Here is a 53857-nt window from a genome sequence, read left to right as displayed (position 1 = left end):
GCTTCCAGCACCAAGGCTCCCTGGTAAAAGCCCAGTGAGGTTTGCCTAAAAAGGGCTTTTCCATCTTGATTACATCAAACCTTTATTCCTGGAAAACCCCTTTAATTGCCAAGATCCCTTTATCAGCACCACAAGAGTAAAGGCCCATTTACACAAAACGATGATCGCTCAAACAACAATTTCAGTGACAGTTTTAAGCGATCTTTCCCCAACTCTAATTAGCTACTCAAGAGTTATGCAGGCAGCGCAGGATACCTCTGCAATAGCTGAGAACAAAGCAGCTGTTTTATATATGCAAACAGCTGCATTTTTCTTAGAGCTTTCAGCTGGTGTCCTGCTAAGAACTGTCAGCGGGATACCAGCTGAAAGACTGCCATCAGCGCCACCCGCTGAGAAAATCAGTGTGCAGCAGTGATAAGTCATCGGCGATTTCTAGCTTGCTGGAAATCACCCATGAACGAACGAATAGTGCACGATGGGCGCGTGTTTAGATGCAGCGATTATTGCTCAAAAGATGGCTTTTGAGCAATAATCGTTGTGTCTAAACGGGCCTTAAGAATTCCCCTCATCTACACAGCAAATATTCCTCCAGTCTACTGCCCACCCTTAAAAGCAATACAAATTGACCAGACTTATCTTAAAAATATTACTTTTATTGTTCTGAACGGAGTTGTAGGAGGTGCAGGAATGATAGAAAGATGCTGCCCCCTCCTGGTGGGCCGCTGGTATAAAAAGATGAGATAAGGAATGTTACAGACATAGTGATAAACAAAATCAGCAACCTTTTCTTTTTTTTTTTTATTTAGAAGACAAGAGAAAAAAAAACTGCAAATATAGGTTTTGCTAGGTGTATATATATTTATATCATAAATCCCCCTAAATTAAGTAAATAGTAACCCTCTTAAAGTTTTATTTTATTATAATTTGTTTTTGGTCCTTAAGGGAAAAAATAAAAACCATTATAGGGCTTAGAAAGTATCAAGACGTGGAACAGAGCGCTTCATGATCTGATGGGAGTCTACAGAATACAAAAAGGAAGGGGTGGGATCCCAGGAACGGGTGACCATCACCAAAAAGGTCATGCAAATCGTGGCATGGAATGATAGGTTTGTGTTCTCTCCACCGACGTGAGGCAGGAAGCATCCGGAATGCAGTGAATTTTACATGGAATGACATGATTATTTTTTCTGGCCTGTCCTGGTACTGTAACAGATCGGAGCATTTCATACCAGCTGCAACAGTTCAGCAGAAAGACCGGCGTGCCCTCAAAATATTACATGGTAAGACAGATGGAGGACAAAAATAGCACCCTAACCCCCATTTATTACGGGTCGATCTCTCCCCTGCCTGCAGTGCGGAGCCCTCTATGCCAGGACCTCACCACGAGGTCATCGCGCTATGAAACTAGGATATAAACAGGGGAAGAAGCATTAGTACTGCAGAGCTACGGACCGCATACCTCCTGCAGGAATTTGTAGGACCAGGAATAAATAATCCAAGGAAGGGAGAGAGGGGCTTGTGAAAGAACTGTACAAGGTGCGAAAGATGATAAAGATACCCAGAAGCGCAGTCTACGTGCCAGCTGTGTGTGGAAGCACCCTTGCCCCATAGCCATTGCATAGATAGCTTTGCAAAGGGGGAGGAGTGGTCCTGCAACTTCTGCTCTGTCTTCTCCTCCCTCCTTGCAAAGGGAATGAAAGCTAGTGATCCCCTCCCTCTCCCCCTTGACAGAGGAATGCTAGTGAACCCATCTTCCCCTGACCATCTGGCACTTCTCCCCTTCTGCCACCGCCGAGACATTAGTAGCTGACAGAAGGTGGTAGGGCAGTGTTGATCTCATCCCCATCAAGCTCTCACAGGTCGCTCTCGCCATACAATGCAGTAGAAAAGGACATGTAATCCAGTGCTCCAGGCACTGTATCAGGACCGTGGTAGGGAGCCATACGAGAGATGCAATACTCTGCTTGATCCGGCGGCAGCTCCCGGCGCAGCTCTGCTGCTGTGATGTAGTTCTGAAAAACAATGGAGAAGAGCATTTGTAAACCTGTCATGTAAAGTCAAGAGAGACGGGTGCAAAAATGCAAACTGTGTATGGAGGAGCTCTGCTGTGGTTCCTCAGGGCTTGGGAGGTTATTGTTAAGCCATTGGAGTAGTGGTCTAATAGTGCGGAGGTGCTGCCCAACCACATGGGCACCCTACTGGAAGCAGATGTGCAAAGAGAGCAAACAGAAGACAAGGAGAGTCCGACTTATTTTGTAAAACCAGCAGTGTTTCGAGGCAACCGGCCTCTTCCTCAGCAGATGCTGAAAGCTGCACAGCTGAGACACGTAGAACAGTTTAGCCGTACATTAGTGTGAGGCACCAATTAGGGAACCATCTGGCCTCCAGCCACATGGAAAAGCAGGTCTCTGTTGTGTCTCAGCAGCACACATTCCAGCATCGCTGAGGAAGAGATCTGTCCTAAGCTGCTGGTTACGGCCGTCTGCATATGATTGGGTGAGATTTGGCATGTGGGAGCCCGCAGCGGAATCAGACCCGTGTGCCCGGATGGCGTCCGAACGTACCCATCATTTAGTCTTCTCTACTGCGGATGGTTTGCACGGCTTGCCGTTTGACATGCGCAGTACAGATTTTTTTCACCCAGCTTTTCCCGCGTCGCTAGGCGAGTCAGTGACCTTTCCATGGAAGAGCCGCGGTGCGGACGGCTTCCACTGACTTCAAATGGAAGCAGTCTACGCAGAATCGGAGCAAAGACAGGGCATGCTATTTGTATAATGGCGTTATTCTGGGGTACAAACAGGTTGGAGAACACTTCTTGCCCGTGTTCACCATGCGGTAAAAACACGATAGCCGTTATCTGGATCCGCACAACTACTCCAAGATCACCTTACAGAACAGTTACTATTTTGGTACAATAAGAACGTTTTTAAAGAACTGAATCTGCATCACCGCATTCAGGGGCCCACAGCAGTTTTACTTCTCCAGCAATGGAGCCGTCAGACCATGTTTTTCGTGGCAAGAGCTGTAGTTTTAATCCCTACTATTTTGGGTTACATGTGGCTTTTTTTTCCAGATAGCTTTTTTTTTTTTATTTGGGAGGCAAAGAAAAAGCAATTTTGGCATTACTTTCCTGGCATTCACTGTGAAAGATAAGATTTTCATTGCTTGGGTCGAAACACCGAGCGTGTGGAAGGATGGGGTGTGTGTGTGTGTGTGTGTGTGTGTGTGTGTGGGGGGGGGGGGGGGTATTTCCTTTAAACTAGATTTTTTTTTTTTTAAACTTTACTGAATATTTTCAAGTCCCTTGAGGGGACATGAACATTCAATCATTTGATCACTAGGATAATATACCGCATTGCTTTTGTAGTGCATTCCACTATGCTTATAACGTCAGCCTGTTAGGCTGCCAGAGGCAGAGTTTAATGGGCATAGTTACACAGCAGACAGAGGCCTTTGTCAGGCCTCTGGCTTCCATGGGAACCCATTGCTACCTTGCGATTGCATTGCAGGCTGCTGATGGGTGACAGGAGGAAACCTGTCCTCTGTAGCATGTAAGGGGTTAAACAGCCAGGAGCTGAAGCTTGTGTTCCTTGCAGTCAGAGCAGTAGCCTGGCTGACAATCAGCCAAGCCACCACCTTAAAAAGATGTGCAGTCAATAAAAAGACATTTGGCTGTCACTAAGGAGTTAAAGTGCCATTTAACGAATTTGGCACACGTCTGCTAGACCTTCACACAGAACAATTCAGATTAGGGAGATAAGTGATCCTTAGTCTCTCAGAAAGACTATTCACATGGAGGTGCGCCGCGGACAAGGCTTTTTCTTCCCTCACCTGATGAGCGAACATTTGCTCAATCAGGTGATCGGCGGCGCCGTCATGAGGCTCCCTGACCGGACGAACATTCCTAGGAACATTCTTGCTTGATCATTCGGCCATTTAATAAGCCCTATAAAAAGGAGTGCAAATCAGCCACTTACCTTATCTCCAGCAAGGACTTTAAAGGAAGAAATCACTTGGTCAGCAGTGTCCGTGTCTGTGGTCTCTCTTGACATGAAGTCAATAAATGCTTGGAATGTCACAGAGCCCGAATTGTTGGGGTCAACGCTGGCCATGATACGGTGAAATTCAGCATCTCCCTGAGATAACAGAACAACCAATCAGGGAAAGGAAGGAAATAAAGTCTAAATGACAAGGAAACACCAGAGGGTATCACAGAAAAGGCAGATGTGAGGCATACCAAGCTGTATCCAGTGGATATAAGGAGAGCGCGAAAGTCATCGGCATCCAGAGCAGAAATTCTCTTCTTTTCCAAGAAACAGTAACAAACAATAGGAGGAAAAAAGGGACAGAACCAGCAGAGATGTGTAAAATAATGTATGAGATAGAAAATAACGGAGATGAGCAAAGGATGCGAGAGGACAGATCGAGGAGAGGAGAGAGGCCATATAAACACAAAGAAAGAAAGCGGCAGAGAATTAGTTTGGCTTAGCAGGATAAACGTGGTACCTGTCTGTCATTCTCCACATCATAGCCCAGACTGATGAGACAAGCTTTGAATTCTTCAGGTCCGAGGGCACCCGTATGATCCTGTCATGAGTAGAATATGGTGGGGAAGGAACACGAAGGCCCCAAGAGCAAGCCGTGGGCAGGAGAAAGAGGCAATGAAATGGAGTGGAAGGCGATGGGTGGACACCGGACAATGGAAGAGAAACAAAACAATTACATTACAGAATGCATACAGTGACTTGGGACAAATGGGAGATGTATTTGGACAACTCTGGAAGGTGATTTTCTGGGACCGACAAGAGGGAGGGAAACAAAAGGGGTTATGAAATGGGATATCAAATGTTCCTGTATACTACTGATCAAAACTAGATTTTATAAAAACGAGAGCTGGGCACTCTGACTCTTCCTCCTGGCTGCTATAAAGTCCTATCAGGTCCTCTCACCTTGTCAAAGTGATTGAAGGATGTTCTGAACTCATGCATTTGTTCCTGGCTGATTCCCTTGGCGTCGCGTGTTAAGATCTGGTTCTCCACCTCATTTATGGTCCTTGCAATAGTGGTGAGCAGATGTTCCGAACCAACACGAATGTGCTGCAATACACAATATGACAGATTACTGCCAGATCAGGAGTCAAAGTCCCTCTAACCTGGTTAAACTTCTCTCCATCTCACCTCCATTGTGTAGTTTGTGTGCTTGTTATCGAAGATCAGAGCCTCCTGGATGAGCTGATGCTGCTGCTCCAGTTTGTCTATGTTTGGCTTGTAATTTATGACGCCCTGTTCATACTGCTTCAGGTGATTCATCTGATCCTCCAGAGTGCCATGCAATTCGATGGCGATTCTTCCAATCTCCTGATGAAACATGGGCTCTTTGTGTTAACAAAAACAGCCTTATATACAGTAGATCCAATGGTGAACCAGGCAGACAAACACTAAAACAAACCCCCCTCCCCAAAGAGCATTATAAATGGACACATTGGGGTAGATTATTGGAACTGCATCTAGACCTTGTCAAAAAGGGTCACAATTGGCGCAGTTCTGAAGCATAATGTTGTATCAAGTTTTAGACTTTAATGAAACTGATGCACCAAGAATAGTCTGCTGTGTCTCGCTTGACAAGGGATGTAGCTTAAATTTGGCATGCATTCAAGTTTGGACGCAAGCCAAGCTAATCAATAAGTGGTATAAAGTTAGCGTCTAAAGATGCACCAAAATTTAAGGAGTCTTTAGACTGTCTGGTCCAAGTTTATAGAATTAACAGGGTTTTTAAACTGCCACGTACGTGCTCAACAACGGTCATTTAAATAAGTTTTTGTACTACATGCTAATCTGAGGTCCAAACAGGTAAAACAAACAAGACAGCAAATTAGTCCTATGATTTATCAGGCCAAAGTCTGCATTAGTTACATCGGAGACCAAATCTAAACAGCCATGGTTTCATAACATGAAATACCAATCTTCTACACTAGGTGGCACTTCATCCCTTAGATTTGCCTGCAGACCTCACCCGACATGGGTGACAAAATGCAAGAGCTGTGACTAGTTCTAAAAGCTCTGCAAGAACAGTTACATTAAGTGTTACATACCTCCATCTTTGATTGAATCCAAGGTCCCACCACATTCGCTTGGGTAGCAAACTGCAGACGTAGACGTTCGTTGGACTGCTGCTTGTCTTGCTCTCCTTTCAGAGCATTGTCTCTCTTAGGAACCAACTGCTCGACCTGGCATCAAGGAGGAACGTGTACATTATAAACCTATGTTCTGGCCAGGGCAAATGGTGTTCAACATAGTCACAGCCACCTACCTTCTCCCACTTCGAGTTGATTGTCTGTGGAGTGACTGAGGTGTAGGGGTTCCCGGATGCCAATTTAATGTGGTTGTAATCTGCAATCTTCTGAGCTTGACTTTGGATGTCAAGAATAGCTTCTCTCTCACGGTCAGCATCGGGCAGTGTAGATTTAAACTGCTCATGAGCCGCAATAAGCCCCTGAATACAAAGAAAACAGCCATGTTCTCTCAATATAGCAAGACTGTAATGTATGCACCAATAAGAAATGGCGTAGGCACCTTACCTCAATCTCTTCAATGGTGTGCACGATAAACATGTCTTGCAAGTCTTCCATTGCCCCTTCCATCCAGTTGTTGAAAGGTGCGGCTCTTTTTGCATATTCCAGATACAACTGGTCTATGGCCTCCAAATGCTTCTCGGTTTGCTAGAAGCAAATACAAAAAAGAGAATTAAGCCTCACGTGTGATTAAAGTAATTATGCCCAGACAGCATGGTGTCCCCACTGTGCTCACCTCTAGGGATTCCCGTCTTCCGTGCGTCAGAGAACCTAACACATCCCACTGATCACAGATCTTTTGGCACCGTGCGTTTACACTGGGAGAGTCATAGTAATCAAGTTCACTAGAAGAGACAAGTATTATGTAGTGCCATTAGAAACAGCAGGTCTAAGCAGCGCTTTGATATTCTGGGGAAGAGACGCTTAACACCCATGCACGCACCCCCTCTTCCACGCTCCACATGTCCATGAAATAAAAGGTTCTATTCACTGGAGCTCCGGCAAGCTTGGAGACGTGGAAGTTGTGAAACGCTGGCCTTGGAATGTCTTATAATAACGGTGTGCAAGGAATGGAAACAATGAATGCACTGTTTGTAAGACACACACACACCTATGTCAAGATGCATAGAAGCCCCACGTGGCATCTTCATTACAAGGCCAAATCAAATCTGTACAGGTCTCAAGATGTTTAATGCCCAAGTGTGGCAAGCTTTAATACAGAGAGGCCTTGAATAAACTGACTTGCATCATAGCACACAGTAGACTGTTTCAGGTCATGTTATATGAAGCGCTGCGCCTAGTAACACAAGATCCCATCCAGTCATCAGAATATCATATGTAAAATTACATAAAATCCTTAAAAATATACAATTCTTGTGTTTTAAAAGCAACACCCTGTAACATGATCTACAGGACAGTCACAGAATATACCTCTACAGATGGTATATTGGTAAAACCAGTCGAGTAGTTGGTGAGGCTTTGCATTTTACGATAATTTAGGGTCCAATGGGTCAGCCAGTCAATACCCTTTAGATATAATTAGAGTAGTGTAGGAGACTTCAATAGCCCCTTCATAACTCACTTCAGCTCCTGTGCGATGGCTGCAATCTGCTCCACTCGGTCCTGGTGGGCTGCCAGGTCACTCTCAAAGGCCTCATGCTTCCGAAGGAGAGCCTTGATTTCAGCAAGAGTGGCCGTCTCATAGTCCTTCTGCGTTAACATGGCCTCTTTGCCTGTTGGAATAATGTTGGTTAAATGGCACAATTTGATTAAACCATTAAAGAGGGTATCCCCTTCATGGAATTAGGACATGTTAAGTCATAATTACATGTCAGAACTTTTGATCAGTGGGTGTCCCGATGCAGAAGCACCATCCACCCTTCAAAGAACAAAGGGCGCAGAGGAGCTGACAATGTGCCCCTTTAGCTGTGATCAGCTTTGCTTGGCTGACCCTCAGAGGCAGGGATAGCGATATACAGACTCAGTTTGCATGAAAGCAAAGCTGACCAAAAAGGTGCAGCACTCTCCTGAAATAAGAGGGCAGAGGCTCAACACCAGGATCCCCCACTGAACAAGTGATAGTTGCATCAGTAAATGATCTGCTGGGGTCTACCACGTGGGGACCGCTCAGCACTGCTACACAATTTGGTACAGAGGAGAAGCTGCTGCTCCTGTGTGGTGGACAGTCCAACTCATTACAATCAATGAGAGCTACAAGCGCTGGCCACTACAAAGGGGTCAGACGAGCAGCTTCCATTTCGTACTCCTGTAGCGGTACTGACAACAGGCACCTGATCAGATAGGTTCCCAAGCGGCAGACCTCAGGCTTGTCAACTATTGATATATCCTGAGGATGGCCCGTCAATAGCATTTCCCTGGAAAACCCTCTTTCAGCATGAAAGTCTCCAATACGCTCAGCTGTAGGTCACAACACCCACCATCAGTCCAGGCTTCATGTATCAATGATTTCTGGCGAAATTTCAATCCCAAGTGCTCCAGCCTTTCTAGCCTACGCATTTCATTCAGGAACCATTCTTCGAAACCCTTCTCTGCGTGCTCCAAGTGCTGCCAGCCATTATTAATGTCCTGAAATTGGAAGAGGAATGTGGCATTAGAAGGGCTAAGCAATAAAAAGTATCAGTTACAGACAGTTTTGTATTTAGGAGATCAAAAACCGTCTGATGCTGAGAAAATGGAGATGAAATGCTCATCCACATAGAAGTGCTACGCTCCGGGCGTTCCTCGTTACCCCTGAAGCAGACCCTAAACTAGTCAATCATACTAGTGTATTCCCAGTAGAGCTTTCCTTGCAAGCCCACATGACGGCACTCACCGACACCATCTTCCCCTCAGAAGGCATGAAGGCCGGTCTGTTACTGAGCCTCAGCTTGGTTTGTAAGGTATTAAAGTTGATCTCCAGCTGGCATTTCTCTTGGACCTTTGGTGGTTTGTGTACACGGCGATAGTCCCGGAAATCTTCAAGTTTCTGTTGCATATCGTGCATGGTCTTCTCCGGCTGACGATCTTCCAACCATGGGATTGTACGGCGAATCCACTCTAAGAGCTACCAGAAGAGAAAGGCTTCAAATTACAATACATCCTACCAAGAAACACTTAAAAGTCCCAAGAGGGGCGTAATGTTCATTGCTGCAAAGTTCAGGAAAATGACTGGTGTGAACTAGGAGAAGATCCTTGTAAGCCACATGACTGCTACTATGTGAACAAGTCTTCAGACCAATCTAATGTACTGAAAGGCTTGACGATTCTAACAATTATTTAGCTCCGACTCCAGCGCTCTGCTAGAATAAATAATGCATGATATGGAGGTGAGGATGCTGGAATTCACAGAGCGGATTTAGTAATGATAGCAGGGGCATGGAAAGGTGAAACTTGGAGAACTAAGGAGACATGAAGGACTTACGTCACTGGCCAGCCTCTCGTAATCTTCCATCAGATGCTCGTTCTCTTGATTCACAGCCAAGACTTTACAGATTCTGTTGGCTGCCGTCTCGGCCTGGAAGAGGACACATGGTTTACAAACACTGACAACTAGCCAATAATGAGTCAAGGTGATAAACTCAAAGAGCTCCCTCAAAATGTCATCAAGGATGATCAGAAGTGTGCGCCTGGCAGCCAGACTACACAACACATCAAGTACAAGTCAGCGAGGAGCCCGGGCTCCCGGGAACAGTGGGACCAACCAGCACAAGGAGTTACCTGCGGATGCCACTCGCAGCAAAAAGGCTTTCTACAAATCACACTGCAAACTCATTTTAATCCTATGACTAAATGACACTACGTCCGAAACGAGTCAGGGGTCACCATGTGGCAAGATTTACAGATTGTTTTTTCTCCTATTTGCTTGATATCACACTGGATAGTTGTTTTTGGATGTTGGGGTTACCAGTGAGTGGAGCTATATATTCCTGCACATCTTGAATAGCAGCAGGTTCCCGTTGCAGCAAGTGTTTTAGCTTTATTTCAACCGGCTTTGCTTAAAGAGGTAAGACTGTAGATTTAAAGGGGGCTCTGGCACCAATATCCATGACCTCAGGATAGGTCATCAATAGGTGATCGGTAGGGTCCACCAATGAGCTGACTGATGAGGCCGCAGCACTTGAATGAGCACTGCAACCTCATGTTTATTGATCACATGGCCCAAGAACAGCTCCATCCATTCCAAGCACCACTGTTATGTATATAAAAGTGTACAGTGCTGTGAAGTGGCTGCAGCCAGAAAGCTGATAAGCAGGGTCACAAGTAGTGAACCCCCCATTACACTTAGCCTGACGCTAGGTCCTCAATATATGCAATCAATATCTTAGGCCTGGAAAACCCCTTTAATATGGCAAAATTGCTGCAAGGACTTAAAAACGCCACTAGTCCTGGACAAAAAGATGGCCGCACTGCTTCTTTTTAACTACCTGATATAGACTATTAACCCTTTGCAATCCAATTTTGGATTCAGGGTTTCCTAGGGGGTTTTCTCTTTCTGCCATTATACAATGGCGCCATCTGCTGGCTAGAGCCAGTACTGTGCTATAGGACAAACTGGAGAGGCCCCCCCAACAACAGAGCGGCCAGTAATATACAGCAAGTATACCCTGCCGGACGTCTTCCGGCATCAGAGCTGAACAGCCTTCAATCAGAATGTCTTTAGATGTCAGTGGATTGGAAAGGGTTAATGCATACTACTGCACAAGACACTACACCTCGATTGGTCAGTACTGCCCATATGAGCAGCACGTGGCGTCACAGTATGCATCAGATAACAAGAGGTGTTCAGCAGCATATGTTACGAGTAAACCCAGGTGAGATTATAATCCAGGTCATATGCACGCTACACAAAATGTAGGTATTGGACCAAAAACCTCAAAAATCCTTCTCCAAATAGCAGAAAGTATAGCAGTAGAGAGATGCAAGAACAAAACAAGAACTTTATTCCCCCATTAACAAAAAAAGAAGCAGCAGCGTTTCGAGCCGGTATTGGCCTCTCAGGCTTTATTCTTGCATTGCTCTGCCGCTATACTTTCTGCTATTCGGAGATGTATGCATCAGGTAGTCAGTAGTGCAGCCGGCTTCTTCTGTCCAAAACTGGAGGGTCGCTTTAAAGCAGATTAGCCCAGTATATTTTCAGGACCAATTAGGGGAAGCATTTTATGTAATGTGTGAAAAGCAAATATACTGGTGCTAAGCTACAATGGAGTCTACAAGGGTCCAGCCCCGAGCTCCTCCGGCCTCTCAGCAATAACCGTACAGACACCAGTGGGAGTCAATAGATCCGGGATCATGAATAACTACAAGATGCATGTATTCTCTTATCAGCCATTATACAGAATGGCACAACATTAAGGCCCTTTGGCATCAAAGCCCGTTGCACCCATCATGATAATATGCAGAACAGATCCACTGTGAATATAGGAGATGGAAGCTCATGAATTCACTCTGCGTATGCATTGTACTTGCGAGGTTTATACATGTGGAGGATACTATATGACTGTATAGCCACACAATGCTAAACATACCCACAGTCTCAATTTTAAAAAAAAGGTAGATTGTGTTTAAAAGGGGTTTTCCCAAGTTATTCATTTCATATCGTTTTTGGCTACCAATAGCCACAACTATATAAAGTCAATAGACTCGCTGTGGCCGTCATGTAAACGTGTCAAATGAGCTTCTAATGTATAAGCTCCAAAGAAGGTTTACGAAATGTCACTAACATCCGGCTGCCTCCCATTGGCTGCAGTGATCACATGGGAAAACAACCCATGTGACTGCTGCAACCCGAAGTAAACAGACCGGAGCAGCACAGCGAATATAAATGAATGAATATGAAATCTCTATATTTTTTTTGCTAAATACCATGTATCCCCCTCACTGCCATCAATGTGGGGGGCTCTTGGAGAACATGTAACTGTTTGTGGGATGCTCCTGTAGGGAGTAGCGCAGCAGACAGCACACCATTCCATACAGCAGGGGTAGGAGGGGGGATTGTGATGTATACCAGCCTAACAGATGCCAAAAGGATGCTCTTGGCCTCTATGGGGGCCTCGGGATACTTTTGGCATATGAACCAGGATCATTCCAGTGCATACAGCAAGCAGACACTGCAAACGTGTTGTGAATGCAGCCTTAAAGGGTACAGGACAGTTGCATAAGTGAACTATAGGAAAACATTTAAAGGATTCATTATCAATCAGGAGGGGAAGTGCAGGGTTAACAGATACAGAAAGATCATTTATAATGACAAAACAAGATGAAGCTGCAGTTTAAGGCGTTTAGTAATTAAGAAGGGAGTTGCTCTGAGGTTAATGACCTCCAGAAATGAAACAAGACCGGGATAGGCTAAGACACCCAAAAAGAAATGCCAGCAGAAGCTCACCTTCTGAGCACCAGAGAAAGCGTGGTAGAAGCAGGAAACGTAGGTCATTATGGCCTTTTCATCAGGCCTGAGAGTACCCACAATATCTGTGCAAAGAGGAAAGAAAAGGACAAGTGCCAGGTGAGGGGGTGCAGGACCAGCCAGGCGAAGGGCTTCCTGGCCCAGATCTGCACCTCTCTGCCCTCTTGTCTGTGCCAGGAATAATGAGATGGGAGTAGATCATTAATACCTTCTGAGTTAATTAACTCAAATACTTCTGAGAAAAGTGAATTCTACAACCAAGCTACAGAATTCCTGACAGAGGAGACAACATGCCGCGCAACTGCAAGAAAAGCACATTAGGCATGCGAAAGAGAAAGCGCAAGAGAGGAGTCAGGTGGGGGCGCTGCGGTCACCCCAAACACTACCTTCTGGGCTCCAGAGAAGGCGTGGTAGAAAGAGGACACGTATGTCATGATAGCCTTCTCATCAGGACGGGCCGTGCTGACTATGTCTGTAAACAAAGGAAATAAGTTGGAAAAACTAAGAAAAAAAATGGCAACATTCAGAGGCTCTTGGAACGGGAAACTAAGGTCAAACAGCCAGTCTCTGAAGCAGAAAAGAAAAATTCAGATTATACAGTTCAACAGCCTTGGCTTACTGTATAGACAATGCTTCATTATGTAAAAGGCTGGCTTGTATGTGTAGACTGCGCTCTAGAAACAACTGGATGTGCGCTCATGCTCAGCAACAATTACACAGAGCAGCATTGTCATCCCTCATTAGAAGTCAGCCCAAGACCTCAGAGCCGTACCTTCTGCGTCCAACATCTTAGGAATATCCAGGTATTTCTCAGCCACCTCAAAGGCATTGTTCAGGTTGGTGACCGGGTCATCCTAGGAGACGGGCAAAAAAAGCATTAGGAGATTCCCGAGCCTTCAGTGACATGTGAATAAAGGTTAGGATTACTAGGAATGGTCACCGGTTTCCACTCACCTTTCTGAGTTTATCGTATTCTATAAGTTCCGGTCTGTGTCTGTGAATCAAGGCATTGAAGGCAAGGCCATCCTTCCAGCTGTAACAGGAGGAAAGGCGATTAGTTGGGGAATTAATTGCTACATTATAAAATGGCATATAGGCTTTAACCCTTTCAGGACTGTAATCATTAAAGGTTATGGACCAATACGTTCTAAAAGCCAATTTTTATTGCATGGTCTACCAATACAAAAACAAAATGCCACTTTCCTCGAGTCGTTCCCCTTGTACACTAACAGTTAGAGCCACCAATTAAATTTACTGCATAAAATCAATCTAAGGCTAGATCTGCACTATTGGTGCGGATTTTACCTCTGATCCACAACAGACTGCACCCTCTAGATTGGAAGGGTGAAATCAGCTGCAAATCCGCACCAAAATCCACCATATGTGAACATACCCCAAATCTCTCAGGCATAGAAATACCATGTGTGTGTCAGTTACTTGATGACTGATGCCTCCATTACTGCTCAACACAAAGATCCCATTAGGACTTTAAGCCAGTCTGACTCCTGGCATCTTTAAACATGGTGGTAAAGCAATTGAGGGGGGGGGGGGGGGGGGGGGGGGAAGAGTTACAATTAAGGGCAAAATAGGAAAAGGGAGGCAAGTGCGGAAATGGAGGAAGGGGTTTATGGGTTTGGGGAACCTCCATCCTGCATGATGGGCACTTTGTGGCATCTATGTTGCCCACAATACATGATAAATGTGCGGCTGCACACAAAGAGGAGGAGCTTAGGGATTTTTCATTCAGGGATTTTTCTTCTTACAGGAAGGCGAAGAGTGTTCACTTAAATTTTAGTAACCCGACGCTCACATTTGGCATCAGCTTTGCCATTTTTGTAATATAAATGGTCTGGAGAGTTAGTGTTCTATTAAAAGTAATCAGCCATCAAACTGCCGACTTAATTATACAGATTGTAGACTCCAATGGGAATACGGGGGAAATTCTAGTAAAGTCTGTAAGCAATACAGAAACTACTCAGACTTTGGAGTGAGTAAAATCAGAGCTGCCCTGTGTGCCAAGAAGCAACCTGAATAACTGAGCTGTTGCTTCACAATATATGGCGCAGCAAAAATTGCATTTTTTATGGTTTTAGTGTTAATAAAGCCATTTAAAATTTTTTGAAACTCAGTTTAAGCAAAAAAAAACCCCAAAACACTGGTGTAAACTGAATGTAGGCCATTGTGTTGTAAAAGAAAGCTTTAAATAAATATATGAGCAAACGTTTGAAGCGCACATTTGGCCTCTTTCACACTTTACAATGAAGCCACGACTGCCATGTTGGATCTGTTTTTAAAGGAGTTACCGAAACCTTAACCATAAGACTTTTGCTGCAGACTGCCCTTCCATAAACCCACAGAAAGCTCATAACGGAAGTCTAAAGTGAACCCTTCGCCGTGTAAAGTCACCTGATGTGGAAGTTTTGTACATTGACATTCTTATAAGGCGCAGTCTTCCTCTGACACCAGAGCAATAATCCTTCCTTTGCAGAAGTTTCTGTGGAGAGAAAAGAAGGAAAAAAGTTAGGCACAAGAGGGAAACAGGCAATGGATGAGAAAAGTAATATAAAAAACAAACAAAAAAAAAAAAGCCAACTTTAACAGTAGTTACCTTCCACAGAAATATCCTGAATGGCAAAGCGAAGGATAATGGTCCAGATCATTCCTAAAGTCATTTTTGCATTTCCATCCACAATTTCTGGAAGGAAAAAAAAAATAATTAAAAAGTCAAACAGGATTGTCCAATTTTAAATCATTTATCAATTCTTAGGGTAAGCCATTCTCACTGCGGTGGCCTGATTAAGGCCTCCTTCCCACGAACGGATTTCCGCCGCGTAATAGCTCAGGGCACACAGTGCGGAATTCCGCACCGTGAAATCTCCCGCCCTCACCCGCGGCATGCTCTATTTGCCGCGGGTGTACGCACCGACGGCTTCCATTGCAGTCAATGGAAGCCGCCCGTTCACGCTATCTCCCGCTGTAACAAAGCGGAAGCTAGCGTGAAAACGCTTTCCCTCCTACCGCCGCCGTGTCACATGAAACGGCCGGCCGCGTCATGTGACGCGGTGGGCGTGTCGTGACGCGGTGGGTGGGGAAGCGTCATGCGGGAGCGAAGACTAACGATCCGCTAGTAAGTATGGGGTCTCTGGGGGGCGCCGTGATGGGCTTTGCCGCGGAATATTCCGCGGCGGAGCCCGTCACGCTCGTGTGAAGCCGGCCTTAGGCTGGCGTCCGTTCATAGCGTGATCCGCGATGATAAACTGCATGCCGGTCATACTTGAAACTCTTTGCATAGGATAACTATGGAAAGTGCAGGCCGATGTACACAAGCGGGACAACAGCGATTTTTCGCTCGCGTTTAAAAATCATGGCATGCAGTCATTCTCCGTGATGAATCTATCATAATAGGACCTTAAAATGATCTCCCATGGTGGAAATCCGCTCGTGAGAAGCTGCTCTGCCCGTGGACAGGCAGCCTTAGTATTACAGGCAGAGTTCCCAATGAAGTGACTAGGAACTCCACATGTAATACCAAGTCAGGCCACCGAAGTGAGAATGGAACTGTGTGCTTCCTGTGCGACAGTCCACCGCGCTAATCTACTACCTATTGCCTATCCAGACAATAGATGATCAATAGTTTAAAACTGAACAACCCCTTTAACAGCGTTCAAACCAATACAACACCAATGTTGAAGGATAAAAGATTCTGCCCACCTTCAGCTCCAATGGAGACCAGCTTCACTCCTTTACTTGCAATGAAATCCAACGCTTTATTGACATTATTGATCTTATGAACCCTCATTTTTCCCCGCTCGGGTTTGGGAAGACGCTCTCCTACAAAAAAAAAAAAAAAAAAAGAGAAAAATAAATAAATTAAGTCATGTAATAAACACTTTATTGCATGCCTTACGCCCGTCCACCGCTCTAGTGACGCCAAAACTCACCTGAAATAACTTCCAGCAGTAACATAAGTTTTAAGCCATCTCTGAAGTCCTCATCTATATTCTCAATCTGAGTGCCAGCCTTCCTCAGGTGAGAGTTACACCAAGCCGTGAACGTCTGCAGACAGAAGTAACAGATCAATGATCAGGTAGATCTACAGTACTAAGAGATTAAGCCTATTATATACTACCGCTAGAGGCCGCACCGTCCTGTAATAAAAACCGCAGGAAATACAGCGAAAGACGGCGGAGCGGGAAGATGACATTCCTATACATAATTACACAACTGATCAGGTCGCTTTGGAGGTTAAAGTAAAACTACATCTAAGAATAGACAAAGATAGCACTTCAATGAGGAGGTTCAGGGACACTTGCAGACATGGCAACAACGTCCATACATGTGATTAACCATTGTGAAAGAGCTGCACATGTACAGGCGATAGCGAGGCTATAGAGGTACAACACTCATCTAAGGAGGAAAGATTAGAGAATCATTGTTACGTACGGCTAAAGGCCCATTTACACGCAACGATTATCGCTCAAAATTTGTTCAAACTACTGCAAATGAGTGATAATCATTGCGTGTAAACGCGGCCATTGCGCACTTTTCATCTGAACGATGATTTTAAGGGGAGCAAAAAAATCCATCGTTCAGCCGCAGAGAGATAAAATATCTCTCAATAGACCTCATGCTGTGTTCTCCGAAGGAGTTGGGAGATTACATTGTACTCTGCCAGAAGCCCCGATGAGAGCAATGCAGCTGTGTGCAGAGCCCAGCCCACACCCTGGATTCTGCAAACAGATCCTGGAGGCCCTTTTACATGCAAATGAAGATAATGGACACTAATACTTTATGCAAAATGATCGCTAAAACTTTCAATCTTTTAATTGTCTGAAAGATTATCTTTGCGTGTAAATGGGCCTTTAGGCTACATGGTGAATTTAGCCAAGATTGCAGCACTGCACTGGCTACAATCACAATTAATGAAAGTGAATGAATAAAGGAAAGCGAATTTGGTCAGGCAGAAATCCAGCAGGCTTGGATTTCTGCCGACTGCTTACAGGGACGCCATTCATTTTCATTACTTACAATGTTACAGTGCGACGCTGCGATCTTTGGCCCTGCAACCAAAATCACGGTGTAGTCTAAGGCCAATCACAGCTCGCTTTTCACAGTGATTTGGGTGGCGTTTAAACCGCTACACTAAAAACATGGTACAACGCCTACATTGATTTCAAGGGGGCTGCGCAAACTTCGCAGTGGTTATTTGAGCACCGTCTGCTTTATTTTCGTGCGTTTTAACGCACCTAATATCACCTCTTACAATGATGGCGTGAGCTAAAAATGCTGTCAAAACACAATAGAATGAGGTAAACCGCCATGGTTTCGAACACAGCATTTTGGTAATGCATGTGCGAGTGCGGGCTTAGGACTTCAAATGGTAAATCCCAGAGAACCCATTTACAAGCTTCCATCAGATAAGAGACATCAATTAGTTGAAGTCCGCCACTCAGGATCAGCTGATTGCAGGGCCCACGGTCGGTGCAGACAGCGCTGTCCGTATTGCAGCAGCCCAGTTTGGTACTGCAGGCACAGAACTCCCCAATTACCAATGGTAAGAGTTTGAAAGAACCCCTTTAAAAGTCAAAAATCATGTTTAACCCAAAATGCCTGAGAAGATGGAAGTCAATATTATGACCCATGGACTTCAGCTAGGGTATAGCTTGTCTATGAAGATCTATAGTAGTTCAGCTTTTTATTTTCCTGTTCTAAGCCTGAACAATCATGGGAGCAAAAAATCTGGACTAGTCCCATGACTCAATTACCACCAGACATACTCCAGTGACTATAAATGGGGTCAGTTTGGCATCTGGTATTTTCAGCATGCTGAGCTATGACGCAGGTGGAAAAAACAGCCATAAAAAAGGTACCTTTACAAGGAGTAATTCTTGCCTGAATAATCACTGAAAACAGCAAATTTGGGCAATAGTTGTGTGTACATGGCCACTGACAAGGTACCCAGAAAGAAATTCCCAACTTATCGGAGTCTCTTGGTTTTTAGCTTGCCTTAAGACCTACCAACCGTCGGACTGCCTGTTCAGGCCATCTATGAACTGCCTGTTGGAGGTGGAGGGACAAAAGTTCTGTCATTTAGAGACTGGAGATGGAGCGCGTCTCTTGTTCTTGTGTAAAAGCTCAGGGGCAATGAGTTCTGTGTCAAGGCCCATTTAGACGGGACGAGTGTCGGGCAAACAATGCCCGCCCCTTGTCCCCGCACACGCCCTCGCTCTGCTGTACAAGAGCTAGTACAGCTGGCTCACGGCAGGAGGGCTGCAGGAGATTTGTCTCTGTGCTCCCTTAAGCCCCCTGTGCACGGACGATGCGGGAGCCGCTAGCGAATCTCCGCCGGTCAGCCCCATCTAATAGATAGGCTGACCGCGGAGAATCGGGGCAAGTCGCAGCATGCTGCGAGCGGACAATCGCAATGATTCTGCACTCGTGGACAAGTGCCGGAGCTTTAAATAGCAATGCTATGTGAAGTGTCGGCCGGCGTGATTGGGCGTGAATAAACTGCCATGGACAGAGGGCCTTACCCCCCTCCATTGACATAACATAGCGGCCGTTCAATACTGAATGGCTGCTATTTACACTGAGCGATCAGCTCATAGTCCATTGTTTATGCTGCAGGCTCAGTTACGCCTCCTATGCAGGCCGACACTCACCCCGTCTACATGGGCCCTAACGGTACCTTTGTTTTCAGCGATAACGCACAGTTTTTAGGCAGCGTACACTCATAGGAGTTTGGATGCATTGTTTTATAAGCTAGTTCGTCAGATATGACATTGTGCTCTGTCTGGGGTGGGTCACCCAGCAACAGACTACCTTTACTCCATGCCATAAATGCTCAGAAGGAATGTCACAGTGAAGTACTGAGTAAATTATTACCCCAGACCCTCGGCCAGGAGAATGAATGATTCACAGTATGGTGCAAAGCAAAAAGGGAGTAGAAAAGGTCTTTGGAATCCGTGTGTCACATGGAATGTAACATGGCACCACCCAAGACATGCCAGCTGGGCACAACCAGGGGGTGTTCTCCACCATCTCACAAGACCTCTAGTAAGAACAATGTTTCTGGGTCATTGCCTGGGCACCCCCTACCCCCACACTGAGTCACGGCTCCTGAAATAGGCACACAATTATCGCTCACAGCCATCCTTGCAAATACAATGCATTCACAGCTTAACCCCTGTGTGCCAGCTTCCAATACAGAAACGGGCATTTACCAGATTTTTAAAGAAACATTTGCACGCAGCCCATGTTCAGAACAATTTTCTTGTCCAACAGAAGTGACGTTTCAGCTCTTCACGCAGCGATGAGGTGGCGCCAAGTGTCTTCAGGTTTCGCATTGCAGCAATGGTTGGGTTAAGGTGTAAATAACTTTAATTACAAAACCTCTTCCACCAACTCCCTCTGTTGCGTAGAGCGGCACACCCCTTGATTGCATTAATACGGTGTGGGTGAGGACATCCTTGGATGCGGCACCTGTTACAGCACCGGCTTACTCATACCACGCTGGCAAATTCTTTCACCTGTGGATCAGAAATTTCCATTGTTCTATTACAGACAGCCTGTCCTCCTAACTGGGAGCCGTGCCCAGCAGGAGCACACAAATAGTCCAATTCCTCACATTTCTGCACCTTCCAGGTTTCACAAGGAGGATAAGGGTGTCCTTGAGAAGGGGGCAGGTGAGGTGTTTGGAATGTGAACCGGCTGCAGCAGCAGGCACTTCCCCCTATGTACACACCCTGCACGCTCTATGCAATGACTTGCCCGCTGCTCCTTACTGACTGCCACACCTAATGTGCGAGCTTGTTTAGCTTGCAGGACCCTCTGTGGTGCTGCACCATCACAACACTACAGAAGCAAGGTGGTCTTATATGGCAGATGCTGAGGAGGCCGTTCAGGATGCCACAATTTATAAGAGGAATAACAGAGAAAAGCCTTTTAAGCGCCCACCTGATACATGACGCGCCCACCTGATACATGACGCGCCCACCTGATACATGACGCTTTCATACAGGCAGATACATCGTTGGCTCGTTCAGCCTTTAAAATTCACTGTATAGGCGAATGCATGGGACTGAACGAGCGCCATTTAAATCGAACGATACGTGAACGGGCCAACGATGATTTTTATGGCTGCATAAAGTGCACAAACGAAAAGTGATTATCGGTCGGTCGGCGGCTTGTGTTTAGGGCGATCGATTGTTTGCCGCTCATTTGAACGATAATCGTTCCATCTAAAAGCACCTCTAACAGTTCAATCCTTGGTTTCCTTTAGGGCAAACCCACATCAAAAACTGGACCTGCCATTACTGTCGCACGCGGATTTGAAACAAGCGCCACATTGACTGGGAATCCATGCTGTAATCTAAGAATTTGTGGCAAATCCATATCAATTCACTACATCAAATCAGTGACAATATTCTGCCATGTGAACATCCGCTTGAGTCAAGGGCCATTTAGACGGGACGAATGTCTGGCAAACGATGCCCGCCCCTTGTCCCCGCACACTCGCTCTCGGGCTGCAGGGAGCTAGTATCGCTGGCTCACAGTGGGGCGGCTGGAGGAGATTCTCTCCTCGCTCTCCACAGTCCCTCTCCATTGCCTTAACATAGCGGCCGTTCAGTATTGAACAGCCGCTATTTACACTGAGCGATCAGCTCATACTCCATCGTTTATGCTGCATAAACAATTCTCAAATTGTAAGCCAATCATGTCTGTACAGTCAGTGGACGGCCCAGACCACCTCTGCCACCCGCACTCCATGCTATGGAGGGTTATTACTGCGAGATCTGGAGACAGACGGCCGCTCTGGATCCGCAGCAAAAATCTGCCAGTGTGCATTAGGCCTAAATCTATGTGGGCATTAGGAGTTTTACCACCACAACTTCTGGAATGCCCTTTGGTTTCACCGGCTCCAAACTGGGGACTGGTTGCCTTTTAAAGGCCATACCAAAAAGAAGGAAAAAAAATCCTCATTGATACCGATATTTATAACCCTAAAATACGTGTGATAACCAAAGGGGGGGGGCACATGTATGCAGCGCTATTTTTCCTCACCAAAATCTGACACTTCAGTGGAACCTATTAGTCATTAGGTCAGTCCAGCGCCGCCGCTGTGAGCAGGAAGCTAGTTACAGTACACAGCGGGCACGCTGAATACAAATTGTGTTAGAGACAGACAATTTCCAAACAGGTAAAGGGCCCATTCACATCTCCGGAGGGTCTGTTCTAAGCAGATCTACGGTAGCAGAAAATCCCAGACTAAATGGTCGGCTTCGCGAAAACGCAGTTGGAGCCCAGTATAGTCAATAGGATTGGTTCGGCTCCGGTGGTTCCAGCGTTTTGTTTCTGGTCTCCAAGGACATAAACAAGTGAAAATCAGCCAGAACCCAAGCTGCAGATATGAATGGGGTTTTATATGTAGATCTAATCATACAACAGTGTGGACCACCCTGATCCCCCCTCATCTCAGCTCATTCAGATTCCTACAACATGAGATATGGCGTAGTTAATGAAGGGCATTAAGGATATGTTACATGTGCCCCCCCCTCCCCCCCGCCTGCATAACATGCAAAATACACCCCCAAAATCTAGAATGAGCCCTTTATCTACACTAGGCTCCCCACTCAATGCTAAACTGCAATAAACTCAGACCCGTGTGTAAAGCCCTGCAGGAATAGAAGGACCGTTCAGTCCCATAAGAAAGCAGACACATCTTTGGGAGACTTCACATCAGGGACCTAAAATGCACTAAGCTACTCAGACCTTTAAAGTGTCAAACTAGGGCTGGTTTAACCCAAAAGCCACCAGTTGTGATTGCAGAAAAGCATCCTGCAGACCCGGCACATAGCACGGACCTTACAGCCCATTTCTGGTGGCATGGCGTTGAGTAAGCCAGTACCAGGTAAGGAGGTGCCGAGTAAAATGCATGAGGCCAGCTGATCCCCACCCTTCCTGCCGCAGGCTAACCAGCGAGGCTGGCATTAGCTCAGCCTGGAGGAATGTGGCACAGGCAAGTCGTGAAATCAGTCATTCATCTGAACAAGGAGGGGGAGAAGATTCCCATGAATGTGGCATCAAAGCTCCTGCTTGTAAACCTAAACTCATTACTGATGTGCGCTCGGGCTGGACAAACAGTTGCATTTTGATGGGAGGGGGTGAGGGGGACAAAAGGGACACTAACATATTCCATAGTCGCGTTTATGAATGGGAGCGAGGACTCCGAAGAAACAAGCAGCATGAGAAATGCAAGCTCTTCTGCACCGCCGCCGATATAAAGAGGCCTGCGAACCTTTTACGAGAGGCAATGTGGCATCTGTGCGCTATAAAATATGAAGATAGAAGGTGCGGCAGGAAGTCCGAGCGCCCGTCATACGAAAACCCTACTTCATCCCCAGCATTTTATCATTCGGAAGGTAGAGGCAAGGCAGGAAGTCAGCAAGTTCACACAGGTCAAGTTATTAGCTTCATGGACGAGGACGGCCAGCAGAGAGTCACACTGGGTCTATGGGGGCCTTTTTTTGGACTAGTTGAACACAGAAGCAGAAAGCAGTTTTCCCGGAGAATGATGTAGTGCTTCCTGGCTGGGACGGCATCCAGTAAACATGCAGATCGGGACAGAATCAAGCTGAATAGTCAACGACACAAGGAATGTTAAACATACGGGACAGGAAGGCCAGGAATGTGCAGGGACAGCGCTACGCCACAAGATCTAGTCCGTGGCCCCTACATTTACACCAGTAATAGTCGGGTCTCCTACACGTTTAACCCCGTATAATCCCACAATGGGAAATGGCTGAAGTCAGGTCTCTATAGTCTGCAGACTGTTTAAGAGGTGTTGAAATAAACCACCATTTGCAAGCACCCCCCCCCCCCCCCCCCCCCGGGTCCAGCAGACACACGTAGCGCCACCCCCCCCCCCCCCCCAGGTCCTCCAGCAGCCACACGTAGCACCCCCCCCCCCCCCCCCTGGTCCAGCAGACACAGATTTCCTGCTCTGAGCATTTCCGCTGTAATGTGCTCACAGTTAGCAAACTTTAAAAACACTGAAAAAAAAAAGCAACTTCTTGCCAGGACACTCGTGAATTCCATTTTAGACCAAAAACAAGAGGCAGATTTTAGCGTTCCGGAAACACGAGGGATTACCATGAACAGACGGAAACTATGCATCAAATACATACTTGGCGCTGGTAACAGGTAAAGGCTAACGCAGGCAGACACATTGGAGACGTCTGTAGACTCTCCAGAAACATTAGGGGAGAGAACTGGGGGAGAAGAGGAAAGGGCTGGAGAAGCAAGAGGATCAATTTCTTCAAGCAAGGAGGCTGTTAAGTGAAAATCCACCTCATTTACGGGCACCCTTACAAGTAGTTATTGCAGCAGTGGACATCCATCGCGGGGCGGCACAGGGACGAGTCAACTCCACGAGACGCCCAAAAACCTAGCAAGTACGGACTCCCTAAAATCCACCGCTTCCCAGGGTACAAAACAGGGACACGGTTTCTTGCTGCTCAATAAGGTTGGGACCAAATGGTGACTTCAGTTACTAAAACTTCATTTTGATGAACAACCAGTTTGCCGCTTACTGTGACCAAAAGCGAAGGAAACTCCCAACCGGCACTGCAAGTTATGATGGCAATGCCATATGCACCGTGCAAACAAATCTAAGGCCTCCCTTACATACATTGCAAAAGGTGCCGGCATTTAACATCTCATCACTGATGAGCGCTATAGGCTCAAAAATAGGACATACCCCGCTGGAAAATCGCCACATCCGAGCGGCTGTGTGAGAGGATCCATTGAAAACAATGGGAGCCACTGGCAACATTTGTCACTGTTCTGAAAGCGCAGCACTAAACGCTGTAAAATGCGGTGTGTGAGGGAGGCCCCACAGGCTTGGATTCTTTGTGACGGCCATTTCATGGTCGCATCAGCTCACAATGCTGTCCTTCTGTCAGGTAAATGTGATACCACATTGCAACATTGTGATCTTCATGCTAGCCAACTAAAGTTGCCATGTACCCTTTTACTCGTACACTTATGCAAACTTTTCAAACAATTTGCCTTAATGATAGACAATGTGATAACTAGCAAAAGCGCAAGTATCTAAAATGCATAAATCATTTTTAAAGTGCTAGCCACTAGGGGGTCTCATTGCTTAGTTTACTGTCCACTGCCTGTTGTCATGTGATGCCGGTCTATAATGTGATTGTTCTCAGCAAGAGAAACGACGTAATCTTGTAGATATGATACCTTTTAATGGCTAACAAAAATACATGATGTAATAATAGCGAGCTTTCGTACCAACGCAGGGTTCTTCTTCCGGCTTAAATGGATTGGATCTGAAGAGGCATGCATATTTATACACACTTATAACATACATACTTATGACAAGGCACTATGACAAGGCCGGTCTATAACAAGTACATAGGAGACAACAGGAAATAGATGCCCATCTATAACACGATATAGGAGACTAAGCAGCTCAGAGAACAGATACAGCTTAGGCCAAATGCATACGGGCGGAAATTCCGCGGTTGGATTTCCTGCAGAGTTTCCCCCCGTGCCCGCTGCCATAGGATTGCATTAGATAATGCAATCTTATGCAGACAGCCGCAATTTGACTGCATGAAAACTCACGCTGTAAACAAATCATGGCATGTCCTATTTGTGCGAGCCTCGCAGAAGCCCACACAAAAGTCACTGGTGGCGCGCCGCCTCTGTTCTGCACATGTGCGACAGCTAAAGCAGAGCAAGACGCCGGGAGGGGGTGAGCGCTGGGTCACTACAGGGGTACAGCTCGCATCCCGCTGCAAGAATTCTCATAGCGGGATATGACTGAGGCCTGCAGAGAGGAAAATGACGATAAGTGCAGGAGACAAGCGACAATGGTTAAAAATGGTGTTATCCCTTATGTACACAGACATGGCGGAATATTCTCAAGTCAGGTACGCTTTAATTACAGTTCTACTGGCAGCGAGGAGTGCCCGCTTGACAGACTCCCAGCTATGAGACAGTTCCAAGAACAGCCTTTCCGGGCTAAAGGAAGCAAGGATGGGGGTGGGACAAAAAGCAAACAAAAACCCCCCACCTCCATGCGATGAAGACGCGGCAGGGCCAAGGCTGCAGGGCCATGCTACTATTAGCATGCGAACCTCCATGCGATGAAGACGCGGCAGGGCCAAGGCTGCAGGGCCATGCTACGATTAGCGTGCAACAGCTTTCTCTTAACTCGACAAAAGGACCTTCTATCTGCCTCCCAGCAATCACTGAACAGGAAGTTGCTTAAAGCCGAGCTGCCTGTTTACGCCGAGGAAAAATTGGCTCACTAGTCTTTTTTAGTAAGCTGAAACAGAGCCTATTGAGCGATTCATCACTTAGGACAACTATAAGGCCCCGGGCAACGGCCGTAACGGCATATCGCTAGTGATAGGAGCAGAGCTGTCAGGCTCACCGCAGAGAATCGCGGCATGCCATGATTTGAATCCCGCGAGTGGAGAATCGCTATGGTTCTCCGCTCGTGGACAGGAGGCTTCGCTATGGAAAGCGTGCACTGCGTTACTCGCAGCCGGATTATCGCCGTGGGGAACGCCATGAACCATCGCCCGTGGGCAGGAGGCCCAACTGAAAAGCTTTTGTTTGAGCAATTTTTCAGCCAACTGTTGACCCGTGTAAATCCACCTCTGGTCTCTCCAACTGACTCAGGGGCCACATGTGGCTGCCACCTCTTCCTGTATCTGCAGGTCCTTTTAGACAGGCAGACCAATTGCCCGCATGAGGACTAATCAGACACAAGTCGATCAGTATAGATTTATGAAATAGGCTACATCTAGGAAGATCGCCCCCAAAGAAACAGCCGCCTGAACAACTTTGGCTGTTTTCACATCTGCGTTAGAGATTCCACTTTCCCGCTCTGTTCGGGGAGCAGCAGAGGGGGAACCCTGTGGGAACATGGTTCAGTTTCTGGATGGAACAGCACCGGGTCGGCCCCATTTACTATAATTGGTTCTGCCCAGCTTTTGGATGGAAGAAAAAAAATGCAGCATGCAACGCTTTTCCTTCCGGCATTTTCTGCCGCAGATGTGAACCACCCTTACTACCTGTTCATGCAGTTATTAGTTTGGCTTTATCTGCAACACATGCGCCCCGTTTACAAGAGGGGATGTTCTGCTGACAGGAGGATTGGCTCATTTGTTGGATGATCACAAGCATATTTGCATGGGGAAAGGTCTGGAACAAGCCATATAAAAAGGGCCGGTGGGTGGGCCACTATAATCAGCTCCGCTCTCTTCACTTCAATGGGACCACCAGAAATAGACCGTCTCCAGCAGTGAACAGAGCGGTGTCTTCAGGACGTGCCATGGCTGCATTACAGGCAAAGGCAGTGGTGAGACAACGCCTTTAGGTTAGTGGGCAATGGGGTAAAGGAGGAGCTAGTGTTGGACACCGGGCAATCCATGCTGGCATCACAATCAGCCATGTTCTAGGGTAACAAGCCTCGTCCTTTGTTCCTGGGGAGGTGTCTGGCAGCAGCTTATCCCCTAAAGCAATTAGCATTCACAGCTGGTTGATGCAAGTTGGCATGTATATGGGCGTCTAGGCTCACAGCTACGGAGCTCTACAGGAGCAAGCTGATTTTTTACATTTTGTCAACAAACATGAACATCCATGAAAGTCAACCAGCACAATAAATTAGGTACCGATAGAAAAACGTCTCGCCTTCATTGCGCTGACCGACCCCTGGGAATCAGCGCACTCATCACATGAGCCAGAGACAAAATGCTTCTGCAAACCGAACAGATCAGGATGCAAAACCAGATATTTATCAGGAACCAAGGCGCCTAATACTCGCGGTTTCACACATTTATAAAATTACCCTAGTCTGCAGAAGCATCCTGCACCCCCCGTGCCCACACTATCCTGATAGCAATACACTTTAGTAGCATGCATGTATATACAGACACGGGCGTCCAGGCAGAGACCACAAGACACCGGCCCCCGGGCTGCATCCCAACCGCAGCTTTACATCACCACTTCCTGTCCCGACGAGATACACCAGTAAGTGTTGCAGACCTTAGTGCGCAGTGTTGTACTCTGCAGGGCACGGACACCATTTATACCCAGGTTTATGCAAACAGTTACAAGCCCTTTTCACCACAATGGCTTCTCGTAAACTGGTTTAGCAGCAGCATTATACATACTGGTGTACAACATCTTCGGCTGAAAGCTGGAAAACTAGTATAACTGGGTGCACAAGTTAGGAGGGTGCCTGGGGTAAACAGTCCAGCACATACAGAATAAAAGTGGTCATGGTGGGGGTAAACACACACGTCTTAGGCCTCCTGCACACGGACAGATTTGCACTGCGAAATCTGGAGCGGGATTTCGCCTCTGGATTCTGCAGCAAATCCAGCCCGTAGAATGCTATGAGAAAAGGCAATTTCCTGCCCACGAGTGTAAATACATTGTGATTTTCAGCTTGCTGGGGAGAAATCGCAGCCTGCTGCAATTTCGTGCGGGCTATGCACGGTCGGCTTCCATTGAAACCAATAGCTGTCTGCCCTGTGGCCATTCTGCAATCATCGCAGAATGGTCCCATGAGCCCTCTGTACTGCGCATGTGCATCAGCCGGCACATCAGCAGCAGAGAAGACGGTGGAGAGGTAGGCTGGTGGTCACCGGACTGACCTTTGGATGCAGGGTCCCCACCCTCCAGTGTGCAGGCGGACTCAGTTTGGGATCATTTTCATTTGCTTAAATAATGAATTTGCAGAGTCATAAGTGAAGGAGACATTGGTGGAGGCCACTAGAGGAGACATGTGGTAGTACAAGACACCCATTCGTTATCCTCTCCGGAGTGTGAGCGCCAATAGCTTGATACCTATGGAAGAAGGGGGTGCCCAAAGCAACATACCCCCTTTTTTGACCTAATCAGCATATGGGCATGAGTGGTTTTAAGGGAATAACTTCTTTAAAGAAAGTGGACACCATATTCCAGCTGACAATCTGCAGGCAAGTTATAGGGCCGGAGGAGCTGGGCAGATTGTTATATGCTTTTATGGGGATTAACTTGTACTTTATTCATTTATATCGCTGCACATTCTGAGCTGAACAGTCCAATGGGCGGAGCTAGCAGTGACTGCCAGGCTACCCCTGCACGTACAATCATACACAGATAGCTGTCAATTACTGATAGCTCCACCCACTGGACTGCAGCTCAGAATGTGCAGAGGGATAAAAGAATTTTCCATGAAAAATACACTTGCTTGGCTCGTCCAGCTCTACATTACCTTTAAAGCAAACTATTGTGCTTTCCTGTTGTCAATCTGGGCAGAGAGGGAAAAAAAAAATGTTTTCTATGGGACTGATGACAGTTTAAAAGAAAGTCTGTCCTTTATTTCCCATACTAAGCCTCCAAGGCCATTTACATACATTTGGAGGTTAGCAGCAGCTCATTCATAAACTGCAGGTCCTGCAAGGCCAGTAAAGATTCTTTAAAAGCAAAAGGATACAGCCACGTATCGCTGTGACAGACTTAACAAATGTGGTAGGTAGGCAATGAACCTCATTCATCTGCAAGGTTTGTCTTTATCACCGTGAACGCACACATACAAGACATCAAATCTGCCACTTAGGATTTATTTACAAATGCAAACATAACTGCTGAACCAAACAAGCCAAATTCTAGGCATATTGGAGATACTGCATCATGGTCTTCCTATAAGGAAAGGAAAAAGCAGAGTGAGCCTGCCACCAGCATGGGGTGCGGGTCTGTTGTGTTGTCTGCTAACATCTCAATAGTCTTTTCTGAAGGCACCGCTGGTGATGAATGGACTGACACGGCTCGGCCCAAAAGAATTCTCCCTTCCCTGTAAACAGGCAGGCTGTCACAATGTTATCCAATGTTGTTAGCCTTCACCACCCTCGGACACCCCAAAGGCTCCAGCCAGCCATGGTTTCCGGTTTTGCGCTGCTTCTTTCACAGGGGGTCATCACTACAGAAGTGTAATATCTCCTTGCATTGTTCATCCTGATGAATGCAGCTTTTAATCATGTCAGAAGTGAAAGTTTTGCACTTAAAGTGTGAGAAGCCGCTTTTAATTTGCACATTGAAAATAGTTTGGTTTTTTTTGCAAAAGGGAAGCAGAATATGAAGCCAGGACATCTACATTCATCTCAAACACGGCCGGCTCAGCTTCATGACCCAACATTTTTCTTTGCAGACAGTAATACTAAGGGTGGATTGGCACAGGATGACCCATCGGGTGCAGATGCCCAGCGATAATCATTACTGTGCCTTTACACAGGAACAATCGTCTGTCAGTGGAAGCCTCCATTCACGGTAAGCAGGCAGTTCATAAGGGAAAGATTGCCTGTTTATATGGGCGGATCCGTTGTTCAGTTTCTCATTCATCGTTCAGTCCAGGCATGCATTCACACTGAGCGATAATCGTTCAGATTCCCTTGAATTAGCGAGAATCTGTAAGATTTGTCCATGTAAAATCCCTTAACTAATTCCCCAGTAACGCATTTTTTTCCCGCTGTTGAATATTGGGGGTACCAGTCTCTTCAGGTTTAAAATCCATAGTAATGACATCCAGTGGCCACCACTAGCTCTTGAGGCAGTCACAGTTATGTCATCACACTGAATGGTAAACCATGAGTCAGCGACTGATCAAGAATGGTGGCAAGAAGTGGGTGGATTTGTATTTCAGGCACCTATGGACGTAGCAAATGTTAACTTGACAATTAAATGGGTTATTCCCCCCCGGGTTATCCCCCCCCCCCTACCCCCCCCCCCCCCTAGAGTCAATGGGATAATCATCTTGTTTTGCCAACGGGTGCAAAAACAGCCGATTTGCCAGTGTCCCGAGCGGCGGGCACTAGTTTAATAACCATTTATGACCTAGCTTGAGGATAGATCAATGAAAATTGCCTTGAAAACCCCTTAAGGACTAAATTTAAACTTTTTTTTTTTACTTTAAGAAAAAAAACTAACAAAAAACCTATACAAATATCTCGTAGCGAGTGTATCGTGCCGAGGCACATGCCAGCACAGACCATCTCTTCATTCTTTTAGGATCTCATAAAACAATCCTATTTAAATCTGCTGGAATTCCAGAACCAGTGTTTAGGCAACATGACAGCGGGCACTCAAGATTTGCCATATTTGGGATTGCAGAACAGGAGATTTTTAGAAACATTTGTGACTCTCGTCCATTAGTAGCAGGTTGAAAAAGCAACATTAATCCTGAAAGCGGAATGAGTGATGTGCGGTATCACATACACGTGTGTGAGAATACGAGGGAGGGGGCAGTGTGAGAAAGAATTTCCTCATCCCAAAATTCAAAAGTTCGCAAATGCCTAATAAGGATAAAGAATGAGGAGAATTCCCATCGCTTGATCCTACTGGACAAATCCTATTAAGCAGCTGCTCCAGGAAATGTGAGCAAGGAGGGCAGTATCTGTAGGAAACAGGAGTCATTCGCAGACCAAACATGGCCGAGGATGCTCTCCACTCACAAACATTGTTCCCGAGACGCCTTCCGGTCAGATCTTTCATGTGAACAGCTCAGACCACAAGAGGTTTGCAGAGAGCTGTGCTGGAGGCACGCGGCAGTCCCCATGTACCTGATCCTTACAAGCTCATTAAGCATGAAGGCATAGCTAGAGGTAGTGCTGGCAGTGGCATCAGCCCATCCATAGGGCAATGTAGCCAGGCTCTCCTTAGCCCACATCACAATACTCTGGACTGACGTATGAAATAGATTGCTGAAGATATGGAAATTGACAATCATACAGCCCCCCCCCCCCCCCCCCCAATAGTGGTTTGACTGGGATCTGCCGCTCTGGACATTAACTTGATCAGCTGTTTGGGCCCCACTGTCACACAAAACACAGTATGAAGTAGAAGCCGATAGTTCGGACCCCTATATAGTAACTGGTATTTGCAGGTGCAGCTACCTTAAAAAAGAAAAAAAAAAAAAAAAGCACTGAGCCTGCAGTTACCAGCACCAGCCACTAAACAGGGGTGGGGCTATCTGCTTCCACTTTGTACCCTGTTAGTTTGTGGCACTTAGTGATCAGCCAACAGCTGATCGGTCAGGATCTCAAACAGCGAACCCCTGCTGATCAGCTACTGACGATCTATCCTAACAATAGTTCAATTGTCTACAGAACCCCTTTAACTTTAAGGACGCTTTCACGCATATAAAAAATAAATAAAATATCTACATTAAAGTCTGAGACTTTAAATGCAGGTTTTGACATTAAATTGTTGCAGATTTGCAAAGGGTGAGATCTGCTAAATTTCACATCAAAACGCACGTGCCAGATGTGGCCATGTCCATTTTTGTCATGTGAGAAAGCATCCCAAAATGCCCAAGAGCAGAAATAAACACTCAATGATCCCAAATATTTAGTGTCAAAACATCTGCATGATAAGAAACCACTTAGAGGCCAATATAAAGCGACAGGGGAATCTCACGGCCTGTGAAGGGCACTTGGCCGTCAGGTTGCATCTGGGTGGTGACCAGTATGGATGCCATTACAGCTCCCACAAAGGGTGTCAGTTCTTCCAAATATCTGAATTGCAGATCGGAATGACTAAGCAGAACGGACATTCAACAGTCATTCATGATCTCATAAAACTGCACTTTCGATTTGAATGTAGATTACTTGCCAGTCAAAGTTTCTAACATACTCAGTTTGACAGACTTATGTGCCTTACAAGTTCGATACACTGTAATCCCAGACTGCCATGTATATTCTCTACAGAGATACAAACTGCACAACATAAGCCAAGGAGTGTTCAGATGATGTGGATGGTTAGAAAAAAAGAAGTTGGCAAGCAACAGGCTGCTGACAGGGGCCCTTGAAAGCAATCAGCGTGTTTATCTGGGACTTAAAGTAAGGAAGCTCCAACTTCCGGATTGCACACAGCCCCTTTGAGACAGGATGGGGAGGGGGTGCATTTGCATGGATTGCTCTAAGGACAAGACAAAGGCCGTACATCTCACCAGCCAATAGGGTACAATTGAACGAGGCCACCTATGTGATTTGCATTGCAAAGAGTGCCCTGCTCCTGAATATCCTAGAGATCGCTGTTTACAGAGCAGCGCTTTCATGCCAGTGTTTGCATCACCATCTCAACTGGCTCAAGACTGTTACACCCCACAAACAAGCCCTGGTGCGGATCCCTAAAGCCCAGCCCTCTAAACAGGTCTGTTCCACATGAGGAGACACTAACTGAAATATCTGCAAGCCCAGACCTGCAAGGAGCTCCTCTACTATGGAGTGCATGCTGGCTGTAGTACTACTGGAGCTCAGACTCCACATACAGTATGACAGCAGCTCACAAGATAAGCTCATGTGAAAGCACTTTTCCAATGCACACTGCTTCTGGCACATTTACTGCAGTCACTTTCTATTACTCCATGAGATATGATGCAGAACACAGTAGAGGGGAGGTGCGCAGCCTGGAGAGACATCCCACTCCCCCAAATCACACACTAATTGGACTGTACTGAAAGCCGCTGAATGCACACAAAGCTCCTTTACTCCATGCTGGCACAATCCTGCTTTTATTACACATTCCAACTTCCCAACATTAACACTGGGAAAAAAAATAAAAATACATGTCCCAGTTACGGGACAAGTTCGGGCAGGGTACTTTATAGATGTGACGGCAAGTCATGCAAACTCAATTGCTTACACAGGATGCTTGGTCATTTAGAGATTTAACCCCCCCCCACCCCCACCCGCTGCAAACCTCACTTGGGGGCCTGCGGAAGTCTGTAGAAGTAATGAGTTCACTTTGAGAGTCAATGTCGAAAATATGATAGAAGTGCTTGAAAAAGGATCCCTTTCTGGCCCATGTACAGGTGGAGAAGAGCAAAGAGCTGACACTTCACAAGACCGGCAGGATGTTAAAACCACATGTTATAGAGCTCCTCTGCAGACTTTGTATCTATTACTGATGGTTTCCCTAGGAAACCACAAGAAATTTTGAATCCACTTTATTGATTGAATGATTGCAATCTATGTATACCTGCAACTCTAGAGTTAAAATGAGGGGGGAAGGAAAAAGGGCTTCAAAAAGTTTCAGAATACGTTCACATCAGCGTCAGAGGTGCCATTCGGAGCCTTGGTGACAGATTTTCATGAAATCTCAGACGTAGTAGTACGGCACGGGGCACTTTTGCGTTCATGAAAGTGGCAACCGCCAGACAGAAGCCGAACAGACTCACTTATAGTCAATCAGATCTGATTTGGAAACTTCGGTTCCCATTACAAGACTGATTTGCTCAGACAGTGGATGCCAGTTTCTGCATGGCTAACCTGCGGATTTCTATGCAGAATTGAAAACAATTCTGTTGTAAATTGTAAGAGGACCAGAGGGTTGGGAAGCACGACATGGGAACCTATAGAAGGGCAGACTGCAGCTCTCCGTTTCCTTAGGAATCATAAGTCTGCTTACCAGTGTCTTGGAAGCTGCCAAGAATCTGAACTTCGTTGCAGAACTGATCCCATAACCCCGCAGGCGAGCAGGAGCCATTATTCAATACCACCCGCATTTTAGGGAATGCCATTTCACTGCAGAGCCTACCACAATGCCCTCTGTGAGAGGTAGCAGCATGAAGCCATGTCTGGCCGTGCGAGCAGATCTCTCGTTTTACCACATATACACATTCTAGTCCAGGGGAAATGTGTAACCGTGATACAGATCAGCTTTAAAAGGTGTGAGTCAAGTATACACAGGGCCATATGTGATGTGAGAAGAGCAAGAAAGTCACACTACCTGTCTTAGGGGAGAGGCCCAGAGAACACTGACATGTCCTTACTTGGTAAAAAGAGCAAGAATGACATTGAGAAAGCAGAATCCACCCCTATTTATATTCAGAAACCATATTTACATACACAACCAACAGGCTGCAACATAATATCAGCCGAGGCCGGAGCTGGGGAAGACATTCTGTAGCTCCCATATACTTTATTTCATCCGATTACTCGGAGGTGCAGCAGACCTCCATCTGCAGCCTATCAAAGCTGCAGCAGACAGACCTGCCGATGGGTGGTCCTGCTTCAAGGCTTTGTTCACACGTTCATCTTTCCTCATGCAGTGTGAGGGAAGTCACCGCAATATGCAGGAGTGCAGCTAGTGCCACAGATCATGAGGCAGTTTACAGGCAAACATCGTTTAGCTGCATGCAATATGAAAACCAGACTTGTAGTTGACTCGTCACTCAGCACCAGATTAGTAGAGAAGTGGTTTTCAGCTCATTAGTCAAGTTTACTTTTACACCAAGGAGATCTAAAAGGATACCAGTTACTGAGCTAGGCCTTGTTCTCATGATCACTGGGGGTCCCAGCAATCTGCCCCCCACCAGATACTTTTACCCTTTCTTGTGGTGGCGCATTAAGCCTTTAATACTCCTCTGAATTGTAATTGGGGTAGGAGAGGGGTAAAGAATACTGAACCCCCTGCTGATTGGACAGCCTACAGCGATACGTGTACCCCTTCCAGCTCTGTTCATTGGCTCTGATCACAGCCCAGGTGGGGACAGGCATATACAGAATGTAATTTACAAGTATTATGTAGCTGACAGATGAACCAAAGTAAGTGGGGTCCCGGGTTCCCTTTTGGGATCGGCCTCTGCACAGTGAGGAATCTGCCACGGAGTGTCTGCATTGCAAAATCCACACCATTTGGTGCAAAATCCACCCTCTCATTTGAAGAGGTGGGACCCACACTACAAATCTGCTGCCGCTCATTGACATGCTGTGGATTTAGGTTCTGCACAGCACAAAAATGACATTTTGAAAATCTCGTTCACATCGCTGTTACTGTCAATGATGCAGTTTCCTTAAAGGGGTTGTCCCGCGGCAGCAAGTGGGGTTATACACTTCTGTATGGCCATATTAATGCACTTTGTAATATACATCGTGCATTAAATATGAGCCATACAGAAGTTATTCACTTACCTTCCCTGCGCTGGCGTCCCCGTCTCCATGGCTCCGTCTAACTTCAGCGTCTAATCGCCCAATTAGACGCGCTTGTGCAGAAGGGTCTTCTGCCTTCGGGTCTGTCCGGCAGCAACGGCGTTCTGGCTCCGCCCCCTTCTACGCATCATCGTGTAGCTCCGCCCCGTCACGTGTGCCAATTCCAGCCTCCTGATTGGATGGAATAGGCACACGTGATGGGGCGGAGCTACGAGATGCCGCGTAGAAGGGGGCGGAGCCAGAACGCCGCTCGTGCCAGACCGAGCCGAAGGCAGAAGACCCTTCTGCGCAAGCGCGTCTAATCGGGCAATTAGATGCTGAAGTTAGACGGAGCCATGGAGACGGGGACGCCAGCGCAGGGAAGGTAAGTGAATAACTTCTGTATGGCTCATATTTAATGCACGATGTATATTACAAAGTGCATTAATATGGCCATACAGAAGTGCTTACCCCCACTTGCTTTCGCGAGACAACCCCTTTAAGCGACAATCATCACCCAAATTAACCGCGGGAAACAGTGAATTTGGGTGACAATAGTCTCATGTACACATGGTCGATGACAGGGCACTGAGTGACAACTTGCTCACTTTTTGGAGTCTCTTGGTTTTTAACAGAACTAAAAACCAAGTGACTTAATGTGCATGAAGGTGGGCGGCCTGGAATAATCTCTGGCGCACTCCAGCTCTGTTTACAGAATGGCTACCGCTACTGTGTAAATTATTGGATGATTGGCGATTCTTATGTGCCCGACCATTATACTCCCTCCAGTCCAATCCTGCCAATGATATGCCTACACTAACTAGCTGTAATGTTACGATACAGGAAGAGGCAGGGCTGTACGGTCTCCATATTTTGGCCACGCACAGGACATCATAAAATCACCAACATGTAACTGGATTGTACGTAGTGTACTTTTACGCCACATATGAATTCTCTGCCAAGTTTGCACCGTTTAGGGCCCCTGTCCACGGGCATATGCGTAAGACACTGCAGGTCTCCTCACAGTGTTTTACCGATTCTGTAACCATCGGGTCAGCTGGCAGAGACCACGTCCCACGCGCACAGTATGACTTTCTAATGCCCTGCTCCGTTTCACAGCAGGATGGATATGAAAAAAAAACAAAACAAAAAAAAAACTGCACAAACCTACCCATACGCAATATATTGCGTTTCATCCGCTGCCTATGCCAGTGCACAGGGCTCACGCTGCATGGTGGGCAGAGAAATAGAGCATACTGCGATTCATGCCTTGATCACATCAATACGCAGTGTCTACACACATGTGCACGGATTAATAAAAGTCCATTAACTATCATTGACGCCACGCACCGCGTATTACGCAGCCGGTCAACGCACAATATGTGGTGAAGACACGGTCGTGGACATGAGTTTCACATGGAGACCGATACGAGATTGCTGTGCATCTCACTTGGTGCAAACCTGCAGTAATTTTGCATTAAAATCAGTATGCATGACATGCGGATTTTGTGGCATGCGATTACGCCACGTGCGAATCCACCCCAAATTAGCACTTCCTTTAAAGGGTGGGGTTGCCTTTTAATTGCAGATTTTACAAATCTGCACCAGCAATAGATGTTCTGCTGATAGAAACACCAAAAGCACATTCCATGATCGCAAATTGAAAACAGCTTAACCCTGATCTGTGACACAACAAGCCATCTTGTAGTAAAGCCAGTCGGGAGAAAAGAGTCGACTGAGGGAGGGGCGCAACATACAATTTTATTTTAAAAGTTTCTGTATACGGGACATCAAAGTGAAGCCTGGTTTACAGCCCGTGTGTACACAGCTCCCCCCATATTGTAAGCGGGGTCTGACATCATACACAGCCTGCCCTTCCTCGGCTATAAATAAAAAGCGGCTGAACACACCGACTCCCAGCTCAGGGTTTTTACACATGCAGCAGTGAGAATTAGAAGTGTCAGGAGAGATTCAATATACAAGTCACATGTGAGAGCAAAGCCGCCACTGGATCGACTCCCCTTCTCGCCACACCCTGGAAAGAGTGCGCTGTGATGTACGTTCATCCTCTGCCACTGCACCCAGCCCGGGGCTGGCGAGCCACCCTCTCCCTGCCCCCCACATCTCTAAAGGATTAAGCTCATTTTATGGTCTTTGTAGGATGACAAAGTTTCACTCAGTTTTCCTGGCTACATCCATACAAAAAGAGCCGGGGATGAACTCACTAAAAGACACAGGAATGCCGGCGATTTCTACATTTCCTCTTGCTGCCTTCAGTGGTGCCCGCACCGCAAAGGAGGCTGTTGTGACATTTGTTGAAGAAATCAGACGCTATAGGGACGAGGTTACCAAACATGGAAATCTGCTGTTTCTCAGACTTAACCGCCAAGATATTTGTAATTACTGGTGCCGACAGGCAGGATCCTGACAGGGAGACCGACCGGCTGAGCTAGTCCTACCTGTCGCCATGCAAAGCAAGGCAGCTTAGAACCTGTTGGCGAAATACGGCTTGCTTCATAGGAATTGTCTTCTAACAAATCATACAAAACTGACAAAGTGACCCATGACCCCAGATGAGCCGATACTGGAATCCAGGGAGGGGAGAGACTTCAGCCCTTCCTCTTCAGCATACTATACTAGGATCCCATCCATGTGCCAACATAACCAGTCTTATACAAGTGTTGCCACACATCTGAAGGGCGAGGCTGGTGAGCCATACAGCCTTTACACTCCCATCCCTGCAATCTCTGGCTGACCACATTTACCAACAGCTTTGGCAGAGCGATCGCTCATGACTCCCAGACATGAGGCAACTCAATTACTGCGTGGTCAAATCAAGACTTTATAGTACTCATATGTAGTCTTGGCAGATGCGCGGACCCCTTAAGGCCCATTTACAGCAGCCGATGAGACTGAAACGACAGTCTGAGTGACAGCTTTGAGCGATCATTTCGCATAAACTATTAAGTAGCTACGCAGCTACTTAATAGCAAGTGTACAAATTAAGCCCTTGCTGAAAGTTAATAGGCGGAGGGCTCTTGTCTGCGCTCAGATCCTTTGTTCTCCACGGGAAACAATGCTATCAGCGCTCCTCCTGCAGAACTACTGATAAGGCTGACAGACGATTTTTAGGTTAGACTGAATTTAACAATCAGCTAGCAGTGCCCGAAAAATCACATGATAGGTGTGCGTTTAGACGCAACGATAAGTGTTTTTTTTTTAGCAATCATCAGCTGGTGTAAATGGGCCTTTAGGCTTAATGTCCACGAGCGGATTTGAATTGAGGAACCCACACGGGAGATCCGCAAGTCAAGTCGCCCATAGGGATGCATTAGCATCTGCAAAGCAATTTTAAGCACGCAGATGCATGATCACCACATTGCTGGATCGCTGACTTCTCGCTGCGTGTGAACGCTCCCTGCCTCGCATGGAATGTAAAGCGGTGATGTCAGCGCTCATACAGGCGTTTAGACGACTGTCGTCCCATCTACATGGAACATTACTGATACGAATGCATGAAAGCCCCTGGCTAATGCTGCATTTACACAGATCGATTGGTATGGGTTCACATGGGCCAGAATAAGGTCCACACGGCCATCCCGCCCGCAGCTCCTAATCCCAGGATTAGCCAACAAAGTGGGCAAGATTTTGCAAAAATGAAGCTGCGCTTATCCTGCAGAGATTTTTTTTTTTGGTGCGGTCATTTCGCGAGATTTCCATCTTGTGCGACCCCCAGCATAAGCGTTCAAAAGGACTTTTCCTGTGATGAAACACCCTCTTACAGTCCAGTGGAGATCATTGACTGTCAGAACCTGTAAGGGGGCTGCATATTACATGTGTGCTTAACATGCATAATACGCAGTCCTGTGACTTCTATCGAGCTATTTAAATATGCAGGATTTTTTTTTCCATATGCATGAAAAATTAACAAGAAAACATGCAGCATGTCCTATTTTGGTGCTCAATACGCCCATAATGGGCTATAGGGGTGTAATATACACAATATGCAGCCCCCAGACAAAAGTGTGAGCGAGGCCCAACATGTAGGACTGAAAGGTACATCCAGCAGAAGTGCTACAAATATTCATGGAAGGGTTTCAAAGAAACATTTAGAGTATTGAGCTGGCATACAAAGAGTGCCTTCACTTTGTATAAACCATCAAAATACACATGATTAGGGCTCACATGGGTGTACCTGCCATTCGTATCACGCGCATATTTTATGCATGCGTAATACGGACATTAACACCATAGACTGGCATTGGGTATGCAAATATGCACTTTTCACTTGCATGGAAAACAGAACAAAAACAGCAGCACATCCCATTTCGGTTCATAAGGAAAAAAAAAAAAAAAAAAAATACAGTGAATATGCATGATGCGTACGCGTCCACACAAGCAGGCAGCAGAAATTCATTAGTCTTTCTTGCATGAATACGCATACAAAAAAAAACAAAAACGCCACAGCGCAAAAGCGAACAGTTCCGGTTGTGAAAATATTTAATGGACAGAAATGGCATACGCTCATGTGTGTGAGCCCTTAGCCCACTCTCAAACATAGTCAGCAAAACGCAGCGATTTTACTGCCTTTTTGGGCGCAGGTTACTGCATCAGACAGCGGTTTTTGAAGCACCCATCATTGTTAGGGGTGATGAGGTGCGTTAAAAAGCATGAAAATGCAGCAAGATAGAGCAGACAGTGCTTGGGGAGAAGAAAAAAAACCATCGCAGCGTTAGAGTGCATGTCTGCGAGGCCCCATTGAAATCAATAGGAGTGTTATACCGCGAGGTTCAGAGCGTGGGATGTGTGGGAGTGGCCTTAATGAGGATCTGGCCGTGGATCTCGGCATAACTTGGCAAGATCCACACTAAGGGTGAACACCCACTTGCGTTTTTTTCACGCAATTGTCAATGGGACTTTCTAATGTTAAAAGCGCATGACAAGTTGGTGCGATGCGTTTTTAACATTAGAAAGTCCCGTTGACAATCACGTGAAAAAAAACGCGCAAGAAAAACCAAGTGTGCAGGAGCGCCAACAGTGCGGATTTTTACTAGGAATCAGCAGCCACGGCGCCCCTCTCACCTGACAATGCTTTGCACCGCCAGCGCACCCCTTTCACCCACTTGTGAGGGCAGCACAGCGGGTCAGGTGACGTGGAAGTAGCATCACCTGACCAGCAGCACTCACTAGCTGATACCAGCTGACAGGGCACACTGACAGCACAAAGTGTTGTGGGCGGAGTGCTGTAGGTATGCAGCCGATTCCTAGTCAATAGCCGCACTGATTATGCAAATTTTGACTTTTTGCGGCAGAATTTTACACTATGGAGAATCTGCAGCATTTCCACTATGACTGAACAAATTGCTTGCGGGAGATCGTGTTTTTTCCCCCCCATGCGGATACACTGCGGATCATCTACCCAGAAGAATAAAAATCTGCAACCCCACCTCCCTAATTGATTAACCTTCAAATCTGCAAATGTATTTAAATGTATTTGCGGATGCACTGTGGATCGTAAGCTCCTGTAGAGATGAAGGGAGCCACATCTGAACGTGATCCGCGATCGAAAGGGAGCATGCTGCGATTTATTATCCACATGTGGCATCCGCAAATCATTTAAATTCAAATCCGCATTGTTAAATGTGCGAAGGCCCCATGCTTCTCTATGGCCCAATGTCTACACGCAGATTTGATTTATTAAATCCGCGCAGAAGATCAGCAGCTCTAGCTGCCCATAGGAAACAATGGGGTGTCTAACTGAATCAAACCCTGCGGATTTGATTTTTAGGTGATTTGTGGATGCCCCATGTGGATGTAAAAATCGCAGCATGCTGCATTTTATCGTGGATGTGGCTCCATTGATCTCTATGGGAGATGAAAACACAATCCGTGATCACCCGCAAGCTATTGAAAAAAATCATCCGCAGTACATCTAGCTTCCACTAATGAAATGCAAGTTTCTCCAAAACGACCGACCATCCATCCATCCATCTAATACACACACACTAATCAATGTGACAGGCACTACCTTATGGAGCGCTCAGTGAGGGCTGCTTTCTTGGAGGATACAATAAGGTCTTGTCCACATCAGCTTTAACTAAATTTACTGAAGATGGCACAGAAACCAGTGCTATTTTTTGCTAATATGCTGACAGTGAGAGAAACCCATAGAGGCCCATTCTATTTAACTGGTTCATCCGACGCTGTTGGTGTCCGGTATGACGTGCCCAGCACCACTGAAGTATAACAGCACACCAATGGAATACTTGAGAAAGTTGTCTAGATCCAAAAAGCGTATTAGTAGCACCAGTGTACAAGATCTTATACCAAGTTTTGGGTACACACCCTTTGTCAAGCTCCCAAGGAAAATAAGTGATGGTGCGTAACCAAAATCTTGCATACAAAAAAAAGGCTTGTCCACCAGAGGGATCAATCAATCGTCTTCGGACATAAACGTTTACAAGCATTCTAATGCTGTGCTGTTCTACTTCATAACTTTGTTTTGGCCGCGGTCAGCCCATACAGGTACCTTTACATGAGGAGACTACAGTCTGCGATTTTCTTGGCAATAGTCGTACTGTGTACACAGTCAACAACAGGGGGCCGAGCGACTCCCTCAGTAGTCGCAAGTTTTTGTTTCAGCTTACTAAAACAAGTGACTTCTTTCTCATTGCAAACAAGACTCGTCCCATCTTTGAATGACTGCCTGTTCACTGTGAATGAGGCGGGTGGCCAGGAGAGATCTCTGACTCGCTCTACCTCCATTCACTGAAGGAAAGCACAGGAGTGATCGTTCTTGTAATAGTAGTTCTGTGTTCTCCTTCATACAGATTTCAGTTGCAGCACTTTGCCGCGATCTTCCTATCGCTTTCAGCTGCGGCATATAATATGCAGTGCTAAAACGCCATTGATTTACATTGGGTCATTCAAACCTGCATATTATACGTGTGACAAAAAGAAAGAAGCATGTCCTATTTTGGTGTAGATTACACAAATTATAGTCTATGGGGGGCATAAAATAAGCAGTGAACACGTTACATATGTATTTGCTGCATACGCTGGTGTGAGTGAGCCCATAGAGTTGTGCTGCCCGAGGTCTGAACTGTGGATCTGGCACCACCACCACTTTCATTGAGCCGCTTCTATAATGGAGCAAAGCAACAGAAGCGGTAACGCCTATGGGAACATGGGACGCCTAAGGTCTAACGTGGGAGATTACTATTCAAATAGAATGGAAACAGGTCAAATGGAGTATTAGGTTTGGACCTTTGGACTCCGTCTGCCCCATTAAAGTGAGTGGATCTGCTGTGGGATATTTCTGAATATGGTTACAAATGTATTCACATGTAACCTCCCTACCAGACAGTTCAGCGGACCACCAAGGTGTAATGTGTAGAATGCATTGTTTGGCCTTGTTCACGTGTTCTCAAAACACCTACATTTTATCTTCTTATCCTAACTTTCTTCCCCGCAAGAGTTTGTCCATTTGTATGCTGACAGTTTCCCCTAAAGGCATCAACATGGATAACTTTAATAAGTTGGGGTGCTAATAAACGCACGGTCAAACATAAGACCAATGAAAGACTACTCTACAACTACACATGAATCTGGGGTGCGGGGAGAACATTAAAAACAAGACTCATTAGTAGGAACTGTTAGTATGAAAGCCATGCAGGAATCCCCTCGATACAGCGGTCCAAGCAACCCCCCTTCCCCACTGCACTACATCGATGTCTGGCTCCAGCCTGGACTACAACACAATACAGCCTTCAAATGCAGCTTGTGTTTCTTGGCTGGCACATATCCAGCCACAAGTTGAAGCAAACACTAATATTACACCCACAGCAATAACAGAAAGGAAAAAGCTGGTAGCAGCCAGGTTTGTGGGAGCAGCGACTGCGGGCTGCAGCGACTGCGGGCTGCAGCGACTGCGGGCTGCAGCGACTGCGGGCTGCAGCGACTGCGGGCTGCAGCGACTGCGGGCTGCAGCGACTGCGGGCTGCAGCGACTGCGGGCTGCAGCGACTGCGGGCTGCAGCGACTGCGGGCTGCAGCGACTGCGGGCTGCAGCGACTGCGGGCTGCAGCGACTGCGGGCTGCAGCGACTGCGGGCTGCAGCGACTGCGGGCTGCAGCGACTGCGGGCTGCAGCGACTGCGGGCTGCAGCGACTGCGGGCTGCAGCGACTGCGGGCTGCAGCGACTGCGGGCTGCAGCGACTGCGGGCTGCAGCGACTGCGGGCTGCAGCGACTGCGGGCTGCAGCGACTGCGGGCTGCAGCGACTGCGGGCTGCAGCGACTGCGGGCTGCAGCGACTGCGGGCTGCAGCGACTGCGGGCTGCAGCGACTGCGGGCTGCAGCGACTGCGGGCTGCAGCGACTGCGGGCTGCAGCGACTGCGGGCTGCAGCGACTGCGGGCTGCAGCGACTGCGGGCTGCAGCGACTGCGGGCTGCAGCAGTCTGGGAAATGCTAATTATAGTGATAAGGGCAGAAGTGAGTTTGGATCTAGAACAGCAAACAGAAAAGCATCTTTACTGGCACACTGTGGATATCTGGTTTGTTGAAGTTTGGGAAAACAAGCAAAGGGCGCACACATTTTCTGCTTGGCTGTTTAAAAAAGTGCATAGCTGAGATTCCTGTCCAGCAACCCGAGGGAACGAACCAGCAAAAAACCACAGGAAAACTTGGCCTTTTGCAGCAGTAAATTAAGTTCTGCTCTGAACACCTTCCCTAAGAAGGACGACTCAAATAGAAGCAGAGGACTATATGCAGTTTTTAGACTGCAAGCTTCTGAGGACACGGCGTCCTGTGTACACACCTAAGCCTGCTTCACAGATGTTCATATTATTAGAGCTGCCAATAGGAGAAACACAAAAGACACATTATGAGCAAGCAACTTTCCAGCAGGCTATTTTCAGGCTACTTATTACCTCCCTAGGGGGATTTTCTGGGGAACATGCTGCATTAGCCCAGTAACCCCAACAAGATAATGCCACAAAATGAGAATACGTCACCTTGGAAAGTTATATAGACTATATATTAGGTTACCCATAGAGAGCCCAGGCATGAGGGACAATCATCCCTTTCAGAGAAGGCAAGCTGCAAAAGGTTGCCACATAAAAACAAGATCTCCAATCACGCTGAGAGGAAATCATTTGCTGATCGGTGTGGATCCAACAAGAGGGACCCCCACAGCAGTGGTCCAGAACGTTACAGGATGAAGGCAGTAGCAGTCATAGGCACATCAAGTTGTGGGCGACATGTGACACTTGTATTACAAGCGTGCTAGAATGCTGGCACTTGCTGCACAACTTTTTGCCCCAAAGGCAAACCTTGAGGTTGCAGAACCAAACGTCATCATGAAGCCCTAGTCTAATAAACTATATGTATTTATGAAGTTAGCAGTGCAATCTTAATCTATTGAAGTACAGTAGAACAAAAATGAAGGTTTTTAATTGACTAGAAGCTACTGAAAGGAGAAAGAGGAATAGTCATGGCAGCTCAAGTCCAAAGCAAGCATGTCATCTGTTGGGCTGTTCAAGAGTTAAACCATATCTGCTTGCACAACTGGCAAACATAAGACTCATTAACCTATTCTCTACTGACAGGGCCGAATGAAGCTCGTTAATGATTAAAGAGCCAAAAAGGTTAAAAGTACAAGTCCATGGCTCTAACTTGCACTGTGGTATGTTCAGAGGACATATCCAGCTGTCATTTCAGAGTACAATGGGTTAAAGAGGTTACAGGTTTATATAGTAATATTGGGAGGGACAGCTCACAACTGGGAAGGGCACGTGTTTAAATCAATGAACATCTATACAGTGAATTGCTTACCATGTATGAAATTGGAGTCCTCTAGTGCCACAGCAGATAGAGGACGGAGGATTAGGTAATTAAAGATGGAATTCCTAAATGGAATGTCAAATCAATATTTAAAATTAAGTTGGCAAAGACTAGATTGCCATTTTCATGTCTGGGTGCCAGTGCAATAATACATGCTGCAATTGGCACCAAAAATATTAACCTATACTGTAAAATCTAATGAGCAAAGAGGTCACAGCCTATAAACCCCCTACCGGAACCTCTGAGTTGCTTGCTACTGAAGTTCTCATAGTTGACCATTAAACAACTGGAAGTGATTGCTAAAGTCTCAAGGAATTAGCCCAATCTGGCTGTAGAACAGGTGCGGAGCAGCACACACAGGGTTAACAGCCTTCAATAACAGGAGGCCCTGGAAAGTGATCTTAGGACTTTATCCCAAAGGCACAAGCAATCCTACATGTTACTAATCCATGAGGACAGGAACCTTAATGTGAGAAATCAGGTCTGGTCAGCATGTGAACACTGAGTGCCCTTATCATCTGTGGTCATTGTGTGCCACAAAAAGGCAACTATGCTTCACTTGAAGAGTCCCCATAAAGAGGTCTTTCAGACAGGAGGAAGACTGTGCCCAGCCATGGGGAGGGGGGTTTCAAGCACAAACATGAAAGATTTCCAGGCTCTCTGTTAATAGGTCACTGGTTTCACTTACAACTGGCAAACCAGGTTTGGACACACTAAACTGTTCACTGGCTGGAAGAAAAGAGACGTGCAAGAAAGGGACACAATTGTGCATGCAATCCACAGCCGGCTCAGACCCTGACCACAGAAGCCAGCACATTAAGGAGGTAGTCAGGAAAAAGAAATACAGAACACAGCCATGAGTCCTGTTTATATCCCTGTGTACGTTTACTGTCGCCTGACAACAGGACAAGTATCACCTGTACAAACTTAGCTTGCCCCCACATGATCTAGAATAGGCATCACTCGTGGGCTCTACATAAACGTCCAAAGCCCCGTTACTGGGCCTAGACTACGTAATGCAGTTTACCATTACAGTGCACACCCCACAGGCTAGTCAGATATTGGTTACAGGGGAAAAAAAATTCTATGTTTTTACATAGTCCAAGCCAAACTGCAAAGCATTAATGGACCTGGCAGTAACTCATCCACATAGGGTATTGTATCATTAAAGGGCATGCTCAACCCATTGCCCAGTGTGACAAGTGACAATCACCGACTTCTACCCTCGGATTAGTCGTCAGCCCCACAGCTCTGTTAAAGCTGCAATATATCTGAATTTTATACACGCGACTCGATTATGTCTCACTGATCTCTCACCACACCCTCCAGTACATTGTGACACCCTGTCAATCCACTTAGTGCTCCAATGTAAGCTGCCTCCTCACAAACACAGTACAAGAGCAACTCCTTTAATCAGTAACACTTTCCTTGAAGGGTCCACGTCAATACAAGGGTCCTAATGTAACAATACCAGGAGCGTGGATGTACTAACAGGAGGCTGCAGAGAGCGCTGCACCAAGAATGATAAACCACTTGTCAATCAAGTCACAGGTGCTTTGCCTCTCCGTGGGTGGCTCTATATAGTGTGGACCCCGAAGGAACGCTCCTCTAAAGGATCTTCCATTTGCTGCTTGGCTCCTCCTTGTAAACAGCAGTTTTCCCAGAGCTGTCAGTGCTCCCATAACTCAGGCAGCTCATTGCCTCTTATCACTAGGTACATTAGACATAAAGTAACAGTGTGGTCTCCAAGCGCAACATTGTATTCTATTTAGAGGCCACAAATAGAATGTTACTACATGGTAACAGTCACATCCACTGCTCTTCAGGCAGATAACTAGGTGCTGCTGCCTCACTTTGAGCTGTCCCTTATTGCATCTATGGAAGTGCTTCCTGCTGGGCCACTAAAAATGTCAAGTTGGCTCATAAAGTGCTGCCATCCACTGTCTGACTGAAAGGTTATCAAACCAAATCTATTTACCACCTGTCCACAAGATTGGTGACTAATGTATGAACACTAGGAAGCCCCATAGGTCTAAAGAACGATACACGCCAGGTCCCCAGATGACTAGTGGTGGTGGGCATGTCTGCCTACTGCCCCCCTCATTGTCTGGAGATAGCCGAGCACCTCCTTTGGCCATCTCCCTCACTCCCCTAACATTGACTGGAGCGCACCAATGACCCAGAGTGCACTCTCCATACATGTAGACAGGCAATAAGAGTTATCCCACCAAGAACACTTGAAGAGTGGGTTCTCCAGGACTTTTACTATTGATGACCTACTTTCAGGATAGGCCATCAATACGTGATCGGTTGGGTCCACGGCTCGGGATCCCAGTGAATCAGAAGATCTCTGGCAACACTGTCAGTACTGTCTATATTGCAGCGGCCCGGTTTAGTGCTGCAAGTACAGCTCCCAATGAATTCAATGGGAACAATATCGTTAGTACAAGTCAGTTATCAATAGTAAACATCCTTGAGACCCCCCTTTAAAGGCTTGACAGCCAATCAGAATATTCAATCAGATATAGACAGCAAAAAAAAAAAAAAAGAGGGGTGACATTATCCAATGACTAGGTGCAACCAGCTCTGATACAAAACACACAGCAGCGTTTACCACCATGGGGGCCAGCTAACGCCGCTTGTGACAGCGGATCTCAGACACAATGTAATATGTTATTTCTTCTTTACACGGAAGGGCTGGCAAAATACATTTTTATAGCTGCATAAAGTGCCCAGATTATTGTTCGTTGCTCCATCGTCAGCCATGTTTACACTGAGCGATGATCACCAAGTGTACAAGGGCCTTATCTCCAACTTTTGCAAAAACTCCCAGCATGCTCTGAGGACGGTCAGCGCACACTGGGAGAGAGCTTTGCAACAGCTGAAGAAAGCTACAGGTTGGACACAACAGGTAAGTTTAAGGCCAGGTGAGGGGTGTATACTTCAGGAGTCATCAGGTGACATGGTGAAGGGGCCAGTAGAGGGACGACTAGTGCGAGGACTATTCTCAGGCCTGATGGTTACCGCAAGAAGATAAGTGTCCCACAGAAAGTTGTACTAAAAAGTCCCAACAGTCCTAGAGAAGCTACCAGCACAGGGGGCGCTGGGTATGCTACACATGCAGATACAGGTCAGGTTATACAGAATAACCTGATATACCCCCATACTATATAGTGGGTCTATAGCCAGGAGGTGCCCATACCCCCCATACTATATAGGGGGTCTATAGCCAGGAGGTGCCCATACTATACAGTGGGTCTATAGCCAGGAGGTGCCCATACCCCCCATACTATACAGTGGGTCTATAGCCAGGAGGTGCCCATACCCCCCATACTATACAGTGGGTCTATAGCCAGGAGGTGCCCATACCCCCCATACTATACAGTGGGTCTATAGCCAGGAGGTGCCCATATAATACAGTGGGTCTATAGCCAGGAGGTGCCCATATAATACAGTGGGTCTATAGCCAGGAGGTGCCCATATAATACAGTGGGTCTATAGCCAGGAGGTGCCCATATAATATAGTGGGTCTATAGCCAGGAGGTGCCCATATAATATAGTGGGTCTATAGCCAGGAGGTGCCCATATAATATAGTGGGTCTATAGACAGGAGGTGCCCATATAATATAGTGGGTCTATAGCCAGGAGGTGCCCATATAATATAGTGGGTCTATAGACAGGAGGTGCCCATATAATATAGTGGGTCTATAGACAGGAGGTGCCCATATAATATAGTGGGTCTATAGACAGGAGGTGCCCATATAGAGCAGGGAACAAGTTCTAGTAGAGGAACATACGGGCGGCACCAGAAGTGTCATGTCAGCAACTTGTAGCTCTCTAGTGTCTGAAAACTACAACTCCCAGCATCCTCTAGGGATCTGCATGATGAGAGTTGGCAGTGCCACAGGTTGCAGCACAGGGTGCCACAGGCTGCGGGCACACATGATGCCTCCCTCCTCCCCAGGCCGGTCAGACATGCAGCTCCTGGGTGTGAGGGGCCACATACCGCGGAGCAGTAGGAGGGACACCCGCTCTACAGACGAGTATTACTCACCTTGCGCTGCTGTTTCTCCCAGGCCGGGTCGAGCAGCAGGTCCCGGTCCCAGTCTTCCTCTTGCTCCATGTATCTGCCATCTTGCGTCATGTAACCGCCGCCGCTACCACCGCCGCCGCCGCCGCCGCCGGTCATGTGATAGTCCACCATGGCGGCCGGAGAGTGCAGATAACAGAGAGCTGTAGCTGGTGTACGACGTTAGGGGGGAGGTCTCCGGTGTAAGAGACGCGGGTTCCTCTCCTCTCCTGGGATCAGCGCCGAATGCGCATGCGTAGTGTACGACCTCCGCCACCACAGCGTCTACTCACTCACCTCAAGCCACCCAGCCAATGACTAAGCACTACTCCGACATAGACACGCCCTCCTAGTCTGCCAGCCAATGAGTGATAGAATTGGAGCCTCCCGCTTCAACTACTGGAGTCCCGCCCACTTCTAGCTGACGAGCCGACCACACCCAATGTCCCACACCCTGACAGGCTGCTCCCGCCCTTTTTTGCTGCCAGGTGTCTGCGTAGACAACCGACTGTCCTGGCTCTAGAACTATCGATACCAGGAAGCCCTTCCTGCTGTTCTTATATAGAGGGTTTCTGATGAATTACTGAGGAATCTGCACGCCTAAAAGTTCCTCACAGAGTTGTGACACAAAACACAAAGAATCTGCTTATAATTGGGTATTGTGTCCTGGCAGAGCTCCTTGGGGTGTTATCTGTCAGGATGTCAAGTATTCTATTCAGCTGTGGCATGCTGACTCTTGTTTCCAAAAATAGCTGGGTGGCAACCAAGATGGCGGCCCCATTCCCCCAGAAGTTGTCACCTAGCTTCCTAATCTCATAACACACGGTTGCCTAGCAACAGGTATCATCTCCTGAGGTGGCCAAAATAAGGGCAGAAAATCTGCCCCTACTAATGCCCATTGGCTGACAATCAGTATTAGTGGGCAGATTATCTGCTCTGTGGGGACGACCAGCGAGGGTCTTTTTTTGCTCCCGTAAATGCCGTTATCAGTCAATTAACGAGCTTTTGCTTAATGATTGTCCTTTTACGTGGCCCAATTCTCACGTGAATGAGCGTTTGTAGGAACGTTCGGGTGCCATAATTGGTGCGTGTAAAAGGACCCAAAGGCCCAATGTCCGCAGGCGGGTCTGATTTGTGGAATCTGCGCGGGGCACCCGTGTGGAAGATCCACAAATCAAACCGCCCATAAGGAAACATGGGCGCCTGCAACTGAAATCAAGCATCTGGATTTGATATGCAGACCTTTAGGTCCGGGAGACAAATTGCAGCGCGCTCCATTTCAGTGCGGATCCCGCATGGATGGCTTCATTGAAGTCAATGGAAGCCGTCTGATCCGCGGCCCGTCGGACTCCATCTGTGGACTCCGTGGGAAAGCAGGAGTTAAAAAATAAAAAGTACTGCGCATTCGCGGTGGCCGGCGCTTCCGCGCGCGCGCGCAGACCAGGAAATAGAAGACCCAGACAGGTAACGCAGGGTCCGATCCGCCTGCAGACATGAGGCCTTGCTCATTATCCATCTCAGGGTCATCCAATAAGAATGAGCAGATTTGGGGATTTAGCTACAAACAAACGACAGGTTCGCCATCCACACATCACCGAAAGGAAGGTTCAAAGTCTGTTATGACAAACATTCCATTTTCTGCCACATTTGTGGCGCTGTTTCTTGTTGTTTATAGGAAAATGGCGACGCCACGGGAGAAATTGCTTCGTGCGTTTGAGTTTGCCAAGTGTGAATCCATTGTTCAAGTGCAATGTCAATTCCAAACAGCGCCGCCTCGTCAGAAGCAAATGTACGAGTGACAGAAAATGAGTTACATTTGGTTGCGTTTTCAAACAAAAAAGAGCGGTCGCTCAAGGAGCGTAAAACCCCGTCCGAAGGAAGGACTTAGCAGTAAAACTACTGAGAAAGCAGCCACAATTGTGTGGAAACGTAGGGCTGTATATTTGTCGGATGTTTGTGTACGTTTTTCTACGTGTACATTTAGGCCTCCTGGACACGGGCGCGTCGGAACCCGAATGCGGGATTCCCACAATGGAGTTCAACCCGGTGACCCTAGTTTACCCGTCCGGCGGCTTCTGCGCACGCTGTGGATGTGCCATCCGGCACGTGCGCAGTAGTTGCAGGCGCTGGGGGGTGACGCGTATCCCACGATAATTCCGCAGTTTTGACTTCAATGGAAGCCGTCCGTGCGTAACCCGCACAAAATTGCAGCATGGAGCGATCTATTCTCCGAGAGCAAAAAATCGCAATCAGTTTCTGCTCGTGGAGATAAAATGGCATTGCTGTATTTGCTGCAGAGTCCAGAGGCGGACGCCCCGCGTGGACTCCGCAATGCAAATACACCCGTGTGCAGGAGCGGGATGTGAACAGCGCCCACTTAGTAAAGCGCTGTGGGTGTGGCCCAAGTTCTTAACTGTGCGCAATTAGCATTGAGAGTACAATTCTCTAGTGGCAAGCCAAATGGAAGTGAGACGGGCAATCAGCAGAAACCATCATGGAATGCCGGGCAGTCCTCGCAGACCATCGTGGTGGCTGGCATTTCGATGGGCAAAATATTGCTGCATAAATTGCTATTTTCACCATGAAATCTGCAGTGCCCGTCACGGCGCCGAATGAAGGCCTTAATGGCAGAGTGAAGAAAGCCTAAAACACACAGCATGTAAGGGGCCATTCACAGTGTATTTCAGTGCTCAGGCTCCATTGCAGGGTTCTGTCTGATGGAACCCCAGGGCAGGACTACAGGCAGCAGAGATGAATCAGGTCCCCGTCGGAGGACTATTCTGTGCGGCACAAAGCGGCTCCGACCGAGACCTTATTCGTCTTCATTTGACCAATGGACGCCTATAATTCCATCCTGTGGTTTCATCTGTCTCCTGTTTTCGGGGATTCAAACAGAACCCTGGGATGAAGCCTGAAACGTGGTCTGCACAAACCCTAATAGGCATTTACATAAACATGGGAACTCATTTTACCCACCCGCCAAGGTACATAGGAGTTGCACTGAATTACACACTTGCGATTCACTTCTAGTCTAAGGGCTGTAACATCGCACAGCGAGTACTGACACTATTCCTCCCCAAACCCATTACAACATGTCTCTGATGTTTATTGCCTCATAGCCATAAAACATGGAGTTTCTTCATCACATTAGTGAAATCAATGATAGAGCACTTCCTTCCGCACCTACCTGCACAAGGTAAATACCCTTCATTATAATGAAAATATCCTAGGCAAGGTTTCCTGCACTTGAATTGTTGCTTTAAAGCTCGCCGTGTTCGGAGATCCTGCACAATGGCAGCTAGATTCCATACAGGGCATCTGACTAATCCTTAATGGGGTTAGCCCACAAAACAACGTTTTCCCCTATTCCCCAGAATAGAGGCTAACTAGCTGATCAGCAAAGAACTGGTCGGAGATAGAAAGCAGAGGGGGGTAATGAATGGTTCGTACTCTGATTGGGCCCCCGTCACTAGTGGGGGCCACAGGGTTCAGTATTGGGCCCCATTCTGTGCAGTATATTTATTAACGACCTGATAGACGGGCTGCACAGTAAAATATCAGTATTTACAGATGATACGAAATTATATAAGATAATTAATACAATGGAGGACAATATGCGGCTACAGACGGACCGAGGTAAGCCGGGGGATCAGGGGGGAAATGGGGAATGAAGTTCAACATTGATAAATGTAAGATTATGCACATGGGCAGGAGAAACAAATATCACCAATAAATAGGGTACTGCTAGGGAAAAGTGATATGGAAAAAGACCTAGGGGTACTAGTGGGCTCTAGACTAAACTGGAGCAATCAATGCCAGTCAGCTGCAGCAGCAAATAAAGTCTTGGGTTGCAGTAAAAGAGGTATAGGGGCGAAGGGGCGAGAACATTATCCCCCCACTATATAAGGCACTTGTCAGGCCTCACATGGAATACTGCGTACAGTTCTGGTCACCGGGGCTCAGGAGGGATGTTACAGTGCTGGAGGGGGTTCAAAGAAGGGCAACTAAACTAATACATGGAATGAGGAAACTGGAATACCCAGAGAGGCACCAAAACTGGGATTATTCCCCCCCGGAAAAAAGACAGCTAAGGGGCGATCAAATAACGATGTATAAGTACATGAGGGGACGATACAAGGATCTCTGCCAGGATCTGTTTACACCCAGGACTGCGGCGGTAACAAGAGGACATCCGCTACGTCTAGAGGAAAGCAGGTTTCATCACCAACACAGGAGGGGGTTCTTTACTGTAAGAGCAGTGAGACTGTGGAACTCTCTGCCTGAGGACGTGGTGATGGCAGGATCCATAGAGGAGTTTAAGAGGGACTGGATGTCTTTCTATGATATTACAGGATATAGACATTAAACAACCAGCGGGGTTGTTGTTCCGGGTCTTGGAGTCAGAAAGCAACTTTCAAACGTTAATCCAGGGATTATTCTGATTGCCATTATGGAGTCAGGAAGGTATTTTTTCCACCACAATGAGCTT

General features: G+C 46.8%; 1 protein-coding gene across 2 annotated transcripts; it reads right to left on the bottom strand.

Moving 5' to 3' along the window:
• Window positions 1-632: 632 nt before the first annotated feature.
• On the bottom strand, window positions 633-49647 carry ACTN4 (actinin alpha 4). 2 transcript variants are annotated; one of them, XM_066581939.1, is made up of 21 exons: window positions 49354-49647; window positions 16415-16529; window positions 16185-16304; window positions 15082-15168; window positions 14880-14967; window positions 13428-13506; window positions 13246-13327; window positions 12453-12538; window positions 9492-9584; window positions 8904-9134; window positions 8509-8656; window positions 7653-7803; window positions 6807-6915; window positions 6578-6718; window positions 6310-6492; window positions 6092-6226; window positions 5178-5357; window positions 4950-5096; window positions 4507-4587; window positions 3978-4136; window positions 633-2012 (listed from the first exon to the last, which is right to left on the bottom strand). In XM_066581939.1, the coding sequence occupies exons 1-21, from the start codon at window positions 49501-49503 to the stop codon at window positions 1854-1856; spliced, it is 2724 nt and encodes a 907-aa protein (XP_066438036.1). In that variant the 5' UTR covers window positions 49504-49647; the 3' UTR covers window positions 633-1853. The 2 variants fall into 2 exon arrangements, with proteins under 2 accessions (XP_066438036.1, XP_066438035.1); XM_066581938.1 differs by lacking the exon at window positions 12453-12538 and adding an exon at window positions 12860-12945 and having other exon boundaries at window positions 49354-49646.
• Between the last annotated feature and the right edge of the window lie 4210 nt (window positions 49648-53857).

Source organism: Eleutherodactylus coqui, chromosome 10 (assembly GCF_035609145.1).
Source record: "Eleutherodactylus coqui strain aEleCoq1 chromosome 10, aEleCoq1.hap1, whole genome shotgun sequence".
Lineage (NCBI taxonomy): Eukaryota > Metazoa > Chordata > Amphibia > Anura > Eleutherodactylidae > Eleutherodactylus > Eleutherodactylus coqui.
The sequence above is the reverse complement of the archived record's forward strand: the minus strand, read 5'-3'. Positions and strand labels throughout refer to the sequence as shown.

Bases quoted from the DNA above. Each gene is read 5' to 3' on its own strand.
- ACTN4 (XM_066581939.1), bottom strand. From the start codon at position 49,503: ATGGTGGACTATCACATGACCGGCGGCGGCGGCGGCGGCGGTGGTAGC. The intron at 16,530-49,353 runs GTGAGTAATACT...TTCTGTCTGCAG, and splicing joins GGGAGAAACAGCAGCGCAAG to ACGTTCACGGCTTGGTGTAA. The intron at 9,585-12,452 runs GTGAGCTTCTGC...GTCCTCTTCCAG, and splicing joins CTTTCTCTGGTGCTCAGAAG to GCCGAGACGGCAGCCAACAG.